At 52.6% G+C, this 68,963-nt stretch overlaps 1 protein-coding gene across 1 annotated transcript; it reads left to right on the top strand.

Moving 5' to 3' along the window:
* Window positions 1–9,367: 9,367 nt before the first annotated feature.
* MN1 (MN1 proto-oncogene, transcriptional regulator) lies at window positions 9,368–56,353 on the top strand. Its single transcript, XM_057527380.1, has 2 exons — window positions 9,368–14,286; window positions 53,321–56,353. The coding sequence occupies exons 1-2, from the start codon at window positions 10,533–10,535 to the stop codon at window positions 53,500–53,502; spliced, it is 3,936 nt and encodes a 1,311-aa protein (XP_057383363.1). The 5' UTR covers window positions 9,368–10,532; the 3' UTR covers window positions 53,503–56,353.
* The last annotated feature ends 12,610 nt before the right edge of the window (window positions 56,354–68,963 follow it).

The raw sequence follows: 68,963 nt of genomic DNA, 5'->3' as shown, positions 1-68,963 counted from the left end.
GACTGTGGCAAGGAATTTGATCTTTATTCCCAAATGATGGGATCCACTGGCATGTTTTAACGATGTAGGTGGAGCCGGAGGAGGGACAAGTGTGACTGGATTTGATCAGATTTAGGTCCTGGCTCTTGTCCAGGTGGGGAGGGTAGTGGCCAGGACCAGAGCAGGGATGGAGCCCAGAGAGATTCCAACAGGACCTGCGGAGGGATAGGATTAGTGTGCCCATGCGTGTGCATGTGAGTGTGTGTGTGTATGGGTGTGTGTGCGGGTCCACACACCCCCGGTGAGTGTCCACGTTGGACAAGCACCTCCAGGCCCCCGTCCCTCCACCTGAGACTCCTCCAAAGGAGGGGCGGCCGTGACCAATGGTGGGAGGAGGTCTGGTGCCCGGTAGCAGTCTCTCCCTCACGGCCCCACATTTGGAACATCACTGGGTCCCTGCACCTCCCACCCCTGTACTCTCCCGGCTCCCTGTGATTTAAGACGCATTTTCCTTTGGGGTGATATAGATTCTAAAATGCCGCATTCATCTCCCGGGCCTGGTGAAGCCAGCCTGTCTGAGTTATAGCAGATTGCTTTCTGCGTGTTCGAGGGGGGCGGAGGGCAGAGTTTTGCTCTTCTGCTCGCTGGGCCTGGAACATTTGAGCAAACATTCCTGGCCGCTTTGGAAGTTACCAAACCCAGATGAGCTCATCCGAGCCAGAGGTGGGGGGGGGGGCAGCTGGCGCCTGGAACCCACCCGGAGCTCACCAGGTGGCCCGGTGGCAAATGTCAGAGGCTGCTGGGCCTCAGCTGGGGAGGCGGCAGCCAGGGGAGGCTGGGCCTCGCACAGCTGGGGCCTAGCCTGGAGATCCCAGGGTGGGGTCGCCGGAGCGCTGCCCCTCCTCGGAGCTGGCAGCGTGTTGGCATTCCGAGGCCTCTGGATGCAAGCTGGGAGCCTCGGGACCGCACAGCCAGGGTCTGAGAGGGAGCAAAAGTGTGACACAGGCACCTCGTCAATCCATCTCAGGGCCGCCCTGTGGGAGCTGGCCCGCCCTGCAGGGGCCTCACTCCGTGCAGTAGCACTGCTGTTTATTGAGTGTTAACTGTGTGCTAAGTGCTCTCTCTGCTGGGTCCCCCCTCCCTGACAACCCTAGGAACTATCATTCTCCCCATTGGACAAATGGGGAAACTGAGGCTCTTAGAGGGAAAGCCAGTATAAGCCACTATAAGCGGCCGAGCTTGAGGTTGACCCCATTCACTCCTAGGCGGTACTGTCCTCCTGGTTACATGCAAAACAACGTTCAGAAGAAGATCTGTTCGTACTGTCACGGGCCAAACAGTGAGAATTTGTGAACTTTTCCAAGGATCTGACTCAAATAAGCACATTACTTACTCTCTCTGGGCTCTATTTCCTCATCAGAGTGGGAAGGGCATTCAAAGCCCACTGGTCCCGGGTCCGCTTCACAGCCTCAGTGCCAGGGTCGGGGGTTGGGGTGGGGGGAGTCTGAGGCTTCCCTGGGGAGTCCTGTTTGATTCCTGCCGGGGCCCTTTGGGCGACAGCTGTGGGCTTTGGTTTCGGAGGAACTCTCCCCACGCTCTTTCCCAAAGCGGTGTGCATTCCTCTACATTCCCTTCTGCAAAATGGGCACACGCATAGGACCCTGTTGTAAGGTTGCTCTGGGAATTAGAAATAACCTTATGGCAAGGACTCAGCATGGAGCCCAGCACACCGTCAAGACTGGAGACCACTTCCCTCTTACTGTGAGTCACTGGAGGAGGGGGTGCATTTCCTACACGGGGGTTCACACTTCCAGGAAGCCCTATAGAGGACACCTCCGTGTCCTTATAACCCCTCCACTTACCTCCTAGGGGAAATGTGAAACTGTGACACTTAATCTATCCTCACAAGTGCCCTTTGACAATTGCTTTTCCAGATGAGGAAACTGAGGCACAGGGAAGGGAATGACCTGTTTAAGGTCACAGATCTCAGATCTGTGTGACGCTCTGAGCCACACCAGCCTGCCCCTCTGTGATGGAAAGCAAAGAGGGATGGGACAGCGCTGAGCAAACAGGGACCTACCTGGCCACCCTTGCAGCTGCGGCTGCTGCTGATACACAGAGGGCGTCCCTTCTGGGAGACAAGTCCTTGGCCCCGGGCGCTGCGGGACCAAGTCTGGGTGACCTTCCCCTTGCCTTGGGGGTGATTCTCCCAGCCCCCGTCCCAGCCCCATGGAGACACCGCGTGCAGCAGCCTTCCCCAGCGGGGGAGGGGTGGGGATGTGGGAGCAATAGAGACGTGACTTGAAAAGCTTTGGTTAATGACTGGCTGGTCCAAAGTTTTCCCATCATGTATGCTTGTTTGGTTCCGTTTATGAAGCTGGTTTGCCAGCTAGATTCTCGGTGGTAATGAGCTCACATTGCTGATTGCTGCAGGGAGAGAAAACGTAGGGGTTGGGGGGATCAAGCTAAATAGATTTGTTGAATAATTATGAACCCTCCCGAACTTCCCATTTTCTGACTAATTGTGTGGTGCGTGATGCTTTATGTACGATGCCTGTTGTTTTTTTTTTTTTTTTTTTTGCTGAATGGGAACTTTTTCAAGGGGAGGCTGGACTGGGCTCTGGAGTCGCCAGGGGCCTCAGTTCCAGCTCGTGGGGCTGGTTTGAGTTATTTTGGGACCGGGGCCTGGGTTCAGTGCACTCCGCTTAGAGAATGGAAAATAGAAGCTCATAGCTGGATGCCATCTGGGGAAGAGAAATCCTCATAGATGGAGAGGTCCGCTGAATCGCCTCAGGATCCTATGGACCCGGGTTTGAGACTGGGTCCTGCCATGGACAAGCCCTGTGGCCTCCAGCAAGTTCCCAAGGAAAACGGAGACTCTGTCCTCCTGGGAGTGCTTTCAAGATTAAACGAGGTCTGGGAGAGCTTCTGTGCTCAGATAAGGGGCAGCTCTTATCACGGTTGCTATTCATACTTCCAGGCAGTGGTCCTGTTTCTGATCCTCCAGGTCACAGCTAAGCATGTTGCCCTGCAGTTTGGATGTCCATGCTGGCTCTGAGCTAGATCCTGGAAAGGGAGTGTGTCTGAGGGAAGGCTAGGTTGTCAGGGAGGGCTTGATGCTGGAAGCAGGCCCCTGTGTGTCTGGTTCCCTGGGAAGTCGAAATGACTTATGGTGGCCAGAACTCTTGTCCTGTGCAGGTGGCTCTACCCGGCCAGGTGAGCTGGGAAACAGCCACTTCTTGTCCAGCTATTGTTCAAGGGGAAGGTCAGTGGCTCCCTTGTATTGAAACTCTGTGTCAGGCCCCGGGGGCCTCTGGGAAGCAGGGAGGTACAGGAAGAAGCAGAGGAGGGGTATCCCTCCCCAGGTTGGGCATCTCCTGGGGCAGAGGAGGGGGCGTTTCTTAGGCCCTTCCCATGCCCCTCCCTAGCCCCCGACTCTGGGACTCAGACCTGGGCCCAAGTTGTTTAGACTGTGGACTGGTTTGCAGGCAGATGGTGGGGTCACACTGGGCCTGGTGTGAGTCCCACTCTGCCTTTCACTTGCTGGATGACTGGGGCCAAATCCCTTCACCTCTCTGTGCTTCAGCTTCCTCCTTTGTAAAATGGGAAAACTAACAGAACCCACCTCACAGGGTAGCTATATAATATAATAATAGACTATATAATATACTGTGAGAATATCTATTGTATATGATACATGTTATAGAGTGTAGGCTGGGTGCTTTCCCACACTTTTAGCCTTCCGGACACCCTGGGACACAGGTATTACTGTAGATCCAGAAAATGGAGCTCCCGTCCAGGGCTTGCCCAGGGTCATGTGGTCAGGGTGTGGCAGAACTGGGCTTTGAACCTAGAATGTCTCTCTTGGAAATGTCCCTTGGCCTCCTGCAGCTGAGGGTGGGAAGTCCTACTCAGCAGGAAGCAGCATCTGTCGTCCCCGAGGCAGGAGGGGACCCTTGTCTGTGCAAGCAGCCCTGGGGTGGGAGAGCCAGCAGGTATTGCCTTGATCTGTGCTGGCTGCTTGGGGACAAACTTGGGACTTTCCCTCTCCCAGGCCTTGTTTTCCGGGAAACCAGTGAAGATGGCTTCTGGGGTCACCTTGAAAGGCAAAGAAAAGGGAGATCCTGAGATCCTTTTTAAACTCACCTCTGATTATGTCACTTGGCTTTGCTTAAAACCCTTTCATAGCTGGCTCCCCAGAACCATGTCCAAAATGCCCCATGTGCCTTTGTGGTCCTCCTGATCTTGGTTCCTGTTGACCTCTTGAGCTTCAGACCCTGCCCCTCCCTTGTCCTACTCTAAACAAAGTGCTGCCTGAAACTTCCCACACTCCTTCTAATCTGATTCCTCTGCTTGGGAAGCCCTTTGACCCTGGTTGGGTTGTTAAACTCCTATTCTACCTTCAAAACCCACCTCTGGGAACACTTCTCAATTATCCATCTCTCCTAGGACAGTTATTTTATCCCTTATAGTGTGTAATGTAGTCTCTTTTGCATAGAATACGAGGTTTTCCTTTGATCTGGCTGGGACTGGATCTTCTACTTTTTCCCCAAGTTCCTAGGCTGAACCCTGACATTCAGTAGGCATTCAATATGTATTTATTCAATGGAGAAGAGACCCCAAAAGATATCAGGCATCATGCATAGAGAGAGGGAGGGGATGCTGTTGCTTAGCAACGGGCAGCCTGCGGCTACATGAAGGTCTCATCCCTTCTCACCTCTAGCCAGCTACCATATCCTCTATCCTGGCCATAGCTGGACCTTCCCCAAAGGCTTCAGCCCTGGATGCTCCCTGAACAGATGCTGGGCCTGCACCCATTTACGTCAGCACAGTCGTGGGTGGGAGAGTTTGAGGTGACCACCTAAGAGAGTCATTCCTTCTCTCAAAGACTGGCTGGTGAGGCAAGGCTGATTTGTTAAATAAACCCAATTTCTCTGGCATCCTTGTTCTGCTTTCCACCTCCCTGGATCCAAACACAGAAGAAATAATAAAGATACTAATGGTAATAAGAGGCTACCATCTAATGAATGCCCGCCATCTGCCACGCTCTGTGCCACTTTTAAAACCTTGTCTCCAATCCTTACGCTCCATATGAGCTGGTTATGAGTCCCCTTCCCAGCAGGGGAAACTGAGGCTCAGAAGAGGAAAGTATTTTGTCCAAGGTCACACAGATCAGAAGTGGTGAAGCCAAGATCTGAATCTGGGTGTGCAATGCCAAAGCTCACATGCTTTCCACCACTGACTCAGGAGTGAGAGGTGTCAGCGGAAGCCGGTTCCCTTCCAGGCCTCCTGGGGACTCTGCCTGCAAGAGAGACTAGGTCTGCTGTGAGTCCTGTGAGTTTCCAAGCTCTAAACGGGATGGGGGTTAGTGGGGAGAGGGCTGAGAACAAAAGTGTGTGTGTGTGTGCACGTGCACACGCACGCGCGCACGTGCACTAATTTCTCACATTGGTGTGGTAGAGAGACACCCAGAGAATAGTACTAATCATCATCACAATAATATTAATGATGATCATAATGGCAATAGTGATAAAAGTAGCTAACATTTCTTGGCACTTACCATGTTCCCCGTACTGTGCTAATCGCTTTACCTGAACTAGTACATTCAGGTAGAACAGGTGGTGGTTAAGAGCCAGGGGTCAGAGTCCGGCAGATGGGTTTGGAATCCCAGCTCTGCCACTCTTTGACTTTGGGAAAGCCATTTGACCAGTCTGAGGTTCCATGTCCTCATCTGTAAAATGGGTTCAGAGTCCCAACCTTGAAGGGTTGCTACGAGGATGAAATGGGACCCTGGATGTAAAGCACCGGGCCCTACACAGAGGGAGGCTTCAGCCAGTGTGCTGATCTGTCCACTATGGAGGTGTGGGTGTGTTTGTGAGTGCGTGTGCCTGTATTGGTTTTGGGGGCCTGATGGGCAAGTGTGAAGGCTGTGTGCCTACTGAGGAAAGGGTGTTGAGTGTGTGTTGTTTTGTGTTTTTTTGTGGAGTTGGGGGCTCACGAGTTGCTGTCCCCTTTGGGACTGGAGCTCCTGGGGCCATTCCGGGCAGCTCCCCACTTGTCACCAGCTGGGAGCATCCCTCTTCAGCTCTGGGGCCCCAGTCCAGCTGTGTCTCCTCCTTTCCTTGCCCGGGAGGCCCCTTCTGACTGGTGCCAGCACACTCGGCGCCCCTCGAGGGAAAGGCTGAAGGAAGGGGAAGAGGAGGGAAAGGCCCCCGGGTTGGAACCCCTGCTGCTCCTGTTGCTCCAGGCTCTGCACCGGCGGGCGGGAACTTTGAATGTGTCTGAGCGCTAGGGGGCAATGTGTCTGTTTCAAAGAAGCTGCGGGCCAGTGCAGGCAGAATGCACGCACAGGCACACGCAGGGGCGCCCACACCGTGGAGGCGCACACGCCAGCACGTCCGCGGGCACAGATGGGCACAGGCAGGGGCACGGCCTCTCACACTCGCAGAGAAAACAGACACACGTGAGCAGAGATGCAGGCACGCAAGGTGTGAGGCAGACACACACACAGGTACAAACACAGAGGCATCCACAGAAAGGAGCATGGGGCTGGGGGGCAGACAGGGACGCTCACGGAGACACCCAGAGACACAGGAATGTGGGCACACACAGGCATGGACACAAACACGCGCAGGTGCCCTGCACCGGCACACGGGCCAAGACACAAATGTAGGCACAAGCCACACACCCGCACAACATTCTTTAGTGTTAAGGAAAGGTGACCCAGACACACATTCTGAACAGAAACACAGCCGGGCCCAAACACACTCTGCTTTCAGACACTCACACACCTTGTAGACTTAACTCTCGGAAACAGCCCCAGAAAAGTACTCCCACAACCCCCTCCCTGGAACGCACAGAATTATTCCACAGGAAACCTGCCCAGGTGTTCAGGGGACCCTCTCCCAGCCCCGTGTGAAGTCATGCCTCAGCCAAGAGCACACCCCAACCAGGGTCTCCCCAGACCTGCAGGTCTGCGGGTCATTCTTCCCACCGCCCTGGCCCACCCAGGGCTCCAGACAGGCCCCAACTGTCCCTGTTCTCTCCAGACATACAGAGACATAAAGCCCTTAAACGGTGCCTCCTGAGGCACCCAGAACCCAGAACTCACCACTCTGGACCAGGTATGTGACCAGATGTCATGGGTTTTGTATAGGTCTTTGCCCATGCAGGGTCCTCCTTCTGGCAGCCATTCCTTCTACTGGTCTCCTTTCTGCCCAGGAGGCTCTGGGTCTCCCCTGCTCTGGCCTGGGGCCCCAGGGTGGGGGTGGGGAGGTCATTGGAGGCTTACCCACGCCCTTTATTTCTTTGTGCCGAAATCAGCCAAGCCTCAGTCTTTTCTTCGGCTCTCACATCCCTGTCACTTTGCTAAGTAATAATTTCCATGTCCAATTCCATTTCTTTTCTAGTTCTGAAACCTCTAAGCTATCAGCAAGAGGATAGTTCACATGAAAACTAATTACACAAAATCAATATTTAATCACAGACCAACAACCTGATCCTGCAGAAAAATCCTTTTAAAACTCCACCTCCCTGTACAAATACTTCTTCCTGGATGCTTACTTATGGACCTAATTTTTGGTGGGGGTAATTTTCATTTTTAATTTCAAAAAGGAAAAAAAATATCTGTAGACATCCACAACAGGGAGGTCCCACGAAGGGCCTTGCATCTGAGCTTGCTTCTGCTCTCTGAGTTTTAAAGTTGCAGGTTTTTATTGTTTGCTTTTATTTTTATTCTTATCGAGGGGGGGTGTTATTTTCTCCCGGAGTCCCTGAAGACCCTCCTTCTTCCTCCCCTCTCTCTAAATTGAGCCCATTTTCCTGGCATTTTCGGTTCTGGAACACCCAGCGTCTGCCTTCCCAGCGGTAACTCTGGGGAGCAATGAATCCGCAGGCTCGTCTTGGTAACTTTTTAACTCCCCGCCCCGCGACGGTGAAGTGCAATCTGAGGTTTTTAAATAAAAAGGGCTCAGGGGTTGGTTTTATTATAACGTTTATTTCATTTCAGATTTCATGCGCAATTTAGCAAACGCTAGACAGTCTTGGGCGATAAACACTTTCTTTTGTTGGGGGGAAAAGGCATTTTTATACACCATGCTTAATTTTATTTAGATTTAATAGCGATATCAGGGGCACTTCAAAGAAAGTTCCTTTTTCTCCCCTTCTCCTAAGAATGCTGGTCGGCTAGCAAAATCGCCTCGTGCTATTTTATGGCAAGGAAAATTAAAAGCCTGCTCCCCCTTCCTCCCGTACAAACGCTTTAGGGAGGAAAATACACACAGGCAGGCACAGAGAATAAATACTTCCTCTACCCTCCATCACCTCTAACTCCCAACTTCTAATTGCAAGATAGATTGCAGCCTCAGTGGGGATCAGGAAGATCTAAACATTTTAACTAAGATTATTGGGATAAATATTTCATAAAGAGCAGGGCAGATATTAAATTACTCCTATTGATTTTAGTATCACAACCCAATTCCATTCTTTGGGCTCTTCAGTTTAATTGATCTCTTAAGGAGGCCAACCTCGCGCCCCAAGAGGGCCTGGGCCTTGACCGGGGTGCCTGAACTAGGATGCTCCGGCCGGCCAGTGTGGCCCTCTGCGCGCTGGTCTTCTCGGGGCTCCTAACTGCCTCGCCACTCTGGCGCTGGGCTCCTCCGATATGCCCCCCATAAAGTGGCCCAGTGGTTATGGTTCCTCCGGGCGGAAGCCGGCCACTGAGAACCGGGAACCCTAGACAGTGGGGATAGGAAACAATTGTGCGCGCCCCAGTGAGGGAGGCGATCCCTAACTTCGGGGTTCCCCGTCTGCTTTCACCTCCAGGAAAATCCGAGGGCCGGCTAACTTGGGTTCGACAAGTAATCAGACAGCGGTGGAGAGCCGAGGGTTCGCTCCAGCTGAAGCGCAGTCGACACTTGGCGACTTTCCGCGGTGAGTCCAGGATGTTTGCCTGGCGACCCCATTGTCTGAGCGCCCCGCACCGCTTACCGCCCACCTCCCCGCCCCCTACTCACACCGCAGGTCTCACTTCAGTTGGGGGTGGGGAGTTGGGAACTGTGGTGAATGGGAAGGGGGGTGAACAAAGCCAAACTCCCGCCATTCTCTGCCTGCGCCCTCTCCAGACCGATGCGTGGGGAGGCCAGGGTGCGCCCGCAGCGCACTGGCACCGGACCTCGAGGCTGACCGGCGCTGGGGACCCCCGAGCTGGCGAAGTGCGGGTTCGTGGTGGGGGCCTCAGCAGTCAGCACCCAGGACCACCTTAAGAGCGAGCCCCGCCCCGGGCCCGGAGCTCGGGCTGCGCTGATTGGTGCAAATGTAATGGCTGAAATTGATTGCTGAAATGCAAAACTTGTTGCTGCTTCTCCGGGCTCTGGGCGAGAGGCAGACACAGAGAGGGGAGCCGAGACCCTCGGAACGCCCCACGCAGAGCCCCCCCGCCAGCCAGGAGAGGGGTGCGCGGACCCCCCAGAGCTGCCCCCGCCCCCTCCCATTCCGGGCTCCGAGAGCGCAGCCGGAAAGCCTTAGCCTGCTAGCCCAGCGTGGCCCCCAACCCGCGTACGCCCCCCTCCCTGGGTCCGAGGGCGACTTGCAAAGCACCTCGGCGCGGAGGCAGGGAACCCTAGCCTTGGAGAGACCCAACCCCTCGTCTTGCTGCCCGCCCGCGCCTGGAACGGGGTGCGGAGATCCCTGCGAACTCAGAGACCTAACAGCGGAGGACAGAAGCGTCAGGCGGCGGACGTGGCCGCGAAGCGGCGCGCCGGGGTGCAGCGCACCCGCCGCGGAACAGGGGAGCCGCGCCTTCCACCAACCCTCGGTTTCAACCCCGGGCGCCCGCCGCCTCCTCAGCCCCGCTGAGCTCTCGGCTCTGGGACCGGCACCGGTGATGCCGAGCGGAGCCTCCAGTCCTCCGACCCGCTGAAGAAGCAGTAGCCGCTTGCTCGGGCCGACGGGGACTGTGCGAGCGGATTCTGCTTGGCTGAGGCTCGGGCTGCGGAGCGCGGGGACTCCGGGGGGAGGGGGGAGGGACCGCTCGGTCTTTGCCCCGGCGCCAGCCACGGCTTTGAAGGGTCTCCCTGCTTGGCCCCTTAGCAGCTCCGCCACAGACTCCGGGAGGCTTCAGGCAGCGTCCAGGGGCTCCCCACCCAAACCGATCGGACTTAAGAAGGTGATTGCTCTGCTTTCCTTCCCTCCTTCCCGCCTCCTTCCCCCCACTTAACTTTTTGCCTTCAGTCACCCGCAGCTGCGTCCCCTCCCCGCAAACCCACCCGCGGCTGTGCTAACGTCCCGGGGCATGGGCCCCCCAACACGGCTCCTGGAGGCCCCGCGGCGCCGCAAGATGTGAGAGGCCCGCGTCGGGCAGAGCGAGAGCTTCGGGAGAGGAGCTGATAACCCCCAGCCTTCACAAGCCAGGCGAGGTGGCGGTGCGCGCTGCGCCCCCGCGCTGCTGAGCGTCCCGGAGCGCCCAACCCAGGGCCGGAACGAGTAGCTGGCCGGAGGCGCGCCGCGGAGAGCAGGCTGTCATGCCCTATTGATCTCCCCGCCCCCCGCCAAGTATGTTTGGGCTGGACCAATTCGAGCCCCAGATCAACAGCAGGAACGCTGGCCAGGGCGAGAGGAACTTTAACGAGGCCGGACTAAGCATGAACGCCCACTTTAAGGCCCCGGCTTTCCACGCGGGGGGACCCCCTGGCCCCGTGGACCCTGCCATGAGCGGGCTGGGCGAACCCCCGATCTTGGGCATGAACATGGAGCCTTACGGCTTTCACGCGCGTGGCCACTCGGAGTTGCACGCGGGGGGGCTGCAGGCGCAGCCGGTGCACGGATTCTTTGGAGGCCAACAGCCGCACCACGGCCACCCGGGAGGCCACCACCCCCACCAGCATCACCCCCACTTCGGGGGCAACTTCGGCGGGTCGGATCCTGGGGCCTCGTGCCTGCACGGGGGTCGTCTGCTCGGCTACGGCGGCGCGGCCGGCGGCCTGGGCAGCCAGCCGCCCTTCGCCGAGGGTTATGATCACCTGGCGGATAGCCAGGGGCCGGAGAGCTTCGGCCCGCAGCGACCTGGGAACCTCCCGGACTTCCACAGTTCGGGCGCCTCAGGCCACGCCGTGCCTGCCCCATGCTTGCCGCTGGACCAGAGCCCTAACCGAGCCGCCTCCTTCCATGGCCTGCCCGCCTCCAGTGGCTCCGATTCCCACAGTCTGGAGCCCCGGAGGGTGGCGAACCAAGGAGCCGTCGACTCGCTGGAATACAATTACCCGGGCGAGCCGCCCTCGGGACATTTCGACATGTTTTCCCCCTCTGATTCTGAGGGGCAGCTGCCTCATTATGCAGCGGGTCGTCAGGTTCCCGGGGGCTCTTTCCCGGGTGCCTCGGCCATGCCTAGAGCTGCAGGCATGGTGGGCTTGTCCAAAATGCACGCCCAGCAGCAGCAACAGCAGCAGCAGCAGCACGGAGTGTTCTTCGAGAGGTTCGGCGGGACCCGCAAGATGCCCGTGGGTCTGGAGCCTGCAGTAGGCTCCAGGCACCCGTTAATGCAGCCTCCCCAGCAGGCCCCGCCGCCGCCGCCGCCGCAGCAGCCCCCGCAGCAGCCGCCGCCGCCGCCTCCGCAGCAGCAACAGCCGCCGCCGCCGCCGCCGCCGCCTGGGCTTCTGGTCCGGCAAAATTCGTGTCCGCCTGCGCTCCCGCGTCCCCAGCAGGGCGAGGCGGGCACGCCCAGCGGCGGCCTGCAGGACGGGGGCCCCATGCTGCCCAGCCAACACGCGCAGTTCGAGTACCCCATCCACCGGCTGGAGAACCGGAGCATGCACCCTTATTCCGAGCCTGTATTCAACATGCAGCACCCTCCTCCGCAGCAGACGCCCAACCAGCGGCTGCAGCATTTCGACGCACCCCCCTACATGAATGTGGCCAAGAGGCCGCGCTTTGACTTCCCGGGCAGCGCGGGAGTGGATCGCTGCGCTTCGTGGAACGGCAGCATGCACAACGGCGCTCTGGACAACCACCTCTCGCCCTCCGCCTATTCCGGCCTACCCGGCGAGTTCACGCCGCCTGTGCCCGACAGCTTCCCCTCGGGGCCACCCCTGCAGCATCCGGCCCCGGACCACCAGTCCCTGCAGCAGCAGCAGCAGCAGCAGCAACAGCAGCAGCAGCAGCAGCAGCAGCAGCAGCAACAGCAGCAGCAGCGCCAAAACGCGGCCCTCATGATCAAGCAGATGGCGTCGCGGAACCAGCAGCAGCGGCTGCGCCAGCCCAACCTGGCCCAGCTAGGCCACCCCGGGGACGTGGGCCAGGGCGGCCTGGTGCACAGCGGCCCAGTGGGCGGCTTGGCCCAGCCGAACTTTGAGCGCGAAAGCGGCGGCGCGGGCGCCGGGCGCCTGGGCACGTTCGAGCAGCAGGCTCAGCACTTGGCGCAGGAAAGTGCGTGGTTCCCAGGTCCGCACCCGCCGCCGGGTGACTTGCTGCCCCGCCGGATGGGAGGTTCAGGCCTGCCCGCTGACTGCGGCCCGCACGACCCCGGACTGGCGCCGCCCCCTCCGCCCGGTGGCTCGGGGGTGCTGTTCCGGGGCTCTCTGCAGGAGCCGCTGAGGATGCCCGGAGAGGGCCACGTGCCCGCGCTGCCCTCCCCTGGCCTGCAGTTCGGGGGCAGCCTGGCCAGCCTGGGGCAGCTGCAGTCGCCCGGGGCTGGGGTGGGGCTGCCCAGCGCTCCCTCCGAGCGCCGGCCCCAGCCGCCCGATTTCACAGCGCCCGCGCTCGGGGGCCAGCCTGGCTTCCCGTTCGGCGCAGCGAACCGGCAGGCCACGCCGCACAGCGGCCCAGGCGTGAACTCGCCCCCGAGCGCGGGCGGGGGCGGCGGCAGCACTGGCGGCGGCGGCGGCGGGGGCGCATACCCGCCGCAGCCTGATTTCCAGCCCAGCCAGCGCACCTCGGCCAGTAAGCTGGGCGCGCTCTCGCTGGGCTCCTTCAACAAGCCCAGCTCCAAGGACAACCTGTTCGGCCAGAGTTGCCTGGCTGCACTCTCCACCGCCTGCCAGAACATGATCGCCAGCCTCGGGGCCCCCAACCTCAACGTTACCTTCAACAAGAAGAACCCGCCCGAGGGCAAGAGGAAACTGAGCCAGAACGAGACCGACGGCGCGGCCATGGCCAGCAACCCGGGCTCGGATTACTTCCCAGGAGGGACTGCTCCTGGGGCCCCAGGGCCCGGAGGCCAGTCGGGGACCAGTAGCAGCGGCTCCAAAGCCTCTGGGCCGCCCAATCCGCCCGCCCAGGGGGATGGCACCAGCCTCTCCCCCAACTACACCCTGGAATCAACGTCGGGGAACGACGGCAAGCCGGTTCCCGGGGGCGGTGGCCGGGGCCGGGGTCGCAGAAAAAGGGACAGTGGTCACGTGAGCCCCGGGACCTTCTTCGACAAGTACTCGGCAGCGCCGGACAGCGGGGGCGCGCCTGGGGTGAGCCCAGGGCAACAGCAGGCGCCAGCCGTCGGGGGAAGCTCCACAGGCGAGGCGCGCGGGGCGCCTACGCCTCATGAGAAGGCGCTCACGTCGCCTTCGTGGGGGAAGGGGGCCGAGTTGCTCCTGGGGGACCAGCCGGACCTCATGGCGTCCCTGGACGGTGGGGCGAAGTCGGACGGTAGTTCCCCGCACGCGGGCGAGTTCGCCTCGGACGAGGTGAGCACGAGCTACGCCAACGAGGACGAGGTGTCATCCAGCTCCGACAACCCCCCAGCCCTGGCCAAAGCGAGTAGGAGCCCTCTGGTGACAGGCTCGCCCAAACTCCCTCCCCGCGGGTTGGGCGCCGGGGAACATGGACCGAAGGCGCCCCCAGCCCCTCTTGGCCTGGGCATCTTGTCTACCTCTACCTCCACCCCCGATAGCTACGGCGGCGGGGGCACGGGCCATCCCGGCACGCCGGGCCTGGAGCAGGTCCGGACCCCAACGAGCAGCAGCGGTGCACCGCCGCCTGACGAGATCCACCCCCTGGAGATCCTCCAGGCACAGATCCAGCTGCAGAGGCAGCAGTTCAGCATCTCTGAGGACCAGCCCCTGGGGCTCAAGGGTGGCAAGAAGGGTGAGTGTGCTGTGGGGGCTTCTGGTGCGCAGAATGGTGACAGCGAGCTGGGCAGCTGCTGCTCCGAGGCCGTCAAGAGCGCCATGAGCACCATCGATCTGGACTCGCTGATGGCAGAGCACAGCGCCACCTGGTACCTGCCGGCCGACAAGGCTTTGGTGGACGGCGCAGACGAGGACAAGACGCTGGCACCCTGGGAGAAGGCCAAACCCCAGAACCCCAACAGCAAAGAAGGTATATGCACTCATTCCCTGTTCCCTTCTCACCTGGCGGATACCCGCCCCACCCCCAGTGCAGGCCTTAGCTTCTGCCTTGAAGGCTCCATGAAAGGGGAGGGTCCCTTGGGGTCAGGAGGGCGCAGGGCCTTCCTAATGCCCAGCTCAGAGCTGGGTACCCTTCCTTTGGTTACACCAAGGGCTCTGTGGGCAGACCCCTTCCCTCCCCCCAGGTGCTGCCAGGTAGATTCTGGTTCCAGAGGGTGGTAACAACATAGGTGGCAGCCCTTTGGGGATTATTGTAGAGTCCCACCCCCTCAAGTTTTAGCTGAGTTGCTGGGTGCCCAGAGCACTAGGCCCCTTCCCTTTCACACTCAGACCCCCTCCTCACCTTCAACATTCAGGCTCGTTCCACTTTTCAGGAGTTGCGTGCCACCCTCCCCCCCCCTTCCTGGCAGGACACCTGGGAAGTTGTGTTAATGCCTCCCCATCTTTTCCTAGTCAGCCAACCTACAGCTTGAGTTCCCTTCTGTGTGCCAGCATCTTTGGGAAAAAAAGTTACCAGTTCTGGTGTCTGCAGCATCATTCAGAGGCAACGCCTAATTTGACCTTTGTTCCTAATGAATAACTGTTTTGTCTCTTCTTAACTATTAGAGTTTCATTGAAAAACTGGAGACTTGTTGGGATGGTAGGAGGCAGGCAGTCTTCAGAGAGCACCTCCTTGACATTTGATGGGGGGGCCGGGGCTGGAGTGGGGTCTACTTGGCAGAGACCAGACCAATCGGCTAGGGCATCATTTGTGTATGGGGATATGGATATATATTCTTAAGACACAAAGGACCCGCGTTTGTCAGTATCTCGCCTGGCTTTGGTGACAGATGTCCGGTCCCAGTTCTCCTTTGCATTATAAGCACTCTTTCCCCACCAGGCCTGGAGGCCTTTAAGGTGGGTGGGGTGGGGGTCAGTAAATGGACCACCATTGCCGTTAAAATAATAAGTTTTTTTTTTAACCTAAAGTTGACTGGGCTATGGTAGCTATCCATTTTATTTTTTAATGAGGCCTTTTTACGTAACATCATTTCCTACCTCACCGCCTCCCCCCCCACAATTCCTACCTTTTTCTTTTAAATACTCACTGAATTTCCTTGGTTTCACCAGGCTGAGTATTACCATGGAGTCAGTAGCTGGCGATTTAACCGTGTCTTAAAAAAATACACCCCCCATCCTCACCTTCTCTTAAGGTTCTTTTCCTCTGCCTTAGTTTTCCTAGTCCACATCCTGCATCTTGCCATCTCTTGACCCAGGGTTTAAGGTGATGGTAGGTTTAGGAGAAGGGGATGGGGGTGGGAGGAGGGGGAGGGGAAGTGCGGCAGGAGTTGGGTGGCTCAGAACTCCGGGCTTTCACGCCCGCCTGTCCCGCGTAGCTTTCCCGCTTGGGTTTTCTAATTCATGAATGCGGCCTTGCTGCTTTTCTCTTTGTTCGCCTACTGCCCAGCCCGGGACGCCGCTCTCTCATTTGAAGCTGGGTGTTTAGCATGCACAGCAGACGCTGCGGCCAGCATCAGCATTCTCCAGGCTTCTCCCAGGCAAGGCCATAAATTGGTTAGTTTGGGACCCTCCGCTGCCTCTCCCTTTTTTCCCCCCTCCCTCCTTTTTAAAATGGAGTTGGACCCAGCATCCTGTTTGCTCTGCCCCCCTTCTCTTTTATTTTCTTGTACACAACATCTCGGGCCTGCCGATCGATAACTGGTTAGCACAAATCCCAGCCCCTGTCACTTCTACCTGGCTTGGTCTGGCTGCCCCCCCCTTCTCCCATCCCCCCCCTCCCCGCCCCCACAGTAATTAAGACCACATTGGCCAAAATAGGGTGAGAAGAGTTAAAAAGAAAAAAAACCCCACGATTTAGAGAATTAATAAAGAAAAACCAGTAGCGCTTTGCCTGCAAGTTTTTTGAAGGGCCTTAGGTGCAGAGGAATTGGGTGGTTTTAACGAGATTTTTTTTAAGGTGTTGCACTGTTCCCTTCCCAGTCGGACTAATGTTCCTTTGCAGAAAAAAAATGCAGACTGTGAATGAAGAAATGTCATTAAAGAAATGTTTTGTTTTGTTTGTTTCATTATCACAGTCAGACGAAGGAAAATATTTTTTTGGAAACAGATACTAGTCACTTTGGGGTTGATTTCCCCTGTATACTAAACTCAGCCCTCCCCTGCATACGGGAGACGGAAACTTCCTCCAGGGACCCGCTTCGGGGCTGGCCGCCTTAGAAGCCTCGGCAGGGACACCCACTTGACCTCCTTTGTTTTCCACTCTGTGATGTGGGAAGGACAGTTTCCTAGATAAAGCCCCGAATTGAGGTCACTCGCAGCTTCTACAGCCTTGGGGCTGCTAGTTAAGGCTTTATAAGGTATCTGTATATGATTCCTGCTCCCTTACTGGTAGTAAATAAGGATGATTAAACTTTTCATTATGATAACACCCTGCAGCTCCATCTGCACATCTTGTATAAATAGGTACACAGAGCCTTCAACGGGCCCCCGAGCGCCCTGGCTGAAAATCAGAGTGAAGTGCACCACTTTGAAATAGAATTGAGAAAAAAAGAATTGAAAGGAAAGCGTCCTGCTTTTCCATAAACACATGCCCAGGGTCCCATCTGCCATGAAGCAGCTTTGAATATACCTTTTCCAGGTTCCAGCCCCAGCGAGCACTTTCTTTGACCGCCTGCCCCCGCCTTTCAGGCAAAGCCCAATTTTGTAATGATATTTTATTTTGTCACACCATAAAACACGCCAGTACTAATGTGATTAAATATTAACACTGTTTCTGAAATTCTTCGCTCCGATGACAAAATACTAGTCGGTCTTTAACAAAATGATCGTGCTCAGGTTGGAGAGAACGAATAAGTCTTTAGAACTGCACAAGCTGTGTAGCCACTGGGACGTGCCCGGATTGTCTTATGGGGTTTAGATGTCCTTTGGAGGGGAGGGAAGTCTACTGGCAAGTAACACTTCTCACAAAGTCTAGGCCAGAATCACATGTGATGATGATTTTTTTTTAACCAGGAAAGTAAGCCTCTCCAAATTATGCTTCCTCTGACTTCTTAACCTGCCAAACAACTCTTATATCATAAAGCTCTACGTCTCATCATGAGATTCTGTTTGCACAAAGTTGGGGTGGGGGAAGGGTGAGGTTGTGCAAAGGGAAAAAAAAGCACAACAACCAAAAAACCAGCCTGAGTTTGGGCCTATTCAGACATCTATTAAATCAGTGAGGATCACATAAATTTGAAATTAGTTTGCAAAATCATCCACCTATCTTTGTAATAGCTGTGTGGCTATGGAGGAATTTCAAAACAGAGAAAGAGAAATAATGATAGTTTGTAGATAAAGGATATTAAGCCTAAAAAAGTATGTCCCCCGCCCCCACCCCCGGCCCCTTACAATTTTCAAAACTTGAATTAACTGTATTCCCATAATAAGTTTACCATTGCCAAACTTCTATTCCGTTGGTTGTTCTCTATCTTGAAATCCAGAGATGTCTAGAAACGCTCTCACACACAGTGAAACGGGAGAGGTCTCCGTCTACACTTTTGCATGCAATTCTGCCGTTTTTGGAGGTATGATATTTTTACAGTGATGCGGGAGAAATTTTTGGAATTTCATGCTTCTCTCAGTGTTCCAGTCGGAACACAGTAAGCAGTGCTAAGAAATACTAGTCAGGCAGGATTTGAACATTGAATTTCCTTAGACATGGGGCAGGCTTGGGGTAAGAGCGGGAGGGCTCCTAGTGCTGTTTTTCTGAGTCATTTCCCTCACTCCTTACACCGTGGAGAGAATTTTTAAGGCTCCCTCAAAGTGGTTTTGGGAAGGCAAGGAGCCTCTTACTCCTGTTTCCCCCAAAAATCACCCAGCACGGGTTGCATGCCTTCATGTGATTTTTGCAGCATCCGGAAGATGTAACCCAAAACTTCGCAGGTGTTAATCAGGGGTAATGTAAACAGATAGGAGCCCCCTTTGTGCAGCTGACGGTCTGGGCCTGCCTGCTCCCTGGCTAGTCCGGGACATACTACTACTCTTCTTTGGTGCTTGTTCAATATTTCATGGTTGTAATAAACCTGTCTTCTTTGCCCGCATCCTGACATAAAATCCCCACCTAGCACACATCTGCAATTATACATTTCTACTAAATATTAATAAAGGACAAGGATTTCTAAGGGCCTGAAGCTTATTGGTGTTGAACTTATGGTTTCTGCCACTGGATTTTTCTGGCTGTTTTGATTTTAAATAGCCTCTGCCTTCTAATATGTAATATATACTTATATATTCTCCTATATATATATCTATACAATATTTGTAGATTGAAGGCATTTTCTCAGGATAGCTTTCTTTAGTTTTCTTAATTTAAATCTAAATTCATTTAGATTTCTTGTGAGGCCCCTTCAGACCGGAAGTAAGAGACTGTTGCAATGTATTTCTATTTTATTGAGATTTCTAGGGAAGGAGTGAGGGTTGGTTAATCTAATTTCTCCTTCTAGAATGAAATTCTGTGATTCCTGATATGATTTTGTTTGCCTGACAGAGGTATTTAAATTTCCAAAAAAAATCTTAATAGGTCCTGAAAATACGGCTGCCCTTGCCAAGAAGTTACTTGATACTCTGTGCTGATATAAAATATACATCTTTAATAAACAGTCCAGGAGGACCAGGTGAAATTAGAGGAGGGAAATTCTTCCCACTCTGGAAGGGCAAACTTGAGTGTATCCTTGGGATTTCACAGGATCTCCTGAACTCACTCCATGCTGGAAGCTTTAGCAAAATCACCTTTCTGTCCACTTGAGTGACAATAACCTTGGGTCGTGTTCTTTGCCCAGGGAGTGATCTGCTTTGCCGAAAGCATTTAGGAGATAAATATTTCTAGTTAGGAATACTGTATTTGCCTTGGTTTGGTTAATTTTAGAGATTAAAAGTCTATAGCTTTATGTAATAGGATCAAATGTCCGGGGAGTGTGTAAGGGCAAGTAGGCCTCCCAAGCACACTGCAATATAAAAACACCAAACCTCTTGTGCCAGAGGGGACCTGAATCTATTGGGGGGGTCCCCTGTAACTAGTGGGTGCACCTTGTATTCTTCCCTCGATGCCCCTCTGCTTGTTCCACCCAAGTCTTCAGTCTGGAAGGGCTGGAATAACCCAGCTTCATCGTTTTGACTCAAGTCAGATTTTGACTTGCCCAGCGATGTGTTTGTTTTAGGATGATGTCTATTTTTAGGCGTGTCTTGGGTGGACAGATTTGAGTGTGGGTTTTGATTGCTAGTAGCGGACATGTTGATACATACATGAGTACATGATTGAGAAGAGAGACATTTGGGGGAAAATTTTCAAGTTTCCTTGCCTTCTGGTACACCCTGGAGCCCAGCAAAGTGGTCTGGGGGCTGGCTTGAAAGAGTGTGGTTGAGGTGCGATGTCCGGTCTGGGTCTATCTGCAGCCCACAGGAGGAGAGCAGGGCCCATGCAATTCAGCGTGGGAAGGAGCCCCCCCCCCAAACCCCTCACCCCACCCCAGCGTACGCACATATACATATGCATGGCCAAGTGTATTTCCATCAAATCATCCAGCTACTCCTTTAGTTTACCGTTAATCTGCTTTCCGAAAGCAGAGTTGGGGGGCGCGCGGTGGCAGGGAGAGAAACTAAACCTTCAGTCTCTTTGGCCTTAGCTGACAGGTTCTGATTCTGTAAAGGACTGAATGAGCGCAAGTCCTAAAAATAGAGGAGGATTTTGAAGATCCTAATTATGAAATCTCGGCCTCCCGGGCCTCCTGGGCTGGGGGTGACTTTGATCTGGAGTATTTCGGTAGCAGACGTACGTCGCCCCTTGCTGAGTTTTGCGCGTGGAGGTGTCTCTCTGTCTGAGTTCAGCTAACACCACTCTCCAGCCGGGAGAGGAATCTTTGAATCGGTGCCCACCCACCCCTCCCCCACGCCCCCTCCCAGTTGTGGGAAGCGGGCGCTGCTTCTCATTTATGGAAATTCCTCTCCTTTATTGTAATCTTTTGGTACCAACGACTTGGCGGAGAGGACGGTGGGCTTTTGAATTAGTCACAGCTTTGCCTTCAGGGACCCTCTGTGTCCTGGTGCACAGCAGCTCAGCCGATGGTCTCCTCAACTCATGAATGGGACCGGAAGGAAGAGATGGCTCCGGGACCCCGGCACATCGCGTTTTGCTGGTTGGGTCGCCCAGTGCCGAGGCGGCCCTGATCATTTTCTGCCATCTTCCAGTGACACGACAACACACATCCACACGCAGCCTCACGGGGCCATCAGTGACTTTAGGGTGTGGGTAAGAAGCTACGCCATGGATGTGCACTTCAGGGGCCCAGAACCCCCAGCTTATTTTGTGACCGGGATGGAAAAGCAGAGTTAAGTTTAATATACTTGAACGAGGAGGGGCGTTTGAGAGCCATCATTCTCACGGGGGGGTAATTATTGCAGGACTCCGAGGCCTGCTTTGTTTGCTGGCTTGCATTTTAATCAGCGGCCTCTGAGGTTTGGGAAGCAAGTGGAGGGTCTGCTCCCAACATGGTGTTTGCCCAGAAAGGACGCGGGGTGTGGAGTGGCGGAGAGGCTTCCCAGCATCGTGAAATCCAAGGGGCTCTTTCTGGGCCCGACAGCTTCAAGTTTTGGCCCCGCAAGACCACTTCGAACTGGCATCCCTGATACCTACTACTGGGGGGTCCATCGTAGCCCCAGCATCCCAAATTCTCATTTTCCTTCTTGGCTGAGAAAGCTGGTAGGTTTTCATCACCTCCACATCCTCACCAAGCAGGATCACAGGGAGAACTTTATAGTGGTCGTGTGCTGATCCTTTCACGATTTATGCATCATCATAAGGACCCAAATGCCCTTTAAACATAACGGTAATTGAATTTAACAGTTTGGAGGTCTTAACGCATTCATGATAACAAATTGGCTCTCTGAATGTCCCAGAAGGAACATCTTATGTGGGATAGACTTTTCCCCGAAGAGGGGGAACCTCCAATAAACATCCCAGCACAAACTCACATGGTAGGGGGAAAGCAGGTTTTTATGTTCTGGTCATTAAAGCTCAGGGGTCCAGCGAACTCAGCTCGCCCCACTTCCTCTGTAGCTGGTAGGATGGATTGTGTGACCCAAAGGCTCTGTCTTCTTCCTGTCTTTGACATCTCTGGGGAAGATCTTGGACTCTTCATGGAACGATTGGCCCTGGGATTCCGATTCTTAGGAGAGATCTCTGATTTTCTGGGTCTCAGTATGACTTACCTCTGCTAGTGTTCAGTTTAAGTGAATCAGGTGTGTCGGAAAATGATTTAGGAAAACAAGGAGACCCTTCTGTGAAGGCATCTTTGGGGCCCACTGACGCGGATGGTCTTTGGAAAGTTGGAGGGAACCAGCTCTTGTTTTTATCCTGCATGTGTCAAAACCCCCCTCCAGGGTGACTCAGAAATAGATGACATTGTCATGCCTTCAGAGGAGATGCGGACTAACTTGGGTGCTGAGACCCTTCTGGGCCTTACCCAACCCTGCTCCCTCTTCCAGCAGACCATCTTCTGAGAACTAAGTGGCCCGGAGATGCAATCTGAGGACTTAAGATAAGTTTTCCCTTCTAATTGCTGATGATAATTTAAAGAGTGTTTGGGCACGAAGGTTTCATTTGCTCTCAGAGCTTGGGTCAACACTTTCACTGGAATGGGGTGGGCTTGCGCCTTTCTGGCACAGCTGGCTTTGCCTGGTATGACTGGAGGAATCTGTCTGCCCCCAATTTGAGAGCCCCATTGGTCGTGCTCCTGGTCGTATTTGGGAGCTCCTGCAATGAGAGAAGACACACACACACACACACACACACACACGCACACGCACTTGTACACAACACACACACACACACACCCTGCCCCCTGTTCATCCAATCATCCAGGGCAGGGTGAGATGTGGAAAATATATGACCCTTTAAAGTTACCATGAAGCAGTGTTTTTCAGATGCCCTTGGATCTGGGAACACAAGTATTGTTGAGTGATTGGCAACGACCACCAGGAATAAAATACTTCTGAGGGACCATCTTATGATCAGAGAAGGGTTGGGGCAGTCGGCAGAAAACATAGCCTGCTTTGAAATCCCCAGAGCTCAGCCTTCCAGAGAAAGCCAGGCTTGGTTGAGAGTTCACTGGGAAGTAAGCGGTTTCTACCCTGACCGCATGGGCTGTTGGAAAAGTCCTTGAAATTCAAGGGCCTGAGTCCTGATGTGGACACTCTGTCCTTTCCTCTGAGCCGAAAGGCAGAGAGAGAAACAGCCCCAGTTAGGAAGACTGGATGGAGATGGGGGTGCAGTTTATTTTCTCCGGGGGCGGGGGCAGGTGATCAAGGGATGGTTGGAGAGGGGAGAAGTGTGTCCCTATGAGTCGAAATGTTATTTACTGACACGGGGTTTAGGAGTGGAAAATAATTTGTAAGTGTGGAAGTCATTTTTAATAACACCTCCCGGGCGAGGCTGGGGGTGAGGAAATTGCTTGGGGGCTGGTGTTGGCCATCATAAAGGAAAGAAAGTTCTTGGCTCAGCTCTCCCTGCTGGGCCTGGGGCTTCCACGTGACCGCAGATATATGGGGGAAATAGATGTGGGGAACCCAGCCTAGGGCTGATGACCACGTCGTGGGTCTCTTAGCTGTCAGAGCCCCTTTCTGTGTAGTTAGTGGCCAAGCTAGCCATGCGGGGCCGGGGTGTGGGGCGCGGGGATGAAGACCCAGATGGGCCCTGGGTGGATCAAGCCTCATAATGTGGCTGTGGCTAACTTCTCCTGCAGAGAAGCTGGTCCCACGAGGCCTGCTGCGGAAGCATCGAGTTTCACAGATGCACCCAGATCTTTCCATAAAAGAGGGACGATGGGGGGGGGGGAAAGGAGTGACCTTTTCCCTGGTGACCCCATAAAGTGACCACTGATGCTTCTCTCCCAGCACTGAGCCTCTTTAGGGATAATCTTGCCTATTACAGACCTTGCAGGCAGGTCCCACTGTCTTAAAACGCAAGCAGTGCCCTCCCACACAATACATACATTTTTTTTCCATTTTCTGAATGGTGGGCAAAAAGGGAAGGCAAGTAAATGACAAATTCAGCAAGAGGAAGATTTCCCTGACTCGAGATAAGCCAAGTGTGGAAAGGAGCTGGATGAATTAGAGGTTCACTTTCCTCCCCTTCAGGGGACCCACGGTCCAGCCATCAGCAGGCCTAATTGGCTCAAAGCAAATTGACCATTTTCATCTCCTGCGATGTAACTTTTGGTGGTGGTTTAGTATTTGAGGGGAGGGAGGCTGTGGACCAAAATTTGGCTTTTTTAAACAGGAGCAATTTCACGATCCTTATGCCGTGACTATTTCTAAATTGTCTGGGCATAAAGCTCTGGATGCCTTTTGCCGGTTTCTGCTTGTGCATGCAGGCATGCGCACCCCTACTCGAGTATACACATGAGCGCACACACACACACACACACATGAACACACGCAGGCCTGAGAAGTCTTAATAAGAAATGAAAAAATAAATTAATTTTTTCCCCAAGAAGCAGCTCATGCGAAGTTTTGGCCCTGTTCAGTTTTAAGTAGAAGCTTATTGATCTCCGTGTGGTCAATTTTTGCCGAATTTGTAATCCTGTTAGGCCTCCAGGAGAGGCGTGATTAATTTACTTGTACATTTCACTATTTGGGGTCAGTTTAGTTAATAAGCATTTATTTTGTGCTCAGTGTGTGTGAAGCATTTTGCCGGGATTAGAAGTGTGTGTGTGTATGTGTGTGTGTGTGACCGTGTGCACTAATGGGCCCCCTTGGCCGTCACGGAATAAAGGCCCCCAGTTGAGGTTCCCACCACTTCCTCAGGACAGGAAGGGAGGGCGAGGCCCCTCCAAGCATCACTTGTCTGGGAGGAGGGAGGAAAAGCCCAATCCAACAAACTCAGCCCCCCAGAGCCTTGGAGACGGCCAAAGAACATCGGCTTCCTTCTGGTGTCTTGGTCCCCGGAAAGTTTTCAAGCATTAATTCTTAATTGACTGGGAGCTGAGCACAGACGTGGAGAAGAGTAAAGAATCTTAAACCTCTCTGGGGCACCTTCCATGCTGCTTCTTGACAAACAGTGGTGCTGGGTGTTTGTGCGTGTGTGTGTGTGTGTGTGTGTGTGTGTGTGTGTGTAACTTTTAAAGAAATGCGTGGTTTGACTTCCAAAGAAGGAAGAAAAAGTATGCGTAAGTCTCGAAAGCTGGGAAAAAGAAAACCAGAGCAAAACAGCCCTCAGCTTTGGCCTTTCCGAACACCGAGTCTCAGAAGGGGAGAGTGTGTCATTCTTGATGGTGCGAGCTCTTTAGCCAGGCATCTCTGGGTACACCCCCTCCCTTTCTTCCTGGGCTCCCTACAGCCTTCCTGTCTCTCTGTCTCTGGATGATGGGTTAAAATTCCACTTTTATTATTATTTTTTAAAAGACAGATTTTGGCTTAACAATTGTAGAGCAAATGGGTTTCCTGAGCCACCCTCCCCTCCCCAGTTGCTTAATTCCTTGAACATCAGTTTCTACTGAGTCCTTGCCTTTGCAGAGCGAGGGCTGGACAGGAGTATTTTCGGCGCTGAGCCAGCCTGAAATGAACTTGAGGCGCTGGGAAAACAGGCATTTGGAGAGATGAGGATACAATTTCTTTTTTTATGTGGGCCCGTTAAAGTCTAATGGACATCGGTCTGGCCTTAAATTTGGAGAGGGTCTTTATCTAACCCTTAAAACCAGAATCGTTTCCGGTAATTATGACACCCCTGGCTAGACCACTAAATCTTCCAGCAGCTTGTCTGGAAGGAGGTGGCGAGGTGGGAGGAACAGAGGGGCACACCTGTTACCTGTATCAGCTATAATTATGACATTTCTGGGCTCCTGGTTTGAAAGGGAGAATTTATGGACTGAGCTTTGCCCGAAGAGAGTGGCCCAAGGCGTTCTGGCTCATGGCAGCGAAATCACACCGAGGGGCCCCACGCTCGGTGTCCATCACAGCCCTTGCATTTCCTTAATGAATTAATTTAGCTCCCTGACATTTGGTATTAAGTAAGTAGTTATTTTGGAAATCCAAGAGAGAAAGAGCTGGAAGACTTTTTTAAAAAAAAACAAAAACAAAAAACAACTTTTTGGAAAAAAGAAAAAGTATTGCATTTTGAAGTTGGAGACCACTGGGCATTCAGGCATGTGCTACTGTTGGGGGAACCCGTTTGGTGGGACGTGGCAAGGACGTGGCAAAACCGCCCGGCCCCATCCCCGCCTGTGTTTTTGCTTCTCTACGAAGGGGACTTTTCCATTGTTAAAGCCGCTGGAGGCCGCAACACCCAAGCTCCCTGCAGTTTGTTTGGAAGTATTGTTTAGATTATTCTCACTTTTCAAATTGAGAGAAACTTAGTTTAATGGGAAAATAGCAGTATTGCTATCTTGGTGTGTTTGCTTTAGTGTTTAAAAATAGTTTGTTTTCATATCCTGAATTTCATCCTTTCCTTGTTTGCTTGTTTGATGGAAACCCGTGAGTGTGTGTGTGTGTGTGTGTGTGTGTGTGTGTTCGGGGTGGATACACACGCAGGCAGTCAAATGGTTGCAATCATGCAGCCAAAAATCGGTTGCAATTTGAAAGCTGGCTAAAGGGACCCAGAGCGCTTGCTTTTAACTTAAACCATCTCGTCCCTTCCTCTCCCATCAGCCCACCACTCCCAACCCCCTCAGCAATATTTATTTCTTCCTTAAAAAAAGGAATGCCGGGCCTGTTTGCTGAGGTCCCTGTTGGAATAGATTTTCAGGGGTTATGTATTAAATGTGTCTGAGGGTGATTTCAGCCCTCAGCCTGGTCGTCCCACTACTAATGGTAGTAGGGCCTATTATAGAGAGGCAAAGAATATTGTAAATGGCTTATGCAGAAAAACCATTTAGATAAAAATGCAATTTTCCCTTCTGCATAGAGTGCTAAGAATTAATAGCATATTCTTTCTAAATGGGTATTTTTATATTATATTTTCCTCCTAATGAAATTCTTTTCCCAAACAGGAACATGTTTCATTTTAAACTTTAGAGTAAAATTGATCTGTTTTTAAGCCTGCAAAAACTAGTGTCCCAGTTTTCAGTAGGCCCCTTCCCTCCCTACTCTGTGCGCAAGATTTTTGAAGTTAGATCCTGCAGAGGATGGAATGGTGATTCTGTCTCTTCCCTGTCCATGTTAAGTTAAGGCTGAGAACAGGGAGAGGGGCTGGGTTCGCCCACATTTTGGTTTTTCTCGTCCTTCTTCCTGGGGTGGGTTTGGGAGGGTTTGATGGCTTCCACAAATAGAGAAACTGGTCTTGAAATTTGAACTGTCTGTGTTTGGTGCCCCTCAACCCCTCACCTTCCTGGGTAGGAGGCTCACCTCTCTTGCCCCAGGGAATTCCCCATCATCCTCTTGGTGCGTCCCTTTCTCCCCTGCTTTTTCATTGCTTCAGAGGAAGCCTGGGTGCTCACTGCCTGCTCCCCTTTATGTGACAGCTGTGTAAGAGGATGCTTTTAGCCCCAGAGCACCCACCAAGGGGCAGTTCTGTGGGTCAGCTCTCTGCCAGGGCCTCTGTGGCCATTTTGGGAGGAGTGGAAATTCAGAACTTCTTAGAAGGCCTACTTTGTGCATTCCAGCAGATATTTGCGGCAGCATTGCTGTGGAAAGTCTTTGAGAGCTTATTTTGCCGGCTGCCATGGGCCACTGTCTGCTGACCCAATTTTTCCTGCCAGGGTGTGCGTATGTGGAGATACTGGGTAGATTTGTGTTGGCAACTGAGATGTCCATACGTGACGGAGGGTGAAGCTGCAGTGTCACGGTAGATGGATATCCTGGAAAATATGCTTGTAATTTTCACTATTGAAATAGCATGAAGGTGAACGTTTAGGCAAAATTATAGAATGGGAAAAAAACTTCTCTCATTTTTGTGCCCCTTTTCCACAACGTTTTCCAGCCGAGAGATCCAAGGCCCAGAGAGGGCAAGCAACTCAGCCAAGGTCACACAGCACAGCTGCACAGCAAGGATTGCACTATAGCTGAACTTCAGCCTTGACCTTGCCTTACTGCCTCTTGACCCCTCACCTGGGAACTAGGATCTGATTTTGCTGAGCCTGTGCACACCAGGGTCCAGGTCTTCTCAAACCAGAAGTTTCCAAACCTTTTGTAGGAAGCACCAATGTAGGACACACATTCCTGATAACAGCAGCACTGTTCCCCTTCCTCTTTCAGAGCTACAGGAGGTATAGGTTGTATAGGAGATGATTCTTGACCTTGGGGAAGCCACAGTAGCACCAGATCCTGCCAGATGGGTGGTCTAGATTTCAGGCCTGGCTCTTTGACTCTTCTGAGCTATGTGCCTATCACCTCTTCAGTGCTCCCAGCTTGGTTTCCTCATAAAATTGAAAAAAGGAAAAAAAAAAAAAAATAGTGCATATCTCATGGAAGTATTATGAAGACTAAATGGGATGATTTTAGCTAAATAGGACTAAATAGGATGATTATAATGATGTGGTTAAGAGCACAGGCTCTGGTAGATTACTTGGGTTCAAACCCAAGCAACTCCACTTCCTAGCTGTGTGACCTTGGGTAGGCTACTGAACTTCTCTGTGCTTCCATTTCCTCATCAGGGAAAGAGGATAATAGTTCATACCTCGTGGGTGGCGGGGTGGTGGGGGAGGATTCGGTGAGTTAATATATGCCTGAGTAGATGCTCAGAAGACTGCCCAACAATGAGGAAGCACTGTGCCAGCATCAGCTTTTATTAACCTCCTGCTGTATGCCCGGTGTTTCATTTGTAGTGTCATATGACCCTTCGAAGTGCAGGATGGTGTTGCTGCCAGCGTTTGTCCCGTCTTAGGGGCGAGGAGGTGAATAGCAGAGAGGCCATGTGACTTGTCCTGGGCTATGGAGTCGTGCCGGCTGGAGGGGAGCCACGCCAGCCTGTACATCAGGCCCTTAGCACGGGGCCCGGCGCCCGGGGCCATGCTCAGTCCATGTTACACGGCCTAGGGCAGGGCTGGGCTGGAACCTGCTGCCCCTGCAGCAGCTGTCTGAGGCCTCACTGTCAGACCCTGTCCTTGTGGGGGGCAGTCAGACCGCGTGCGGACCTCGGTCAGCTGGCCCCAGCCTGATGCGGGCAGCCATGGTGAGGCCCGGGTCCCTGGCGGTGGGATGGCAATGCTCTGGTATTTTTCTTTCACTTGACAGCTCTCCTAGGCTCTGAAGGAACAGTTTTCTGATACACATGAGGAAGGGTCAGCCTTCTCGTGGAAGGAATCTGTGAAATGAGCTGACCCACGGCCCGCGGGCACTTTGATAGGAGCCTGTGCCAGCCGTAAACAATCTGGGAGCTGGCAATAAACAAGTTAGACCCCCGTGTCTGGCACCTCAGGTGGGGCTTCAGGAACCTGGCAGGCTCGGGCTAAACAGGAAGAGAGCAAGCACAAGAGAAAGAGAGGGAGAGAGAGAGAGAGAGAATGCGCCAGGGAGTGAGTGAGCGAGGTCCCTGGTCCAGGTGAGGGTGGGAGGGCTTAGCTGTCACACGGGCCTGGGTTCGAATCCCAGCTCTGCTACTTGGGTGCTGTGTGACCTTGGGCAGGTGAATCACAGGTTACAGGACCCACAACACAGGTGTAATCCCTGTGCCCCTCTCAGAGGGTTGCTGAGCCCTGTGCTCTAGGGGCAGCAAGCAGCAGGGTAGGTTGGTGAGAGCAAGGGCTTTGGAATCAGCTGGAGGGGAGTCATTCTTTGTTCCCACAAGGGACCCTCGGCCATGTCCCAGCACCTCTCCCAGCCTCAGTGTCTTCAGTGGCAAACTGGGGAGAGTAACACCACTCCCTGAGGGCCCTGGCCGTGGTCCTTACCCTGGGGTGATGTAACCTCCCAGAGGATGCTTGCCAGTGTCTAGAGACATTTTTGGTTGCCACAACTGCAGGGAAGGAGGGCACTGCTGGCATTAGGGTAGAGTCCAGGGTTGCTGCTAAACATCCTACAGCACACAGGGGCCGTCCTCACTCCACCTCCTCCCCGACAAAGAATTATCCAGCCCCAAATGCCAAAAGTGCCAAGGCTGAGAATCCCTGAACTACAGTGAGAGATTGAGGTGAGGCTCAAAATAATACTGAAAGCATGGTAGTATGCTAAGTCTGAATGCAAAATGCCCGGCATATTTATTCATTCAACAAACGCGTATCAAGCACTTACCGTGCGGCAATGCTGTTCTAGGTGCCAAGATGCAGTGGGGAACCAGAGAGACAAAAGCTCCTGCCCTCACGGAGCTTACATTCTAGGGGAGGGGACAGACCGACAGACAAACAACAAACAAGAAGAATGTCACAGGGTGGGCAGGGCTGCCAACAGAGAATCAGAAGGGGACGGGCACGAGAGGTTCTAGACGGGGCCACCAGGGAGGCCTCTGTGAGGTGGTGATGGTTAAGCTGAGCCCTGAACGATGAGGACTCAGCCAGTGGTGTGCTGGTAGCCGTTCAACAACTGGCTCTCCAGGGAGGGGGAAAGTTCGGCTTAGAGCATTTGCCGATTCCCGTGGTGTAAATACTCCCACCATGGCCCATGTCAAGCTGTAATGTCAGCTGTCAGCCGGCTTGCAGAATTCCTGAATATTTAACAATAGGTTCCCACACCCTAGAGCCAGTCTGGTCCAGCTCTGCAGGAAGGGTGTTCCAGACAAGGGGAGAGCAGGAGCCCTGAGGCAGGACTGAGCTGGCAAGTTCCAGGAACAGGAAGGGGTTGCGTGGGGGGAGAGCCTGTCCAAGCAGGAGGGGCCGGACCACTCAGGGCTTGTCATCACACTCAAGTCAGGAGGGTGGGTTTGATTCTAAGTATGATGGGGGGGGGGCAGGGGAGGGCCTTGGGCACAAGAGGGATGGGACCTCACGGCACATAGTAGATGTGTGATTAATGGTGGTTGCATCTGAGCCCAGAGTAGCTGAGAAATGTGTTTCCCTTCTCTTCCTTCCTGGCTGGCCCCTTCTGAGGAGGCAGAAACTCTCTTCCAGTAGTTTGGCAGCACCCGGGCCGGGCCACAGGTTAGGGTAGGGCGTGTCCCCACCCTCCCCAAGGACAGGGCACTCAGGCCCCAGGGAAGCACTCAGCCTGCCGCAGGTGGGGGTCGTGCGGGATGTCTGTCCTCCCCCTGATCTGGGCAGGGCATGGTTCATGTCCTAGCGCAGGGAGACTGTTTCCTTCTTTTCCCAGGCATTGTTCTCCAGGCCCGACAGAGGTCACCGGACAGGAAGGCACAGGACCCGCCGGACTGAGCCTCCGGGTGACCCGGGCCTGGCGTCCACCTTCTGGAGGGTTTTCGTTTGCTTTCCTCCCTGGCTCTCTGAGTTGCAAAGGAATCGTAACAGGCTGCAGTCACTGAGTGCCTATCACACCAAGCCCCATTTTATAGTTGAGAAAACTGAGGCTCAGAGAGGGAAGGTGACCTGCCTGAGGTCACCCAACTGGGAAGTGGGGAACAGAGGGCGGATTCACACCTGGGCCTGACTTGGGAGTCCGTGCTCAGAACCACTAAGGATGAGCTGAGAAGCTGATCTCTCACCGACAGAAGCTCGAAATAATCACTTTGCTCCACACCTGAAACTAACACAATATTGCAAATCAACTATACTTCAATAAAAAAATAAATAAAAAATAAAAACAGAGACTGGCAAAAAAAAAACACAAAACACCAAAACCAAACCAAAGACCAACTCCCAGTCTCGCACACCCTCCTCCTGACAACTGTCAGTCATGTCACTGATTATCCAAATCTTCACCATCTGTTCCCCGTGGGTGACGGGGCAGCAGTCAGAGCCCCAGGCCGGGGGGCCAGGAGGTGGCTTGGTGTGATTGGGCCGAGGCTGTGCAAACTTGCTGAGCCTCAGTGTGCCTGTCCAGCGGGTCAGTTCTGGTATCCCCAGCAGTCAGAGCCCCGTGGGCAGGGAGCATCTGCCTGTGTATCTGTCACGTTCTTTCTCTGCACCCTGCACCGTGCTGGAATCGGTGCTGTGAACAAAACAGACGCCACGCCTGTTGAGAGAGGGAATTACCCAGTAAATATATAGAGAAAAAGGACAGTTGCATTAATGATCCACAGGAAATTGGCCAGTGTAAGGAGAGAGGGTCTGGGGCGGGCCCGTTAGCCAGGATGGCAGGGGGCTCTGATGTGTGTGTGGAAAATGAAGACGAAGCAGCATTTTTCCCCCAGGACCTGGCGTTGGCTCCATGGCCAGTAGATGCCCAGTGATTGGATGAATGAAAGCAGGGGCTTTGTCAGCGGTTGGGGTGCATCCTTATGTGGTCCCAGGGCTGGGGGTCAGTGCCACCCGAATTCTCCTGAGAATGCAGGGATGGTGGGGGCTTCCTCCAGAGGAGCTGGTCCAGGGTCAAGGGTCCCAGCCCCCGTCTCTGCAGGGGTGAGGAGGAAAGGGAGGGAGCCGTGGGCATCGGAATTCCTCATCCCCACTTCACTTGCCCCCTCTCTCCATCCCCAACACTGGTCCTCACCAGCCCCTCCCTTCCATGGGCTCTGCTTGCCCGAGACCCAGGGGCCCAGGACACAGCTTCTGTCCCAGCCAAGGCTTGTTACAGACATCAGGGCCTGACTGACCCTGCTGGGCTGTGAGAGGGGGCCGGAATGTCCTCCGTTAGTCACCTGACCACTGGCCATCGGAACTGGCTTTTGCATCCCAGGCCTTGGGGAGGAGGACAGCGCAGGAAGTCAGTGCTGCAGCTGTAGCAGCCCTGCCTCTCCCTGCATCGATCCCTTCACCGCCCGCCCTGGGCCTCAGTCTCCTCATCTGTTTTTTGGGTTAAACAGGGTCTTGGTGAGGATCAGGGGAAATAGTGAGAAGCAGTCCAATGTCTAGCACATCACAGTGGTCACTAAACCCTGGCGTAAGTAGGATGCTTTCCACCTCCTGGGCAGGAGGAACTGAGAACCTGCAAGGGGAAGAGGTGGCACACTGCAGAAAGTGGGGGAGCGGGGGCCCCTTGACAGCATCGCTCCTTTCCTGTGAGCCCTGGGAGATCTGCCTGCAGAGTTTTGGAGGGTGATCTTGGGTGCCATGGATGGTAGCGATGGTGGCCACTGCAGCTGGCAGAAATTCCCCAGACAGCAGGCTAGATGTTTTAGAATGCAAGTCAGTGAGAAACAGCTTTGAGATAAAAATCGTGCATTTTCTGAAGCCCCTTAGAGTTTTCAATACCCTGGCCCTGCATACCCACTTCTTAGCATCTCTGTTTGTGTAAGGTTTGGAAAATCAGTCCCTTGCTAATGTTAGGAAACTTCGAAAAATCACAGCAGCAATGCTAATAACATGTAAAGCATATTAATCTCACTGTATGTGGATGGTGATGTGTTCTCCATGGGCAGTTATGAGACAAACCATGAGTCACCCTTCAAAACTGTGCCTGGCTGGGAGGAAGCACCCATGACTCTGACCTGCTACTTTGTCATTGGCCTGGGTCAACAACGTGGGACAGAAGTGACCCATACCCTGTAGGACTTTGCTTCTTGCTTGTGTTTCTCCCCAGATCCATGTGACAGTGAGCAAGTCCGTTTGCTGGAGATTTTTTCCTAGATTTTGCTCTTGGAAAGAAATCTCTTCTGATTCTCTGCCTCAAGCGTTAATTTATAGTTTACTCAAACAAAGCTGGGGCGGGGGGCAGTGAACAGGGTACATATAAGGAGCAAAATCCTATCTGCCCAGGGTGGGGTACATCCATGTTCCCCTTGTGTTTTAAAGACTGGTGCAAAAACTTTGCAGGCCATTCCCCGAGGGACAGAAAAACATCTCCAGCTGTGGTTCGCCAGGTGTTTGCCCCATCTCCCTCTCTGCCGTCTCCCCCCTCCTCCTTCTTTTTCCTTCTCTGCCTTTCATTCCTGGAACAATTGTCCGGGCCAGTTCCTTTGGGCTTCTCCACATTCCCTGCCCAAAACAAAAACCATTCTTAACCCCAGATGACCAAGGCCTGTAGCCGTTTTGTCTGGTATGTGGCGTCCGCCTGGGGTTGGGGTTAGATGCATGCTTCCAATTTATATTCGGCGTGCCAGCTTCAAGGGGAGCAGGGGCTGAGGGAGAAAAGGCTTCAAGGAGCGGAGAGCCCAGAACTACCAGATTTCAAGAGAGGAGAGAGAAGGACCACAAGCTCAGGGTCTGAGGCCAGCCCAGGGGGCACAAGCCAGCGGATTCTGGGTCAGGCCAGTCCCCAGCCCTTCATACCCCCTGCCCCCCTCTACTTGTTAGCCACATTGTGGACTTCAGATTTTCCTCTGTATTCTGTTTGGTTATTATTAATTTTTAATGAGGTCAGACTGAAAATCCATCTGCCTGGGCCTGCCTGCCTAGGTTTGAAGGCAATTAAACTGGAGACTAACCTCTTAATTAGGGTTTCCCTGTGTAAATCTCATTTGATAAATTCCTTATCATCCTTGGCTTTAACTGCAGCGTGGCCTCGAGAGGGGATTGAGCTCCCCCGGGACCTCTAAGTGAATCCCCCCCAGAGAGGCTGCCCCGCTCTGAAAACGGGGCTCTTCCAGCCAGAACCTCCCCCAGGAAGGGCTGGGAGAGAGGCCCCTTTCAGGGTTAATTAATCAGAAAATGTAGTGGTACCCGGTGATTCCAGAGAACTTGTCTGCCACCTTTTCATTCTTCTGTTCCCCCTTCTGCCTCCCTTCTAGGTCTTTCTTTAAAAAAAATTTTTTTTGGGTGAACTGAACTCAGTTAAAGGAAATCTGCAGCATCCCCCCTCCTTCCTTGCCACCCCCCTCCTTCTACCCAAACTGTTTGTCTGTGTGGATGGTTAAATTTTTTTCCTTCCCTTTTTTAAATACAAGTGCGGCTGGGAGTGGAAATGTCAGGGGTCAGGCTTCAGGCAGCGGGGAGCAGGGGGGCAGCCTCAGCTGCTGTCTTTGCCATTTGGGAGAAATCAGAGCTGAGCTTAACCCTTTGGAGCCCAGCCGCTGCCTGTGGTTTCTGGGCACTTCCTCCTACTCCTTTTCACTAGAGTCAGGGGACTTTGTCACTGAGACTTCTTTTTTAGGGTTTTGGGCTGAAAACTACTCCCGTGGTGTTGGGGGGAAGGGGAGTCACAGTGTGACTCCCACATTCACTGCTCTAACCCCGTCAGCATCCCAGGAGGCATCCTACTTCACAGATGGGAAAACTGAGGCCCAGGAGGTGTGGTGACACACTGAGTCTCCCAGCTGATAACAGGTGGGGCTGGGATTGGGGCGCAGCTCTTCTTGTTCTGAACCTTTGATTCCTATTTACTGGAGGCCTCCCACCCCCGCAAACCTCGAGGGTCCAGTAAAAGGAGAAGCCTGACTCAAGAATGGGGTTTGGACTCCTTAATCACTCTGCAGCCATTGAAAGGGCAGGGGGGCCAGTTTGAGAGCCAAGCTTGTGCCAGTGCCTCCTCTGAGCCACCCATGGCATCCTCACCCCACCATGAAGCAGCTACTTCTGTTGACCCATTTTACAGATGAGAAGGGTGAGGTGCAGAGAGGAAAAGGACCTGCTTGTGGGTGTGGCCGGCAGGTGGTGTAGCCGGATCTGCCCCCCCAACACCCATCTTTCTGCCCATTGGGCCAGGCTGCCCCTAAGCATGGGGACACTGACAGTCCATGGAAACAGGAAAAGCAGTACAGAGCTCGTGCCTCGAGACCACTTGGTCTCCATCACCCATGGAGTTGCCCAAGGGCAATGGCGAGACCATATGGTGTTGATCCCCGAGCCTCGGTTCCTCATCTGTGAAGTGAGGATGATGGCAGTGTTGACCTCGTGGGGTTCTGTAGGGGGGGCTATACCCATTCATACACATTAAGCCTTATGATCAGTGATTTGTACCTGGTAAGCTTCAATACATGTTACTTGTTGTTATTATCATTATTTATTCCTAATCATGAAGGGAAAAAAATGTAGGCACTGATGAAGTCCCAAAGGGAAGAAGCCCCATGTTATGATCAACACCTCTTTGGATAGCCAGGAGCCAGTGAGAGTTGGGAGTGAGGGGCTCTGACCCAGCCCAGTTCTAGGGGTTGACCTTGGAACCCAGCTCTGTGGCTCTGGGCAAGTCACCTCACCTCTCTGTGCTCCCGTGGTGAGGAGGGAATGCCAACTTCCTTGGTGGGCAGTGGGATGAATCTGGACCTTGAGTCTGCAGGGGGAGCAGAGGAGGGTTGCTTCATCACTTTGCCTTTAATTGGGCAGCGGCTTTGTGATCCACCCTGCTGGCTGGGCCTCAGTTTCCCTGTCTGGAATGGGGAAGCTGCTATGAAGCTTCGAGGAAGTGATACACCCAGACGTGTTCAGCAGCCTCCAAGAAAGCTGCTTAGATGTCAGGGATTATTAGAATAATAGGAAGTGAGATCGTTCTCTGCAGAGTGGAGGGAAATCTGAGCAAAGGGGAGGCACAGCACCCAGCAGCTCCACAACTGTCCAGGGGTCCATTTGCTTGGTATGTGCCCCTGAGAGGGTACCTTGAGGGTGGTGAGTGATAGTTATGTAGATAAAAGGACCAAGATGATGTTTTGGGGCCTGAGTTTGAATCTTGGTGCCCTCTTTTGTTGTGTGGCCTTGAATGAGTCATTTTGCTACCCTGTGCCTCAGTTTTCTCATCTGTGAAGTGGGCATAGTAGAGCACCTATTTCCTAGGGTGGTTGTGAGGCCTAAGTGAAGTGAGGCATTCAAAGTGTCAGCCTGGCCTCCCACACGATGCCCTGCACTTGGTCCCCAGGCACCGGTCAGCGTGACGACTCAGGCTGAGCTGAGTCTGGAAAGGTCTTTGGAGCCGCCTGAAGCGGAACTTGAATTCTCTCCTTGCCGGCCTGTGGCCTCCCTTCCTCCCTCCCTCTGAAGCCAAAGCCCAGCATCTGTTTCCCCAGGAGCTGTTTAATATTCCGCCGCGGTAAAATGAACTCATTGGAGCCACCCGAAAACAGCTGAATGAACCCCCGGCGCCCGGCGCCCTTTCAGAGCAGCTCCAGACCCCCCTCGGGCCTTGGGGAGGCTGGCAACGATAGCAGCTGTGGGAGAGGGGGCCCCCTTTTCTTCTTGGTGCCCGGGGGAGCCTGTGCCCCCAAATGGGGGCTCCTGGAGGGCCGGGTTGGGGGCTGGAGCCTGGGGAGGGGTGGCCTGGGTTTCCCAGCCTGTTCGGGGCCTCATTTGTACTTCTTGGCTCAGAGGTTCTGTGTGTGAGGCCTCCGTGGGGAGGCTGAGAAAGCTAGGCTTTCTTCAGATTCTTCTCCTGATCCTCCCCCAACCCAGCCTCAAACGGGGGCCCGTGGAGGCAGGAGGGCCCAGCCTGCATGCAGCGCTGCTGGATGATGACGATGATGAAAGTGCGCATCCTTTGAGCATTTGCTGAGCGCCCCTTGTGTTAAGTGTGTCGTCTGCACTATCTTATTGACTCTTCAAAACCACCAGGGCAGTTTACTGTCCTTATTCCCATTTGACAGATGAGGAAACTGAGGCCCAAGCTGGCTTGTCCAAGATCATACCGCTAGGAAATGGCCAGGCAGGGCTTCAACCAGAGTCTTCAACCAGGCTTTCTCCTTGGTGGCACATAGATGTCTGCTCCTATTCCTTTGGGATCCAGTGGCCTCCTCTGTAAATGGAGGGCATGGGGGGTGTGTTCTAACATGCCCACCTACAGGATTGCCCTGAGTTAAAGTGACATCATACGAGGAGCATTTCACACAAGCATACAGTTGGCACTCACTGAAGTGCTAGCCGTTATCTTCACTCAATTACTTTGTGATGCCTGTTGCTTGTTCAGTCCTAATCTCAGCAGCCTCTCCCTTCTCCCCTCCCGTGGTTGCTCCTGGGGGGCCTCAGTACTCACCCCAGCTCCCTCGGAAAGCAAATGATAACAAAGTGCTTCCAGGTAAAGCTGAATTAATTTCATGTAATTATCCTTGATAAAATTAAATATTACTTACAATTCGTCTTGGGCAATTTCTATACCAAGAGGTGGTGAAGCATTGGGGTGAGAACAGGCTGAGTTGGCGCCTGCTGGGCCAGGTGCTGGGCTTGTTGGTGGCTGGGTGTGAGCTGCCCCAGAAGGTCCTTGACACCAGGACTTAAACCCACAGTGGTGATTTCTCCCCAAGGTAGAGAGTGCTGGGGAGGCCTGAGCAGGAGGACGCAAACAGCCCCTTTCCCCATATTTTATATCTGAGGAGACTCAGCAAGCAGTACCGGGCTTGGTTTTTCCAGCAGCTGGCCCTACATGCGTCCTGTCCCGCAAACCTCTCTGGAAGATCCCAATAGTGGACCTCCAGAAACGGAATCCAAGGTTTAGTGTTTTCTCCCCAGGGTTCAAAGCCCAGCAACACCACTTCCCAGCTCTGGGACTTTGGCCAAAACATCTTCTTTCTCTGAACCTCAGTTTTTCTCATCTGTAAAATGGGGGCAATTTTGATCATTCCATGAATTAATGTGGGGGATTGTGGGATTCGTCTGCTGTGCTGGCCAGAGAGGACTTGGGGGAGTGTCTTGTAAGATGAGACCAGTGATTGTCTTGGGTTGGAGTGAGGACTATGGAACTGTGCATGATCAGTGCTGAGTGCTCTGAATGCCAGTTATCAATATCAGATTATGATTGTCACTTAGTGATGATGTGACCTTGGGCGGGTCCCTGTGGGTCTTCCAATCTCCCTTTACTCATCATCTGGAAAACGGGAATAGTGATGTGTACATTATAGGCTGTCATGAGAATAATGGAAGGTACTGGTGAGAAGTGAGGTTTGGGGTCAGCCACAGAGCAGGTGATCAAGAACCTGGCATCGTCACTATTATTGCTAATATTACCATCACTCTTCTTAGTCTTTAGTCACTGCATTTCCTGGCCTCTTTTTTGAGGATTGTGAACTTGGACTATCCAGAGCTTTCATGGGGGAGATGTGAAGGGGAGAACAGGAAGCAGGAGATGTGGGTTTTAATCCTAGCCTGACCTTGACCCATCGTCTGACCTCAGGGAAGTCACTTTATTTCACTGGGCCTCACTTTCTTCCTCTCTGTGATTGGACTAGGTCAGATTTACAGATTCAATGTCAAGTGCTAATCTGGATGGATTAGTTCTGGCTGCCTAGAGCATTGTGTTGAGAAAGTCTCTGAGGCTGTATCTGGGTTACATGGGAGGGAGTGCCAAGGCTGATGAGCAATGTCTGCCGTGAGCTCAAGAGGAAATAAGTTTCGGTGTGAGTCCCAGGTGGTTGATGATCCTGGAAAACATGACCCTTGCGGCTCCTTCCGGCCCCAATTTACCTCAATCTATGGAAGCTTCCTATCTGAAAGACGATAGGGCTTTCCTTTTGTAAGAAAACTAGTAGTCACGGCAGCCGCTGACGCAGATTGGGAGAGACTTTGTAGATTATAATTCTGGACCAGCGCTGTCCAGTAGAACCTTCTGCAGTGACGGAGATGTCCTATATCTGCACTGCCCAGTACGGTAACCGCTAGCCACAGACAGCCGTCAGACACTTGAAATGTGGTTAGTTGTGAATGAGGAATTGATGTTTAAATTTTATTTAAATTGAAAACAATTAATGTGGCTAGTGGCTACCATACTGGACAGCCTGCTTCTTGACTCCTAGAGCCCCTGAATTCGTAGCGGCCCCCAAGATCATCAGCTTGTTACACCCCCAGCGTGCCATGGACTCTGGATGGGTCGCTGCGGGAAAGCCTGTTGCTGAGCAGCAGCCACCTGCCCCCAGGCAGCTGGAAACCACCTCTGCAAGAGCGTCGCTCAGGTGCGTGAGCTCTGCACAGGACGATAAATGCTTTTCCCCTCTGCTCCGCTCGCCTCCCCAGGGGGCCTGGTTCCCCAGGACTCAGACCCTGCAGCGGGCAAGGCCTGGTCTGGATCAGATCCCCCCGTCAGGTCATGACATGGAGGCCGGCATCTCCTCATCCTGTGGTACCCCAGGAAACAGGCAGGTGTTTCCAGACACAGAGTGGATGGGCCAAGAGGGAAGGCCAGGTGATGGCCTTTAGGAGAGCGAGAATCATTTTTTACTCTTTCCTTCCCTTCTCTCTTCCTTCCTCCCTCTCCCTCTCTTTCTGGCAGGGGGCAAAAGTAGAAAGCCTTTGGAAACTGACTTGGCTTCATCCTGCCTTGGTCACTCCCTAGCTGTGTGATGTTGGGCAAGTCACCCTGCCTCTCTGAACCTGTTTCTACATCCTTTAAAAAGGAATAACGTGTGTACACACAATGAGCCAAACAAAACCCAAGGGCAAACACTGAAAAAAAAAAAAAAGGAATAACAGCTCCGCCCTCCAAAGATTAACAAGAGGACCCAATGCAGTGATATGCAAGAAACGTGTAGAATGGTGTCTGGGGTGTGGTTCCTTTCCCTGGAGGGTAATTTAACTGATTCCCATGCCTGGTGTCAACTTAAAGCTCATCTCAGAGGTTATCCCAGCAGGTCCAGGCTCAGGGTCCATAGGCAGGAAGGGTGGCCGCGCGAGGGTGGTGGTCGGGACTCCCCGTGTCATCGTCCTCCAGCAGGAGGAAATTGTTGGCATTTGTCAGCCGACCCTTCGCGTTTTTCTCTCCATTAAAGGCACCTGCTTCTTGTGCCTTCCTCGCACACCGGTGGGGTCTAAAATAAAAGGGGAGAATTCTAACCTCCAGACTTTGAAGGAAATCTGTTGGCTGGGTTGGGGATCTGGAGAATAAGTGGCTGCAGTTCCTGCATTTCTGGATAGTCTGGAGGGGGTGGCCCTCCTCAGTAGATTCTGGGGAGGGGCAGTGGGCAAACCTCCTAATGAAGTCTTGCTTCATTGGCACCCAGGAAGCCTTGAAAAGCTCCTATTTAGGTCTGTCTGGAGGCCCAGGTGGTGTGGTTTGAATCTTCCTTATTTTAATGATTCTTTAGGGTTTGTTCCTGCCCCCAGGAACTGGTACAGTCAGCACATATTGGTTGAGAGACTTCTATGTGCCAGGTGCCAGGGCCACAGTGGTGGATAGGAGAGACAAGGCTCCTGATTTCATGGAACTCACCTTCTAGAGGCAGTAGCACAGAACAGGACAATTATGAGAAGTTGGGGTTAGCACCAGATGTTATAGCCTGGTGGGCATTGGAGCCCACTGAGGGGCTTGGAGAGACCTACCTGAGTAAAGAGAAAGTGGAATTGTTAGCTAGGTGAAGGGAGAAGTGACAGTAGTGGTCCAGGAAAGGGGAGAGCTGGCAAGAGTAGTGTTGCCACCACTTGGTGACAGCGTACTGCAAACTCCACTGTGAAACCTTCTGAATGAGGAGACAACTGAGTGCTGGCTTCAGCAGGCAGGCCAGAATCCTCTGATTTGGTCACACTTGTTCCCCCAACTTAACCCTCTGTGGCCTCAGTTTCCCCAGTGTACAGCGCCAGCCAGCCCAGTCTTTCTAAGATCCAGTTCTGCTTTCCTCAGAAGATCACAGGGACAAGGGTCTGTGACCTCTGCCATGGGAGGAGAGGCACTGAGTCTTAATCCTGCTTCTCCATACCTGAGACATAGGCCAAATCCAGAAAATCCTTCCAAGAGGTGGGGTGCAGGTGTTGCAAAATGTGTCTGGCCCTGGGAAAATGTGACAGAAGGCGAGACTGGGGTTGGCTTGGTCACATAACCCCCACCCTTGTGCCTGCCTCTTCCCACACTCCCTGTCTGGAAGGAATGCCATGGCCCCTGCCTTCCAGGTCGACCCCAGAGACACACTGTGTGCGTTGCACGCCCAGCAGGAACACACAGGGCCGAGCCAGTCCCCTCCGCCATTCCAAGGTAGAGGTTAGCTAGCATTTCCCATCAGTCTATAGCATAATTTAGGATGGGGAACATATACTTGGGTGGCTTCTTTTTTTTTTTTTAATTAGTTAATTAATTAATCTCTGGCTGCGTTGGGTTTTCATTGCTGTGTGTGGGCTTTCTCTAGTTGCCGTGAGCGGGGGCTACTCTGTGTTGTGGTGTGCGGGCTTCTCATTGCAGTGGCTTCTCTTGTTGCGGAGCACGGGCTCTAGGCGCACGGTCTTCAGTAGCTGTGACACGGGGGCTCAGTAGTTGTGGCTCTAGAGCACAGGCTCAGTAGTTGTGGTGCACGGGCTTAGTTGCTCTGTGGCATGTGGGATCTTCCCAGACCAGGGATCGAACCTGTGTCCCCTGCATTGGCAGGCGGATTCTTAACCACTGTGCCACCAGGGAAGTCCCTTGGGTGGCTTCTTTAGGTCATAGAGTTACAGGCCTGGCAGCCAGAACTCCTGACACTTACAGTGGCAGCCCAGAGAGGGCAAGCGATGCACCTGAAGTCACACAGCCAGCTTCAGGTAGGGCTGGTGCTTGTCTTCCTGGAGTAGGGGAGGAGAGCCTAGGGTGGAGGGAAAGCAGGTTGGGGTTTGTTTTTGGCAGACACACCTCTAACCCAGAAAGCCCAAGTCCGGACCTATTGGAACCCCTGGATGGGTGTGCCAGGCCGGGCGCCCCAGGAACTTTGGTCCCTGTTGTTTGGATGGGAGTGACCAACCAGCTTCTTCCAAGCCCAGACCAGCTTCTACTGCTCCACCCATCTCCCTTCCCAGGCCAAGCAGATGCCACGGGGTGGTTAAAAGAATACAGACTCTGGACTCACACAGACCTGGGTTTAGATTCCAGCTCTCCACTTTCTAGCTGTGTGACCTTGGTCCTCATGGGGCTGTTGAGGGGATAAATGAGATCAGCCAGTGAGAAGGTCCTGGCGCAGCCCCGGGGTGGACTCTCTGCCTGCCTGGCCCCTCACCGTCCACTTTGCGCATCACTCTGTCCTTCCCTGAGTCGAGGCTGAGCTGAGAGGGGGTACTCAGGGGCTGTGAGTGCTGGCTGGCTGCCCATCTCCTCCCGCCTGACGTGGGCGACTCGCATTTCCTCAGAGAGCTCACCTTTCTCCTCTTTCATTGCATTTATGGACGTGCTTTAGAATGATTAAAAAAAAAATTTTTTTTTTCACAATAACCCCCTCTCCCCTACAAGCAGCATTTTACTGTTTTATTAATTTTTAAGTAGGAAGGCAGGACGGTTTCCACTACAGCCAGAGAAGGAAGACCAGGGCCACATGAACGGGGAGGACATTTCTGATTCCCGAAGGGTCACCATGCAAGTCCTCACAGATCAGAGTTGTTTACATACAAACACCTTTCTCAGGAGCATGTATTGAGCACCTACTGGGTGCCTGGCTGCTCCTTCCTACTTGTGTGAACTTGGACAAGTGATACCACCTCTCTAAGCCTCAGGTTCAGGGGTTGGCAAACTTTCTCTGGAAAGGGCCTGATAGTAAATATTTAAGGTTTGTGGGTTATACAACCTCTGTCACAATGACTCAGCTCTGCCACTGTAGCATGAAGGCAGCCATAGACAAAATGTAAACATTTGTGCATAGCTGTGTTCCAATAAAACTTTATTTATAAAGACAGACAGTGGGCTGGACATACCCCGTGGGCTGTAGTGTGCTGACCCTGGCTGGCTCTTCGTCTGTGAAATGGGGCCAAGAGAATAGAAGCTGCCCTCCAGAGTTATGGTGAGGAAGGAGCGAGTTTAAAAGAACAAACACGTGATAGGTGCTAATTAGTTCTTGTCTGTTGGTTAATTCTATCAAATGTCAATCTCCCAGCAGCACTGCCCAGTTGGTGTATGGTCTTATTTCACAGGTAGGGAAACTGAGAAGGAGAGGGATCAAGTGACTTGCCCTCAACCCTTCTGCTCATCAATAGATGACCTGGGATGCAATTCTGCCCCCTCTGTGCCCCAATTTCCCCACCTGTATCCTCAGAGAGGATTCACTGATGTAAAAGCACAGGGCATGATGATCTCATCCGTTGTGCGGAGGGGACGTGGAGGCACAGAGAGGTGGAGTCTTTTGGGCCACCAGCTGAGACGTGGCAGGGCTGGGATTAGGACCCAACCTGGGTTTCTTGGAGACGTGGGTTACAGGCGTCTGACTCAGAAGCTGCCAGGGAGGAATGGCAGGTCCAGCTGGACCAGAGCTCTCTCAGAGTACCATTCTCATGGGGCTGCAATCCAATCCTCCCACTTGCTTAGAGTTGGGGAGCAAGGGACCTTGTCCCCAATAAGGGGGTGTGTTTCTACGTCGGGTGTCCTATGCCAGGGCCGGAATGGATAAGGTGCAAGCCTCTTGTTAATTCTGACAGATTCCTGATGCCCCTCCCCTGCTCGAAAACCTTCTTGTCTCCTCTTTGCAGGAACAAAGTCAAACGCTTCCAGTCCTCCATGACTGACTCCATTTGAGCTTTGCTGCCTCCTCTTCCTCTGGGTCCCCCAGGCCCTAAATCGGGGTCCCTGGGCTGGCCTCTTGCTCTTCTGAAACAGTCACAACAGGGCTTGGAGCGCCCCCTCTCGCTTCTCTTGATGCAGAGCTTTATACTCATCCTTAAGTCCCCCTCGCGTGTCCTCTCCTCTACAAAGTTTTCCCGAATCCCCACCCGTCCCCGGGGTCCACTTTGCTCCGACAGGGATTGTCTCTGTTCTGCAGTTCCGTGTTTATCGGAGCATCTCTCCACCAGGCTGGGGGCTCTCTGAGCCCAGCGCCCAGCACACAGCTGGGAGCACGTGTTTGCTTGTGATGCTTTAGCTGTTATCACCGTCTCGAGGACTCCCTCTTACAGGCTGCCCCAGGCCCGGGTTTGGGGAAATGATTATGGTAACTGGATATTGAGCATCCCCTGGACACCAGGCATTTCATCCGCCTCTCCGCAAGGCAGCAATGACCAAACTCACTTTTTAGGTAAAGGAATGGAGACTTGGGGAGTCAAAAGCAGCTGATCATGGGTCACATAGCCCGGCAGTGCCAGGGTTGGCATTTGAACCTAAGCCTCTGTCTCCAAAGTGCATAATTATCCCATGACTGACCCCCACGCAGAGGCCTTCCTCGAGACGCAGTGGCGCTATGGGAAGTTACCTGGGCCTACAGGCCACTTGCCTCCTTGCCGACCTGCCATGGAAAGAGCACAAAGCTTCCACAGCCCAGTGGATGGGTGACCAGGGCAGATGCCCCCAAGAACCGCCACCCAAAGCATCAGTGCTTCGAAAACTTACTTTTTAAAATTCAGACTTGTCACTGAATCTATTTTTTTTTTCCAATGGGATGAAAGGAATGCGGTTCTAATCCTATAGAAATACATGTGTATATTTGTCTTGTTTTATAAAGATAATGGTTGAATGGCTTACCGCACACCAGGCAGAGTGGGGAGCTTGGTGAGGGGTTGGCCCTGGTGTAAAGTTACCCCTAGTGTATGGGTAGGATACTGGGGCTCAGAGAGGGACAGTGTCCTGCCCAGGGCCACACAGCACTGGGCCCAATGTCATGGGGGTGAATTGTGGGTGAGAAGGCAAGAAAACAGAGTGGGAAGGGCTCTGCTGGAGACAGGGCTGGAGAGAATCTCCAATATAATAATCATACTAGAAATACTAATAGCAGCTACTATTTCTTGGGCAGCCTTGGTGCCTGGCAGTGTGTTTAGCGCTTTGCTTGCATTATCACTGGACTCTTCCCAACAGCCCTATGAGAATAATACTGTCTCCAGCCCTATTTCATGGGTGAGAAAACTGAGGCTGGGAGGAGTTAACATCCCCAAAGCCAATCCTGAAGCCTGGTGCTCTGGACGCGTGGTGCAGAGCTCCCTCTGCACAAGCACCCTTGATGCACCCCTGTGGACACTGTCAGAAGGAAGGTGCAGGCTGAGGGGTCGGCTCACAGCCCCCCAGCCTGTCATGTCTCGGCAGCAGGCAGGCGGGGAGTGGCCCGGGGGGTGCACAGGGCTGCATCTGTCACAGGTCGTTGGCCACGTGGCCGCAGGCGCCAGGAGAAGGAGCCTGATGGAGGCACTCAGGCCAGGGAGAGGGACCTGCCCCGTCCATCCTTGGGCTCTGGTCCTCAAACACCACCCCAGTGCCTCCTCCTTTGGGGCTGGGGAGGATCCCTGGAATTCAGCCCCCCGCCCCAGTCCCGGGCCGGCCCCCAGCTCTCAGCAGCCTGGTCCCGGTGATGCCCTTGCTGCTTCGCCTCAGTGGAGCCCTCAGCCAGTTCTCAATCTAAATGACAGCTGCCCTCAGCCAAGTCAACTCCAATTAATTTCCGAAGGCTTTCAGGGGCCTGGCTGAGCCTCTCCCCAGGCTGAGCTACCCCAGCGGCTGGAGCGAGGCCCCTTCCTCACCCTCATGGGGCCTCCCGATTGTTGGTGGGGGCCCTACCAGCCCCTCAGGAGCCCCCATGTGTGCCGTGTGCTGCCCCCCATCTGATGGGGCCAATGTGGAAATGCTCGGGCAGCGTCCATGGAGAAAGCACTGAATGGGGCCTCGGGTTGTGTCCTTGGCTGCTGTGTCACCCGGGGTCCTTCTCATCCCATCTGTGTGCTTTAGGGCCCTTTCCCCAAAAGCAGGAGTGTTGATCCAGAGAGAGAGGGTGGGAGGGAGGGAGGGGGAGGGGGAGGAAGAGAGAAAAAGATAAAGAGGGAGGGAGAGAACAAGAGAAAGAGAGACTGAGCAAGAAGGAGAGGGGGGTGGGAACGAGAGAGCCGGAGAGAGGAGGAGGGACAGGGTGTACCTGCCGTCTGGCTGCGACATTTTACTTTTTCCTGTGACTTTGGCATCAGACAGACCTGGGAGTGACCCTGGCTCTGCCACAGGCCGGCTGTGTAACTGTGAGCCAGTGACGTCCCCTCTCTGAACCTCGGTTTCCTCCCCTGTAAAATGCCCTCTCTCCCTGGGTGTTGGGTTGGTCCAATGAGATGGGCCGAGGCCCGGCCCCATAGGGAGCCTGAGGTCAGTGTATCTTACTGTCCCTTGTTTGGGGAGGGCACCTGCCTTAGCCTCCTGCCTTCTTTGAATGTAAAATCTGATCACCCCAAAGGGATAGAATGATTCAGGGGGCTTGTACATCTACTCACCACCATTCATTTCTGAGAGGACCAGATAGGCCTGGAGAGGGGGAGTGACTTACCCAAGGTCACACAGCAAACAGGTGGAGAGCTGGGATGAGAATGTGAGTCTTCATTCGCATATTTCACAAATCCTTATCAGGTGCCTACTGCATGCCAGGGCCAGAGAGACCTCGGGGAGCCCCATGGGCTTGTCTGCTCTCAGGGTCTCCATCCAGGCCAGGCTTGTCTGATCTTTACTGGTGGGAATGTTATCCCCTTCTACAGGTGGGGAAACTGAGGCTCAGCAAGCTGAGCTTGCCCAAGGTCATGGAGCTGGTGAAGGGCAGAGCTGAGACTCAGAGGGAGGAGGTAGGATTTCTGAACATCCAGGTTTCTGAACATCCCGAAGCTGCCGGGTATGGGGAAGGAGAGGGGTGGGAATTTGGGTGTGCCGTCTTCCTGCACGGTTGGTGGCATTATAGACCATCTTTGTGCCACCTGACATCTGGCTTAGAGTCGCTGAGTCCCCCAGACCCCGTCTAGCTCTCCGAAGGAGGGGACACGACCCAGGGACTGAACGTGGACCGGCAGCCAAGGCAGGGTCCTCCTTGGGGTTGTGAGGCTCTGCAGAAGGATTCCAGTTGGGGGATGGGGACCAGTTCCACTAGGGTTGGGTCCCCCACATCCCCAGGGGCGGGTTCTTGGAGATGGGCCTTTGTGTTGCCTTAAAAAAGCCTTGATCTTTGTTAACCACCGACGAGACTCTCTACTCCTGCTCTGATTGCTTGTGGCCTTTACCTGATAGAACCTGCCGGAACTCGGTGAGGACCCGGGTGCTGACCTTATCCTATTTCGTAGAGAAAGAAGCTGAGTCTCAAGGAGGAAAAGTGACTTGCCCAAGGTCGCCCTGCTGGGAAAAGTGCCAGGGACCGAGTTACAGACTTTGGTCATCTGACTCCAAAGTCTCCCCATGATGTTTTCCATCTTTGGTGGCCTGTTGCTAAGGGGCTCGGAACTCAGGATCCCCCCTCTGCCCGGGGAGATGTGTCAGCGCTTCCCTGTAGCCAGTGAGGCGGTCGCTGGTGGTGGGGTGCCATTTGCAAGCGGGGGTGTTGGAGAAACATCACCGTGAGGCTGACAGCCAGGTAGATGGTAGGAGTCGGCAGAGGTGAGAAGTGTGTGCTAGGCGGAAGAAACATCAGGAGCAGAGGGGTGGAGGTGGGAAGGGTCAGGACTTCTTCGAGAGACGGTACAGCTGAGAGGTGAGGCTGGAGGCCCAAGATGGAAGCAGGCCAGGTCATGGGAAGCTGGAGACTTTATCTTGGGGGCACTGGGGAGCCATGGAAGTTTTAAGCAGGAGAGGGGTCTGCTCTGGTTGGTGCTTCAGAGTTTCTCACCCGGCTCACAGGAGAAGATGGGTGTGTGGGTCAGCGTAGAAGCAGAGAGAGCAGCAAGGTTGTCGCTGCAGGCAGGAGTGGGGGCCTGGACCAGGGTAGGGGCAACGGGGCGGGAGAGCAGTGGGTGAATTTTGGAGGCAGGCTCTTCCCTCCCTGGTGCTTGACTCTAGGCTTGGGGAAGAGTGATGCCCAGAGCTAGCCTGGGTGTGATGGCCCGGCCTTTCTTGGAGATGGGAGCGTCTGGGGGGACATGGATGTGTCTGGGGGCCCTAAGGGACTCCCGGGCTGCAGGACAGAGGTGCTGAGAACAGGTGGCTCAGCCCTGCGGCTTCCAGGCCGGCCGGCCTGCCTCTGCTTCCGGGCCCAGTGGCCCAGCCCCCAGCTGAGTGGCAGCTGTCACAGACACCAGCGTCTTCCCCCCCACACCCCCTGCCAGGTCCAAATAAAGGAAAAACCAAAATACATTTCCCTTTGTCGGAATCTGACGAGGGTGAGCCGGCGAGAGTCATTCGCTATTGTGTTCTGGGGCCCACACTGCTCCTTACATAAGCTTCAGGTTAAAAATACGCATGGAATTCTAATTCGCCTCTCTGCCTGGGATCGCACCCCGGGGGGGCCCCCCAGCCTTGGAGGGCAGGGGGTGGGGCAGGCCCCTGGCACCCAAGGAAATGAAGAAACTGCCCCACACACAAGGCGGGTGCGTGGCAGTATTAGCTCTGCCTGCCTCCGAAGCCCTGGGCTGTTAAAGTATAGTAACTATAATAATCCTAAGAGCCCCTAACCTCTTCTGAGGGCTCATCATGTGCTGAAGTTTTCACCCATGTGATCTCACTTCATCGTCCTCTAAGCCTGTGAAGTAGGTTCCCATTTTACAGCCCAGGTTAACACCTTGCTTAGGTTATACCCTGGATTAGCACCCAGGGAGCCCCTGACCTGGGTGCAACTTGGAGCCCACCTTTGACCCCCATAATCTGGCCTTCCCTCTGGGGGGCAGAGGGACAGGAGGTGGCCCGGCAGAAGCCCCCTTTCTGAGGGTTTGAGGACAGAGTGGTGGCTGTGCGTACCACCAAGGCAGCACTTCAGCTACTGGGGCGGGGGGTGGGGCAGCTACCCCCACCCCCTCCCCCCCTGGAGCTGAGGATGCCTGAGCACGTGGCCCACCCAAACTGGAACCCATTCCCGGGGATACTGAGTGCAGAGCAAGGCAGTGACAAGGCCTGTTTTGCTGACTTTAAAGAAAAAAACTCAGCCCCCTCCATGGGTGGCACCTCCAGAAGTGAAATTAACAATGAGATGTCCCCAGGTAAAGACATGCACGTCTTTTCCCTTCTCCCTTTACCTCAGCCGTGGCCAGCCAAAGGGTCACTCAGCCGTCCCAGTTAGCACTCCAGCCAGTCGTCCCAGCCCCGCTGGTCCCTGCAGGCTGGTTGACAACCGCACAAGGCAGTCCTCCCGGTGCCGGTGGGAGTGTGCTGTGTGCTAAGCACTTTACATGGATCATTTCACTTAATCCTCGTAACTGCCTCCATGACGGCCAGTCCTATTATTTCCCCCATTTCCTAGGACTGAGGTTCTGAGAGCTGAAGTGATGCACGAAAGTCCGTGCTCCCCAAACGGTAGGCATGATCATTGTGGAACCCGTAGGAGGAGTGGAATTCCATCTGTTATTCACGCAGTCACTTTTTGGGCACTGGCTCAAGGTTCTTTCCTTCCCTTTGTGGAATTTACTATCCCCTTTGTGGATGGGGAAGCACTGAAGACAAAATCTGATGTGGTCTCATGTTGGCGGCAGGGTGAGCCCAAAGCAGCCGGTACCTGGATAGCTTGATACCAAGTCTGCAGCGATCGGCGAGGGGGTTCTGGGAAGGGGCTGGATGGATCAGCCAGGGCTTGTGCACGTGGAGAAAGGGCGGGGAGAGACTTCGGGGGGAGGAAGAGCGAGGCATCCCAGCTCCAGGCCCCGCCCCTGTGCGCGGGGACTCAGGTGGTCTGTTCTGGCCAATAGGGGGATGACCTTAGAAACGGCCCCATGGTCCTTCCTTGCTGGGCAGGCACGCCATCCTGTCCTGTGAACCGGAAGCCTCTCATCTCAGCCCCTGTGCTGCCCGGGGTGAGGCACCTCATGGTTATACGTTTTGAGTCAATGTCACCCCTGCCTCAGGAACTGACCACCCACAGGCAGGGCATCATCGGCTCTTTCTCTTGTATGGTCTCCTCCAGCTGCCTTGAGCCAGGCCCATGGGAATCACCATCCCTAAGTTACAGATGAGGAAATGGGGGCCAGCTGCCGAGGTTGGGGGACCCGGGATTCCATCTCGGCCTGACCTGTGGGGAATCCTGGGCTAACAGGAGAGGGCCTGTCCCAAAGCTGGTGACCCCTGGGCAGCTCCCTGTCCCTTGGGGTCTCAGTCTTCCCATCTGTCAAATAGGGCTGAGCGGCCCTTCACAGTCAATGCACAGGCCCCAGCTGAGCTGAACAGGCCAAACCTGCCCCTCCCCCACACAGCCACAGTCTGACAGGGGAGGCTGACAGCCAACAGTGGAAAACAGGACAACACCCATCAGGTTCTGCGGTGTCTGCCAGTGCCGGGCGCTGAGTAACTGCAGGGTCTCCCCAGCCCTGGGAGCTGGGCGAGGGGGCGGTTTTCTCTCTGGGTCCCGGTGTGGGGGCCGGCACGCCTGCTGCCCTGAGGAGCAGGGACGGAGGGCCTCTCCTGGGCCAGGCCTGGGCAGGCCCTGACTTGAGGCGGCCCCCGTGGGACTGATTGATCGGCAGCCACTCGGCAGCCCAGGGGAGCCGCAGTCCTAGGGTGTGTTGGGTCCCCCCAGCTGGAATGAATCCTGCGGGAGGATGAGTTTGGTCATGCTTGGGTTGTCAAGAACTGAAGAGTCATATTCTCTCCTAAAAACATTCCCCATGGATACCAGACTCGCTTGTTTGTTCCAGGCAGAGGCTGGGGAATCCTGTGCCCATGCTCTGTGATGTGGGGCAAGGCCCTCACCCTCTCTGAGCCCCAGGTGCCCCCTCTGAAGTGGGGAGAAGGGTCACCCAGCTGCCCGGCTTGCTGGGGGATGGAATTAGATAATACACGGAAGTGTTCAGCTGTGTGCCTGCGACGCCCTCATTAAATCCACCCCAAGTAAGAAGAGCAGCTGTCTGTGGTTTTGGCGCACGGCATGCGTTTGAGTCGTCTGTAACTTGGGAATAAAACATCTTTAGGAAATTTGGCCATTTGGAGCAGTCTGGAACCACTGCTGAGCAAACCCAGCTCCCATGAGAGCCCTAGTCCTCCTGTGTCTACCTTCCTGGTGCTTCAGCCACAGAGCAAGGGAGCCGGGTGTCAGGAGCTCACGTGTGAGTCTTGTCTTTGTTTAGCTGTTGCAAACTTTGGCAAGGGGCCTCGGTTTCCTACCTGTAAAATGGGCACAAGCATTGCTGCGTTGGCTCCTTGAAATAATGTGTGTAAAGTGAAATAAGGAACTCCTTTCAGAATTTCTCTGTCTCTCTCTCTCTCTCTCTCTCTCTCTCTCTCTCTCTGACAGATGCTACTCCTTCCCCCAATCTAGATCTCACAATGTTCAGAACAAAATTCCTTTTGCAGGTATTAAGCAGCAGGGTGTTCCTGGGAGCAAGGCAAGCGTGGGCTCAGGAGCAGAGGTGTGAGGGCTGTGCATCAGCATGGCTGGAATCCAGGGCCCACTGTGGGTGAGGGGACCCTGAGTCTGGTATCTCTAGCTAGCTGGGGTCACAGCATCCCAGCTCCACCACCTCTAACCAACTTTGGAACCTCAGGCTCAGAACCTCAGCTTCCCCGTCCATGAAATGGGTACAAAGACTCCAGTTTTATGGGCAGGAACATGCCCAGCTGGCCAATCTCAAGGAAGGGACAAGGCTTGGAGGCTTCTAGATGGCTGCAAGGACCCCTCACCTCCTGACTCCCCTCCCCTACCTAGACATGAATGACAGTCCCAGCACCCTGTCAGTGTCTGGGGATGTCTCTGTATGCCAGGACATCTGTTACAAGACCCCAAGGGAGACAGCCTCACCCCCACTTTGCCAGTGAATAGAACTGAGGCTCAGAGAGGGAAAGTGTTGGATCCCATCCACACAGTGGTGGGGCTCGGATTTAAGCCGCGGTCTGTGCCTCTAAGATGACTGTGCTACGATACTGTCTCCCAGCTTCACCGTCAGATGCAGGAGGAGAGGAAGACAGTGCCTTGTTTCCTGCTGGAATCTGCAGGCTTACACCACGCCTGGCACACAGGAGGGACTCAGCTTATTAATTGAATGAAGGAAGGAAGAGGCAAAGGAGAGAATCTTCCCTCCCAGCCCCAGCTCCTCCCAAGAATGCAGGTCCCAAAGCTGGGTGTCTCTGGGGCTCCAGGGTGGGGACCCCAAACCCAGTTAGTCACGCCTGGCCTTGGTTGCTTGGGCCCATCCCTCTGAGAGGATTTTCTCTGCAGGCCATGGCTCAGCTCTTGGGGGAAGCCTCAAGGCGGATCCCAAAGGGCGGGATGGGCGGGGTGACTCCTGCTTGGCACCGGGCCCTGGCTGGGCCTGCACAGTGTGCTGAGGAGGGCGGGCCGGTCGTGGAGTTCAGTATCTGGGTGTGCTCCCTCGGCTGGAGCTGGGTCCCCACCCCCAATTCCAGCTTTTCTCACTTCTGCTGAGTCAGAAGTTCACCATCAGCCCATCTTCAAACCCAGCTCTGTCCCATCCTGGCTGTGTGAACTTGGGCAGGTCACCTTGCCTCTCTGAGAGTCAGGCCCTGAAAAAGGAATAATGAGAATAATCATGATTCAGTAGGCCTCAGAACAGAACTATTGGTCACTGGGCAGCAGTAAATTAGAAGTCCTCTGAAATGACTGCTCCATTCCTTCCCTGACTCAGGACTCCCAATTCCTTGTTCTCTTCTAATATAATTCGTGCTAAGGTGTGAATGGTTGTCAAATTTCTTTCCTTTCAAGTGAGTCTAATCCAAACATTACTATGGTCTGTGCTGTTTCTGGTGCTGTGTGACTGAATGAGAAGGAAATTGAGGGGATTTTCATTGAGGGTGTAGGAGAGGAATAGACCCCCTCACCCTTATCACCTAAAGTCCTTTCATGCAGCAGCTGGGGAGGGGCAAAGGGCACTGGTGTGGTTGGGGAGTCCACACTCTTAGTCTCTGTGGCTCTGAGCAGTTTGGCACTGTGTAAGGAAGTTACCAGCACATAGCAGGCCCGTAGCAAATGTCTGTCTGGAGGATGACAAGAGAATGGGCTGTATTCGAGACCTGGACAATCCTCCCCTCCTCCGTTTCACTGCATCTGATGAACTCCTACACATCTGATGAACTCTTACACACCAGTGCCCAGTTTGGATATGTCTCCTCCAGGAAGCCTTCCCAACTTACTTCAGGTCCAGTTAATCTTTTGGGAACTCTAGTCCATCAGAGATGGGCAAACCCTGAGTTTATCTGGCCTAACTCTCCTATTTCCCAAGGGGGAGGGGAAAAACAGACCCAACAGGAGGTCTTCCCTTAGCTAAGGTCTCACAGCCCAAGTCAGAGATGACGGCAGGAGGACTCAAACCAAACGTCTTTAGATCTCCTTAGACCATCTTTAGGCATGAAAAGAGGGCCTGGACATGGCCTCTCTTCTGCTTCTGCCACTTTACCCCCATTAGGGCCTCCTGCAGAGTCAAGCACACAGCTAACGTCCTCTCTTCCTCCTTTCTCTGCAGCCCACGACCTCCCTCCGAACAAGGCCTCGGCAACCCAGCCCGGCAGCCACTTGCAGTGCCTGTCTGTCCACTGCACAGACGACGTGGGCGATGCCAAGACCCGAGCCTCCGTGCCCACCTGGCGGTCCCTGCACTCCGACATTTCCAACAGATTCGGGACATTCGTGGCCGCCCTAACTTGAATTGACGAGAAATACCCCCTCCCCAACCAGGCCCTTCCCTCCCCCTTTTCTCTCCTCTCCCCCCCTCCACCTGACCCCACCCCTACCCGCCCTGTTAATTTGAAAGGGCCACTATTGCTGAGTGGATGATTTTTTTTCTAGGTTGGTACCTGCTTAGTGGCATATGGACCGGAAAGGGTTAATTTAAAGGGAAAAAAAAAAACCTCAAAAAATTTTTTTAAAAAAGAAATTTGTCTGCCACGGTATGTTACCAGTGTTAACCCTTCTGCAGTTAGCAAACTTTTGCTGAAGCCTTTTTCCTGCTAGATAATTCCCATTTTTCTGTAATCTTGGCATACGTTTTTTAGATGACCTCTTTCCTTGTTTTATTTTCGTGCTGCTGTATGTCCAAGTATTGTTATTTCATAATAAGACAAGAGTTGCTTTCCTTTTTTATTCTCTTTTAGTCTTGCTCCTCCCCACCTCCCTCCCCATTGCCTGTTTTTTTTTTTTTTTTTTTTTCCTTTTTGCTTTGTTCACTGCTTATTAAAATGGAAATCCTGGAGAATAGTAGTTCTGGAATATTGCCGGGTGAGAGTCAAATTGTCATCACAATATTATATATTGACACCCAACTGTCATCAGTCAGGCAGGAGCCAAACAATTAATGCCCCCCTTAGGTATTCCGCCTGGGATTTTGTTTTGTCTGTTCCCTAAGAAAATAGAGATATATTTTTTCGTTCCCACAAACACACCCTCAGCCTTCAGCTCCGTTCTCTCTTCTGCTGGAAGCTGCCTTTCACTGCCATGGAGGTGATGACGTATCCAGTCCGCTCTGTGGGAAGGAGTCGGAATGTTCAACAGTGGTGTTTTCTCTCCTTTTCTGGGCCTCTGCACGAACGCCCAGGCTCTGAATTTTCACGCTGTGCCGAGCAGCCCTCGTCCGCGTGGGGATGGTGCCTGTCCAGCTTGCAGAGCCTCTAGAGGCTGCAGGCTCCCAGCTCTGCTACGGCCAGGTCGGCTGGGTCTTGGGTGCTGGAGTTGAAGGATCAATTCTTAGCCCTGACCTTTCCTGACATCTGTTCCCAGCCAGGCATTGGGGGAAGAAGGAACAGGACTGGGTTATCTCCCCCACGTCTCCCGTTCCATCTCCAACCTGGGCAGCCCCCCATCCCTGGGAAGGACCAGGCTTTCGCCAGCACTTTTCGAGGGGGTTGTTGAGTGAAGGAGCCCCCAGGCTCTGCCTACCAAGCCCCCTTCCTCCAAGCCTGTGTGTATCCTCTGCAGAGGTTTGCAGACTCCTGAGGGCTAGAGGAGGGAGAAAGGCACTGGAACTAGTGACTTTGATTCTTGGGCCTTTTTTTAAACCCAGGAATCCTCCCTCCCCCTTTTGATTTAATCTCAGCCTGTTGCAAAACCAGAGCCACGTCCCGTGCATCTCATGAAGGGATAACTTCTTTGAGCAGAGGTGAGGGAGCAGCTGGGCGAGCAGGGCAGCAGAGAGCAGGGCTCCTGGACCCAGCTGAGGCCTGTCACCTGGTCCTCCCAGGGCAGTGGTCAGTGGAGGCCCAGTGTTGGCAGGGGTGGGCACTTTTGGGTGCTGTTGATGACTCCCAAGGGCTTGTGTGACTCATGGGGGTGGTGGGAGGCACCCAGATTCCAGGGTGGGCCAGACAAGAAGTGACTGATATCACTTCACCCAAATCAGTAACTCTTGTAGTCGATTTCAGTTTCTGTGAACAAGCATCTTGCTAAATGTGCCATTTTGAGCCTTGTGCCCCCTCCATCCTCCCCCCGCCCCACGTCCCCAGAGTTTGCAGACCCGGCTTTTTTTAGCAAGTGACCTGAAGGCTTTGGGCTCACCGTACAACACCCACGTTGTTTATTTCAAAGAACTTTTCAGCAAAGGGAGAAGAGCGTACAGAAAAATCTGTCTCTTTCCATTCCCCCCTCCTGTCTTTCCTTGGGCCGGCTTTTTTGGCTCGGGTCTGAGTCTGGACTGTCCGAGGTTCTTGCTCGGGCAGTCTGACCAGGGTTGACCCCGGCCCCCCCAGAGGGCAGGCAGAAGCAGGTGGTGTGAACTGATCAGTGAGAAGAAAGTGGGAGCTGACTCAGCCCCGGGTTCTGCCACCAAAGGAGAGAAAAGGGGAGGAAAAGCTCCCCCCCACCCGCCACGGGCTGCAGGAGAGCCAGCCATAGTCTGAGCGAAACTCCACGCCCCCTCTGATTCCACAACGTACAGCTGTTTGAGAGCTTCATCCTTTTATTTCTTAAACAGGCATGATTTCTCCTTAATTGCTTAAGGCCGGGGAGCCAAGTGTCTTGACTTCTGTCTTTGACTTTCCCTGTGCTGAGTCCATCAGCACATGGCCATCATCTCATGGTCCTAGCAACCTCGGAAACCCCTGAAGTTTTAAACTTTCTCGCTCCCCACGACCCCAGAATTGAACAGCTTTAAAAATAGCCTTAAGCAAAAGGATGTTATTTCATTAAATTTGGTTTAATGGAGAGAATAAAAGCAGATTAAAAACACACCCAACCCACGAGACTCCACAAACACTGGTAATCGGTACTGCATAGCAAAACTCTTCGGGAAAGAATATGAAAACGTTATTGCACATGTAAAATATGAAAACTTAACTCTGCTGTGTGTTAGGCAATCCTGTAATCTTTTTGACTCTTAAAAGAAATTCATTTCTGAAATGCTTGGTTGGAAGACTGTGACAATAGCTCATGAAATTGAGTGTTATTTTTTTCTTTCTTTTTTAAAAAAAATATGTAAAGTGCAGTCTTCTGTATTCATGCATATTGTATATACCTGTATATGTTTTCCTGAGCAGCTAAATAACAATAAATATGACGTTAATGGTGACTGTGGTACATTTGTGGGCGGGGCTTGCTTCATTTTTTCTCCACCCCCTCCCCTTTTTCCATGGGTCTCTTCAAATTCCATGGGGGTCTGGATGTGCTGTAGTGTGTGTGTGTGCGCGCGCGCATGCACGTGTGTGTTGTTGCGGTTCTAAATTGGGTCATCTCAGAATTTCTCTAGTTTGCACTATTGACCTTTGGGCTGCATAATTCTTTGTGGTGGGGGAGGGGCGGCTGTCTCGTGCACTGTAGGATGTTTACCATCATCCCTGGTCTCCACCCACTAGATGCCAGTAACATCTCTTCTCCTCCCCCCTCCCTTGTGACAACCCCAAATGTCTCCAGACATTGCCCAATGTCCTGTGCGGGGCATGACCCCTGGGGCTGAGAACCACTGGTGCAGGAGGGAGGGGAGGGGCAGGGGGTGGAAAGCCATCCAGGTGGCTGTGCTGTGTGACGGTTATTCTTTTGGGTCCCGGCGTTCAGATCCCAGTAAGCTTTGTTACCTCTTGCAAGTTTCGTAGCTTCTCAGTTCCTGCTTTTCCTCATCTGTGGAATGAGTAACTCACGGAGTCGTTATAGGAGACGGTTTGTGTGGACGCAGCCCGTGGGAGGGCTCCACACGCATAAACTGTTAACGTCGCACCATGATCAGCTCACGGCACAGCTGACAGTGGTTTGGAGGTGGGCTGTTGTTCGGTGTTGGATGCTGCTTCCTCGGCTTACAGCCGTGGGCTATGGGCAAGTGGTTTAACCCATCTCCGTTTCCTTGTCTCTACAATGGAGCAAATCACATCTAGCTTGAAGGTTACTATGAGCGCTAGCTCACAGGCCCTGCAAAAGCTCTGGCTGTCCTATGGGCCACTCTTTGGGCAGCGGCTTCACTCTGGCAACTGTAGACTCAGACTTGAGGTCATTGCAGAGCCTTAGTCTACAGAGGGGGAACTGTGGTGGGGAGGAGATAAACAAGATGAGAAAATTGACATGTAACTGCGAGGGCTATATGCCCAGTAACCCATTGTGGTACAAAGGATGAATGTCACTCTGAGAGATCCATGAACCCCATGTAGGAGGCATAGGTAAGTCTTCTTCCAGCAGGTAGGATTTTGAAGGATGAACAGGAGTTCACCTTATTCATCCGAACATACAATGGACCCTAATTTGGCAGAAATTTTGTTGAATTTCTTCCCTTCAGTTTCTAAAGTTTTCTTTTTCTAAAATATTATTTATTTATTTTGGCTTCACCAGATCTTAGTTGTGGCACATGGGTTCTTAGTTGCACCATGTGAACTCTTAGATGCAGCATGTGGGATCTAGTTCCCTGACCAGGGATTGAACCTGGGCCCCCTGCATTGGGAACGCAGAGCCTTAGCCACTGGACCACCAGGGAAGTTCCTAACGTTTTCTTTATACAGTTGACCCATGAACAATGTGAGTTTGAAGTGCACAGGTCCACTAATATGCAGATTTTTTTCAGTGGTAAACACTACAGTACTACACGATCAGAACTGGTTGAATCCATGGATGCAGAGCCGCAGATATGGAGGAAACACATATAAGGAAAACTGACTGTAAATTATATGCGGATTTTCGGCTAAGGGCAGGTCAGCATCCCAAAACCCCTCGTTGTTCAAGGGTCAGCAGTATATGCAACAGCTTATTTGTTAGAATGTAAAGTTTTAAGGCCTCTATATTCACTGTAATTTGGAGGAGCTTAAAAATCTCTTCAACTTTTAAAGGTCTCCGCTCAAAGTGACAGTGGTGTGTGACGGTGTTCAGTACCCAAGTAAGGGAAGAAAAGTGACAGAATGGTGACCACTGGGGGTGGGCATTTGGGAACCTTCAGGTTGGTGTGAAATGAATGGATGAATGAGTGAAGGGATTCATGTCTCAGAGGGTTCGTGAACCAGAGGGACCACGGACTGGTGTACTGGTGGCGGGGGGAATCATGTGACATGCATGGGGCTGCAACACTGGGGTGTGTGTTGGCCCTGGGGAGGGCAGGGTGGGACTCCAGCTTCAGGCTGGTGCATCTTGCAGGTTGGAGGAATGGTTGCCTCCTCCACCAAGCGGTGACGATTCCAGAGGGCTGAGGGGCTGTCTCACAGGGGATGATGAAGGAGCAGTCAGGTGGAAGGTGGCCCTCAGCCCTTCCAGAGCTGGGAGGTGGTACCAAAAAGATACCCCATTCCACTTTCTTTTTAAAAAGATTGGAAACGGATCCCAAGACCAGAGTAAAACATGATTTCCCTAACTGACGAGGGAATTAGTAGGAAGGACCCCACTTGGGGCACCACAATTGCACTGTAAAGGAGAAAGAAAGTGTGAGAGATGCCAAGCTTTTGTCACCAGACTGGGCTGACCTGACCCGGAAGTGATTGGGAGCAAATACCCAATTCTGCATTTATAACAAAGTATCATTGGATGGGGATAAGACCCTAATATGGCAATTATAATATAGTCTGATGAGGTGTCCCAGGAACCTTGGAAAAAATTTTTTGTTGAGATAAAAATTTGCATAACACAAAACTCACCATTTTAATGATTTTAACCTGTATAATTCAGTAGCTTCTAGTATATTCACAATGTCATGCAACCATCATTGCTGTCCAATTCTAGCACATTCTTATCACCCCAAAGAGAAGCCCCATACCCATTTGCAGTCAATCCCAATTACCCTAGGTAGCCCCTGGCAACCACTAATTTACTTTCTGTCTCTATGGCTTTGCCTATTCTGGACATTTCATATAAGTGGAATCATACAATATGTGGCCTTTTTGTCAGACTACTTTTACTTAGCATAATATTTTCAAGGTTCACAGCTTTCTATGGCTAAATAATATTCCATTGTATGAATATACCGCATTTTGTTTATCCATTCACCAGTTGATGGTAATTAGGGTTGTCTTTACTTTTTGGCTGTTGCAGGAAGTGCTGCTATGAACATTCACATACAAGTTTTTGTGTGGATGTACTTTTTCAATTCTCTTGGGTATCTCCCTAGGAGCAGAATTACCTGGTCATACAGAAACTATGTTTAACTTTTTGAGGACCTGTCACACTGTTGGCTACAGCAGCTACACCATTTTACAGCTTGGAAGGAGATTTCGGTTTGTTTACTTAACCAGGGTTCCCCACTCCCCCTTTTTCACATTTAAAAAAATTGAGGCATAATTTATGTACAGAGAAATGCACAGATCCTAAGTGTATAATCTGATGTGTTCTCACGTGTCTACACCTGTGTAACCCAAAGCTCTATCAATATTATACACTGTGACACACTTCCCAGAAAGTTCCCTCCTGCTCCTTTCCAGTCACCAACCCACTCCTAAAGTAACAATGGATCGGATTTCTATCACCGTTGCTTCGTTTTGCCTGTTCTTTAATCTTGAATGTCCTGTAAATAGAATCAAACAGCCTGCACTCTTAGGGGTCTGATTTCTTTCACTCTGTATAATGCTTTTGAGGTTGCATGAGTCAGTAGTTTATTCCTTTTTATTGCTAAGTAATATTTAATTGTATGGGTATAACACAGTCTGTTTATTCATTCACCTGTTGATTTGCATGTCAGTGGTTTCAGTTTTGGGTTACTAGGAATAAAACTACTATGAAGATTTGTGTACAACTTTTTGGCTGGGTCATATAGGAGGTGCATGTTTTCCTTCTTAAGAGACTGTCAAACCATTTTTCAAAGTGGTTGTGCCACTTTGCATTCCCACTGGCAGCATCTGAGAGCTCCAGTTCCTTGTAACATCCTTGCCGACACTTGCTACTTTATATCTTTTTAACTTAGTCAGTCTAGTGTGTGTGTGTAGTGATATCTCATTGTGGTTGTAATTTTTATTTCCCTAATGATGTTTCATGTGTTTATTTGCTCTCTGTATATCTTTTTTGGTGAGATGCCTGTTTAAATCCTTTGCCCAATTATTTATTCCATGGCTTGTCTTTTTGTTATTGAATTCTAAAAGTTCTTTATATATTCTGGATACAAGCCCCTTCTCTGTGTGTTGCAAATATTTTCTCCCAGTCTGTTGTTTTTCTCGTAGTATCTTCTGAAGTGCAAATGTTTTAAAATTTCACAAGTTCCACAAAGTCCATTTTATCAAGTTTCTTTTATGGTGAGAGCCATTTGTGTCTTCCCTGGGGTCCTGCTTTCTTCTAGTAGCTTTATGGTTTTACATTTAGCTTTCACGTTGAGCTTTCTATGATACATTTTTTAAAAAATATTTATTTATTTATTTGACTGCGCCGGGTCTTAGTTGCGGCATGCAGGATCTTCACTGCGGGGTGCGGGATATTTTTAGTTGCGGCATACTGGCTTCTCAGCTGCCGCATGCGAACTCCTAGTTGCGGCATGTGGGATCTAGTTCCCCGACCAGGGTCTGAACCCAAGCCCCCTGCATTGGCAGCAAGGAGCCCCAGCCACTGGACCACTAGGGAAGTCCCTCTATGATACATTTTGATCGAGGTTTGCATATGGCATGAGGCAAATGTAAGAGTTCTATATTTCCAGAATATCCAATTGTCCCAGCATCATTGGTTGAAGAGATTTTTCCATTCCTCCATTAGACTGTTTTGGCACCCTTGCTGAAAATCATTTGACTGTATATGTGGGGGGTTATTTTTGGACCCTCTGTTCTATTGATTTAGTTGCCCCTCTTTTGCCACATGGATAAATGTTAAGCTGGGGTCACATGGGAATTTTGGTAAGCTTTCTCTGAAGAATGGACAAGAGAGGGAGTCTAGAAGAAAGGGATCAGTGTGTCCTACCATAATTCTAAAATAAACACTTTGAAAACATGACAATGTCACTGTTGCCTGATGAAGGCCCCTGGCCTGAGAACTTGTTTTTTTGAAAATGAGGTCAACTCATCTGAGAAAGATGTTGGAGACTGAGCAGCCATGAGTGGAGACATCCTCCTTGCACCAATGGAAAGGCTCGGAGAGAGTTGAGAAAGGAGTGACTTCATCACTGTGAGGTTGGGGATTGCTCAAGGCTGCATTTGAGCACCTCATGTGCCATCCTGCCCCAGACTTCCCAGAAACATTGCTCAGTCTCTCTATTTTATACGCAAAGAAACGGAGGCTCAGAATGTCCAGTTCAAGGTCATGCAGCAGGTCAGCAACAGAGCCAGAACCAAATACCCTGCCTCCCTGCCTCCTGCCACTAACTGTCCCTTGTCCCAAGACTTGGGCCCAAGCTAACTGGAGGGCAGGGCAGCTCCACACAGGAGGAAGTTTGTTTTGTTCACCTCAGTATCTGCAGCAGCCAGCACAGGGCCTGGCACACAGTAGAACCGCACCAGATACGGATCGAATGAAAGGCGCTGTTGGTGGTTCCCTCTTTTTTGCTCGAAGCCCTCCTCGCATTTGGCTGCTGTTGGGTTAATAAGTGGAGAATGGGGCTTGTGTCTGGGGGTGGGAGCTGATTGTTCAGACTCTGACTCTGGCTGATGTACACTCCTGGGGCCACTCACGGCTGTGCTCACAAAACCCACAACAGGTGATGAGTGAATCCTGTTATGAGACAGGAGAAGATAGAGGAAGGAGAAGGAGATAGAGGGTGACAAGGGATTGCTTAGGAATGCCTCCCTGAAGAAGGCCAGGGGAAGAGACAAAGAAAGTTGGGGAGCGAGCCAAGCAGATATCAGGACAGAGGGAACAGCACGTGCAAAGGCCCTGTGGTGGGAGTATCTCTGGCACGTTGGAGGAAGAGTGAGGTGGCCAGGATGGTAATGTTCTGATGGGCTGAGAGTTTGTAGAGAGGCAGAACAGCAAGGGGCTTTCAGAAACTAGTCCCCGTCCTCTGAATCTCTTCCTCTGGTGCATTAAAAGACAATAACTGAAATAAACATCCTCTTTTTCTCACCGTTCTCTCCTGGGATGCCAGAGTTTCGATTCTGACCCCACTTGCTACCTTATTACCTGGGCCTGACCTGTGTCCCAGGGTCTCTGAGTCTCTGGCTCCACTCAAACCTCACTGGTTATCAGCCGTTCAACCCACTTTATTTTGCCGATGGAAGTGATACAGAGATCTGTGTGTGCAGAGGCTGCCAGGCCCAAGGGGACAGCACCAGGGTCTGGGGATGCAGGGAAGGGGACCCCCGGAGGTTCCAGGGAATGGCTGTGGTGCTCCCTAACTTGAGCCGGGAGCTCAGCTTTAGGTATTGATGGTTTGGGGTTTCAGTACAATTTCTGGCTTGCAGGGATGGGGAGGGAATTGCGAATAATGCTGCTGCTGCTGCTGATACTGACTGCCGTTCACTGAGCACATGCCCGGGGACTTCCCAAGCATCAACCATAAGCCCAGGCTTCTTGTCCCCATTTTCTGGGATTCTAACCCAGGCCTGCCTGTCTCCCCATCCACAATTCTGCCTGTTGCTCTGCAGCCATCAGAAGGCCCTGGTCCAGCAGGGTGCACGAGGTGTGGTTTGAACAGATGGTGCGAGGTAGCCTGTGCTGAATTCCCCTCTAACCAGCCAAGGTTCCCCTCTCCGGGTCTTAGTTTCCCCATCTGAAAAATAGGCCTAAGCAAGTACCTGCCTCAGAACCTCCCAAAGCAAGGCTTCCCTGAGAGAAAAAGAGAAAGGGGGGGAAGGTGAAAATGGTGAACTCCAGTGGGAGTTGGGGGAACACCCTTGTCCGTTATCAGAACCTGTCCAGCCAAGGGTTATTGATCGCCCGCGGTATTCCAAGTGCTGCCTAGGTGCTCGCCCAGCACATTCAATGCTCAGGTAGCCGTGAGAGGCGGTCTCGGAATCCTTCCTAGTTTACAGATGGGGAAAGTGAAGTTTAGGGACCTGCAGTCTGCTGAGGTCGCCCAGGAGGTGAGTGGCTGGCTGGATGCACATTTGAGAAGCTCCGAGCTCCGAGCTTGGGGCTGGCTGTGGGGGTGATGGGGCTCTTCTTCTATTTGTACTTTTTATAGGGATTTGAGCAAGCAGGAATAACCTTCCCCTTCCTGCAAGGTCCTATGACTACCTTGTTTTTCTAGGGAGGGTTTTTCTAGGGGATCCAGGAGGAACTGGAACCCAGGTCTGGCATTGTCCCCTTAGTTGTTCAGATAGGGGTGTTAGCCTCATTCTATGATGTGGGAGGTAACGAGGACAAGGGAGGGGCTGGGTGGCAGACAGCCCATCAGCTCTAAATCTTGCTCCCTGGCTGACGGCTGCTCTCTGAGCCTCAGTTTCCTCATCTGCAAAATGGGGCTGATTTTAGCACCTACTGCATAGAGATGCAAGGATTAAATGCAGTAAGAGGGCTTTGCACAGGGCTGCTCTGAGCAAGCATCCGGTACATGTCAGCTGCTCTTGGTGGTGGAATTAACCATTATGTGTCTTGGTTTCTCCCTTTGCAAAATGGAGGTAGTGATAATGAACAATAATAGGAAACACTCATGTGATGCTATGTGCAAGGGCTTGATCGAAGCATTTTACTTCCACTGATGAGTTATAATAACAGCATAGGAGGCCGGCTCTATTATGAGCCCCATTTTCCAGAGAAGGAAGCTGAGACACAGAGAGGTGAAGCCACTTGGCCGAGGTCACCTGGGCCAAGGTCCCCATCTTGGGGCCCAATCATGCTCAGCGTAGGGCCAGGATTGGCCAGCCCCTAATGGGTGATAACAACGAAGCTCGGAGAGGTGTAGCCACTTACCTGAGGGCACACAGCCTGCCAGTGACAGAGCACAGGCCCAATTGGGGTCTTTCAGGTTTAAGGCGTCAGGTCTTTTTTGCTCTGTCTGCCCTGCTCTGTGCCCTGCATGCAGTAATCACTGGATCAGTGCTCTCTCTATTCCCTGCCCAGGCCAGGTCCTGGTCAAATCTCCCATCCTTTTGGCTGCTGTTGGCTAAGGAGGTGAGGAGAAGAGGCTGGGGAGGAGGAGGCTCCTGATTTCCATGCCTCCCCTTGCTCTGGCTCTGGCTCTGGCAGCCTCCCCTCCTGCCTTCCTGTGGGAGGTGGGAACTCCCTCCTCTTGGGGCTGGAGCCTTGCAGATCTGGCCAGTGGGATGGGGGCTGGAGTGGGGGGCTGGGGTGCCGCAGGGACTGCGGATCAGTGTCACCAAGCACTGTGGCTGCAGCCTTGGTCCCATCATCACAGCCCCTCCTGCCATGTTGGGGGAGCCTGACCCCACGGGACTCTCACCCGTGCGAGCACATTCTTACTGGCTGTGCCTCCGGAGCCCCGCCAGCCGCCCCAAGCAGCCTTTGTCCCAGGGAGGAACCCTCAAGTGTTCTGAGCCCCTCGAGGACAAGGGGCTCACTGAGGCACCAAGGCCAGGCAGAGGGGGAGAGGAGGGGGAGGGCAGAGCCGCTGACAAAGCTGCTTCTGCCACACAAACTCCGCAGGACCTCGAAGACCTTGCCTCTGGGAGCATCGATTTACCCATCTGTGAGATGGGGTGACTGGGGGGTGCTGAGAGCCCACAGTGGCTGCTTATTACCTGTAGCTGTTATATTCATAGTGTAAGGGGTTGAGTATTGTTGATATGGATACTGAGCCTACCATCTTGCGTGGAACTCCTGGCACCCGCTATGCTTCCAAATCTAGAATTTGGGAGAACTTAGAAAATTTGGGTAAAGTAGGACCTATATCACATGCTCAGTGACACGCCTGGGGGGCTGCAGTCAAATGTTAGAAACCATCGGCATAGTCTCATTAGTGGGATTAGTGGGACCTCCAGGCATGAGAATTTGACAAGAACTTTCTGTTTTTAGAGCCCTTTTGGATTTCAGGATTGCATATAACGGAATGTGATCTTTTATTGCTATAATTCATTCACTCATTCATTTATTCATTCATTCTGCAAATATTTGAGCATCTGCCGTGTGCCAGACACTGCTTCAGGTCTGGAGGACCCAGTAGGGAACAGAGCAAACCCCTGCCCCACGGAGCTCACACTGGGGTCTGGGGGAGTGATGGCTATGCCTGCGTCTACAGGTACCTGCAGGTTTGTGGGGTCATCACATCTTGTTTATGGATGAGGAAGCCAGCGTTATGCACACTGAACACTCACATTTTCTTAGAACCTTTTCCCTGTATCATGTTAAAGGTGGATGTGGGGATGGGATAGTGATGGGCTTCTGAATTGGACCCCATGGTCATGGTCAGCTTGAAGATGAGGGAACAGGCCTGCCATGAAGTGACTTCATGGCAGGCAAGGCAGGGCCTGAGTGGTCTGTGGCCCCCAGAGTCTGGCCCCACTTGGGGCTGGAGGAGTGCTGTGTGGATGTTGGGGTGTTGGATGGGCTTGGGTTTGAGCCCTGTTGGACCTCCTGCTGGCTGTGTGACCTTAGGCAGGAGAGGCTGCCCTGGGGCCTCAGTTTTCTCAGCTGTAAAATGGGCTCAATGATTCCTTTGAAGGGCTTCCAGAAAACTGAATTACTGAGCTGGATGCTTTAGGCCTGCAGCAGCTCAAACTCTGAAACAAAGTGGCTTTTGTCTCTGGGGTTTGGAGCAGGGTTTCCCCCTTCAGTGAGCAGCTGTACCACTTGGACCGAGGGCAGAGGGACATATAAGAGGCCACAGAGGCCCAGGTCCCCGTCCAGATGCTCTGACCTGATCCTCTGGTTGTGGGGTCTGAAATGCTGACTTCTGGGCCATGTGGTGAACCTCAGGTTGAGAGCACCTCCCACCCCCAGCTGCTCGGTCCTGGTGACAGCTGACCCTTTGCAGTGGGGAGGAGAGTGGGTGCCCAGGCCAGCTTGGGATGGGGATAGAGGACCAAGGGCTGTGGACCATGAGCTCAGACACAGCTGGGCTGGCTTCTTGACCATTCAGGATAGGTTGGCTACATAATTTGGGGGGCACAGTGCAGAATAAAAATGTGGGCCCCTTGTTCAAAAGGCAGGGAAAAAAACACAAAAAAAGGCACTAACATACAGAGCTTCTCCCTTTCTTCCGTGGTGACTCCCTCAACTTCCAGTGTTTTTTATTTGTTATTTAATGTGGGTCTAAGTGAAGAAAAATTAAACTTGTGAATTATTAGCATGAATTTCACCACTCATCTTTATATTGTGCAATGCCAGTTCAAAGAACAAATATAAGAGCATTTAGTTCATGTGTGGAATCATCAAAATTACACAATTTGTATTTGTAGTTGGTACATGCATGTGTACTTTGTTTTAACCAGAACTGTGGAAATGCTGCTGAAAACGAACTCAACTGTTTTTGTTTTTGTTTTTTTGGAACTCAACTGTTTTTATTTCACTTCTTGATACACGCACATTCTACCAAGACTCTCCCTTTGGAGAGAGGCTTACTGAAAGGAAGAGGAATTGTGGGTTACTCTCTCTTTCCTTTGCCATCATTTTTGGCATCAGTAAACACAAATTGGAAAGGATACCACTGTGTTCCTTGGCTGTCTGTGTTTCTTAGTGCCTTCTTCTGTATTTGAAGTAAGTTTGGTGGAAAGGGAGGTTTCTCCGGGCTGGCAGCACCTGCACTTACTCAATCTTAGATGTAAACTGCTTACCTTGTACTTGATTTGCCTCTCACTGAATTCCCATTATGTAGGGGGTGTCTGTCCAAGTTCTGTCCTCACAGAGCATCGTGAAAGCTACACGGGTACCGAGCAACAAGAAACAGCAGCGGACATGCATTATATGTATCTCATCTGCTTGCACACATGCTCCTTTGTCCCATGGGACTTCACTTAACAAAACACGTTTGCAGATAAAACTATTAAGAATTTTAAGACGGCGACAGCAAACATTAAACCAAGTGTGGGGCCCTGGTGAGCGTGGGGTGTGTAGACTGTACACGTCACATGCTTGTGAAGCTGGCCCTGTTCCAGGGGCACTGCTTCCCTTGCAGATGGGGAAACTGAGGCCCTGAGAGGGGAAGGGACCCCGATGAGGTCATAGATAGCCAAACGAGGACCTCTCTGTACCTCAGCATCCTCATGATTGGATTGGATTTGCCTCATGGGGGCGGGTGCTGGTGAGGAACAGAAGTGGGGCTGAGTTTACAGAGGACAATAATCTTCCTGCCTTCTGCAGTTCAAACCCTTGCTTATTTATTCATTATGTTGGCTGACTATTTACTATGTGCCGGGCAAGACTGACCTGATCCTAGCCCTGAGGAACTTCCCATTTGGGGACAGGGCCCTTCTTCCAAGCCTGGAGACACTGTATAGTCCAGACCCTGTCCAGACCCTGAAACCAGAGGCCACAACTCTGATCACCCCTTGATAAGTGGCCAGAGCTTGGGACATTAATGACAGCATCTGACTGAGGTGTCATCGGGGACAGGCTGCGAATTTGCTGAGCGTTTCAACACCTAAAGAAAGGGCATTTCAGGAAGAGGGCATGGCCCGGGCAAAGGCTTAGGGGTTAGCAAGGGTTTCAGGGGAAAACTGCCAAAGCCTAGAACCTTGAGGAGGAGAGGTGTAGGCAGAGACAGAGGTTTGAGCCAGAGACCCCAAAGGAGAGCCTCAGGGGTCACGTGACTCTAAATCCCATCCCCCACCCAGACAATTCTTGGGCCAGGCCTCCAGCCAAGATTTCTCCTTGGAACTTGGCTCTTTGTACAGAGCTGAAGGATCCCTGACAGCCCTGGCTCATGGCCTAGATGTGGCAGATCTATCTTTTTTTCCCATTCTTTCTTTCTTCCTTCCTTTCTTTCTTCTCTCTTTCTCTCTCTTCTCTCTCTTTCTTTCCTTTTTTCCTTCCTTCCCTCTTCCCTCCCTCCCTCCCTCCCTTTCTTCCTTTCTTCCTTCCTTCCTTCCCAGGCCTGGGGCCTAGAAGTTCCTCCACTGAGTCCCTGCACGAAAATGCCAGTGACTTTGCTTATCCAGCTGACAGTGTGTTAAACGCTGGGCCAAGCCTGTGTCTTCTCCCCAGATCCTCCGAACCCCGTCATCTTAGAGATGAGAAATCTGAGCTCAGAGAGCTGAAGTGACTCCCCCGAAGTCATTGTGAATGGGGGAACTGGGTTTAAGCCCAGGCCATTTGATGCTCCCCTGTGGGCCTGGAACCACCAGGCCACACTGTCACAGGCCTGCATGCTCCCATCTCCCTGCCCTTTTTGCCTCCTTACCTCTTTCCCCTCCACCTATTGAACTCCTACTCATTCTTCAGAACCCTGCTCAAATGGCCTTTTCTTTGTGTCTTTAAGCCCCCAAGCAGGGAACATTCCACTTCTCCCTCCTGCAAATATTTGAGTTCCCCTATGTTCCAGGCATGGTGCCAGGTCCTAGAGAAACACTGATGAATAAACTTACCTGCTTCTGCCAAGTAGGAAGTAAGCACAAACCAATACATTGTTACTAGTTGTGAAAACAGGTATGAAGGACATAAACTGTGTGCTTTAATAAAGAATGTTAGGTTGGGATTACTCTAGGTGATCAGAGAAGTTCTTTTGAAGAGGTGAGATTTGAAAGTGCCTTTCAGGCCCAGGAACTGGCAAGTGCAAAGGCCCTGAGGCAGGAAGTGCTTGATGTGTGCAAGAACAGCAAGGAGGCCAGTGCAGTGAGAGTGGAAGGAGAGAAGAAAGGGTGGTTGGAGATGAGCCCATGAGATGGGCAAGCCTCACATAGAGTCGTCCCCTGAGGCACTGAGGTTTTGGGGTCTCTGCTTCCCTCCTGGAGCAGAGCGATCAGATTAAATCCTCC

Source organism: Balaenoptera acutorostrata, chromosome 13, assembly GCF_949987535.1.
Source record: "Balaenoptera acutorostrata chromosome 13, mBalAcu1.1, whole genome shotgun sequence".
NCBI classification, from domain to species: Eukaryota; Metazoa; Chordata; class Mammalia; order Artiodactyla; family Balaenopteridae; genus Balaenoptera; species Balaenoptera acutorostrata.
This window is presented reverse-complemented; position numbering and strand designations above follow the sequence as displayed.

Bases quoted from the DNA above. Each gene is read 5' to 3' on its own strand.
- MN1 (XM_057527380.1), top strand. From the start codon at position 10,533: ATGTTTGGGCTGGACCAATTCGAGCCCCAGATCAACAGCAGGAACGCT. The intron at 14,287-53,320 runs GTATATGCACTC...CTTTCTCTGCAG, and splicing joins GAACCCCAACAGCAAAGAAG to CCCACGACCTCCCTCCGAAC.